Source organism: Dendrobates tinctorius, unplaced genomic scaffold (assembly GCF_039654945.1).
Source record: "Dendrobates tinctorius isolate UK_male_01 unplaced genomic scaffold, ASM3965494v1 ptg000126l, whole genome shotgun sequence".
Classification (NCBI taxonomy): Eukaryota; Metazoa; Chordata; class Amphibia; order Anura; family Dendrobatidae; genus Dendrobates; species Dendrobates tinctorius.
Window position 1 is genome coordinate 16802313 of NW_027361794.1, and position 72089 is coordinate 16874401.

General features: G+C 47.7%; 1 protein-coding gene across 2 annotated transcripts; it reads right to left on the bottom strand.

Moving 5' to 3' along the window:
• Window positions 1-713: 713 nt before the first annotated feature.
• LOC141047297 (uncharacterized) lies at window positions 714-50745 on the bottom strand. 2 transcript variants are annotated; one of them, XM_073542351.1, is made up of 6 exons: window positions 50574-50745; window positions 50265-50444; window positions 50058-50181; window positions 49877-49974; window positions 17565-17655; window positions 714-4255 (listed from the first exon to the last, which is right to left on the bottom strand). In XM_073542351.1, exons 1-6 carry the CDS (start codon window positions 50643-50645, stop codon window positions 2730-2732), a joined length of 2091 nt encoding a protein of 696 aa, XP_073398452.1. In that variant the 5' UTR covers window positions 50646-50745; the 3' UTR covers window positions 714-2729. The 2 variants fall into 2 exon arrangements, with proteins under 2 accessions (XP_073398452.1, XP_073398451.1); XM_073542350.1 differs by having other exon boundaries at window positions 714-4267.
• Between the last annotated feature and the right edge of the window lie 21344 nt (window positions 50746-72089).

Sequence of the window (72089 nt, forward strand, 5' to 3'; positions counted from 1 at the left end):
GTGATCTTCTCTGCTTGGAAGATAAAAAGACCCAACACATGAGGGAATTATTAGGCTCCATTTTTTTATTTTCACAAGGATAACCAGACTTATACTATATGGCAATATATGCAAAACACAAGCCGCGGAGACACCATCACATGTTTCTCAACGCAAGCAATGACTAGACAGGTCTTTCCCCGGGAGGGAACAACCACGGGAAGGGCAGTCTCCAATGAAGGAAACCACCTATGCCAAAACATGGTATCCATCCACAGACAGCTGTTTCGGGGTATTGCCCCTCATCAGTGTGGAGTAGGAAACTGGCCAGTAGGAGCAGTGCCTAGTAGATGTTGATCTCCCTGAGTTCATTCATCCTCATTTTTCACATTTTTTATACTATATGGTGGCATATTTCTCGTGACTTATTGTACTTTATGATAGTGGTAACATTTATTCGAGATAACTTGCGTTTATTTGTGAAAAAAATCGGAAATTTGGTGAAAATGTGTAATATGTAGCAATTATCAAACTTTTAACTTTTATGTCCTTAAATCAGAGAACTATGTATGTAGCAATTATCAAACTTTTAATTTTTATGTCCTTAAATCAGAGAACTATGCATGTAGCAATTATCAAACTTTTAATTTTTATGTCCTTAAATCAGAGAACTATGTATGTAGCAATTATCAAACTTTTAATTTTTATGTCCTTAAATCAGAGAACTATGTATGTAGCAATTATCAAACTTTTAATTTTTATGTCCTTAAATCAGAGAACTATGTATGTAGCAATTATCAAACTTTTAATTTTTATGTCCTTAAATCAGAGAACTATTTAACACAAAATACTTAATAAATAACATTTCCCACATGTCTACTTTACATTAGCAAAATTTTGGAAACATTATTTATTTTGTTAGGAAGTTAGAAGGGTTAAATTGAAGTGACTTTGAGGGGTCTACATGACAGAAAATAACCAAAAGTGACACCATTCTATAAAATGACTTTGGGTATTGAATGCTCTTTTCCACAGAACGCACACACACGGCTCCACTCCGTACACCTCGTACACACGCGGCTCCACTCCGTACACTTCATACACACATGACTCCGCTCTGTACACCTCGTACACACATGGCTCTGCTCCGTACACCTCGTACAAATATGGCTCCGCTCAGCACACCCCGTACACACGCGGCTCCACTCCGTACAACTCGTACACACACGGCTCCGCTCCGTACACATCGTACACACGCAGTTCCGCTCCGTACACCTTGTACACACATAGTTCCGCTCCGTACACACATGGCTCCGCTCCGTACACCTCGTACACACGCAGCTCTACTCCTTCACCTCGTACACACGCGGCTCCACCCCGTACACCTCGTACACACGCGGCTCCGCTCCGCTCCGTACACCTCGTAAACACACGGTTCCATTCCTTACACACACAGCTCCGCTCTGTACATCTCGTACACACACAGCTCCGCTCTGTACATCTCATACACACACGGCTCTGCTCCGGCCACCTCGTACACACACGACTCCGCAACGTACACACACGACTCCGCTCCGTACACCTCGTACATGCACGGCTCTGCTCCATACACCTCGTACACACACGGCTCCGCTCCATACACGTCGTACACACGTGGCTCCACACACCTCATACACACGCGGCTCCGCTCTGTACACCTCGTACACACGCGGTTCCGCTCCATACACCTCGTACACACAAGGCTCCGCTCCGTACACCTTGTACACACGCGGTTCGCTCCGTACACACACGGCTCCGCTCCGCACACCTCGTACACACGCGGCTCCGCTCCGTACACCTCGTACACACGCGGGTCCGCTCCGTACACCTCGTATGAGATTTTTTACGTTTGAGGTTATGTGCACACGCTGCGGATTCTGCTGCGGATCCGCAGCGCTTCTGGCCCTGCGGGTCCGCAGTAGTTTCTGCTGCGTTGTACAGTACCATTGTTTGCAATGGTAAAACCAAAAACGCTGTGCACATGCTGCGGATTTTTCCACGCGGATTTGCTGCAGATTACAATCAGCACCATGTCAATTCTTTGTGCGGAATCCGCTGCGGTTTCACACCTTCTCCATTGTGAGGTGTGAAACCGCAGGGCTAATCCAAAGGTAAACCGCAGGTCTTTTGACCTTCGGATTTACCTGCGGATTTTTCAAAATCCGCAGCACTTCAAACTACGTGTGCACATAGCCTAAAGGGTTTGTCTACTACCTGGACTACCCCTTCTCATTCCTCATGTATGGTCCTGTTAAAATAAAAACACTTATATTAACCTTCCATGCCAGCACGGTTTCAGCACTTGTGTTTGTGTCATGTGAACCCTGCGTCCAAATAGCGCTGGTGTCACTGTTCTCACCTTCGGACAAATTGAACAATAAGAGGAAATCTTAAAGAAGTTGCAGCCCTGGCTTCCTGTTGATGTTCAATATGTCCGAAGGCGAGACAGTGGAGCCAAACCTGATTGTGTGCAGGGCTCGTGTGATGGAACAACCTCATATGAGTCCAGGGACCACGAATGCTGACACCACTGGAACAGCATCGGCATGGAAGGTGAGTATGAGTTTTCTTTATTTTAACAAAGCCAAACATGAGAAATGACAAGGGGTTGCCATAATAGTGCACAACCACTTTAAGAAAATACAATTTTTGGTTAATTCATTTCCAACATGTTTTTAAAGAGTTGATTTTCATTTAAGACATTTCCCACATTAAGAACATGTAAAAGGCTTCTCCCCTGTGTGAGTTATCTGATGTGTGATAAGATTTGATTTATCTGTAAAACATTTCCCACATTTTGAACAGGAAAAAGGCTTCTCCCCTGTGTGAGTTCTCTGGTGCCTAACACAATCTGATTTCTGGTAAAAACATTTCCCACATTCTGAACAGGAAAAAGGCTTCTCCCCTGTGTGAGTTCTCTGGTGCCTAACACAATCTGATTTGTGGTTAAAACATTTCCCACATTCCGAACATGAAAAAGGCTTCTCCCCTGTGTGAATTCTCTGGTGGGTAACCAAATGTGATTTCTGTTTAAAACATTTCCCACATTCTGAACATGAAAAAGGCTTCTCCCCTGTGTGAGTTATCTGGTGCTTAACCAAAACGAATTTCAGGTTAAAACATTTCCCACATTCTGAACATGAAAAAGGCTTCTCCCCTGTGTGAGTTTTCTTATGTGTGATAAGAGATGATATATCTGTAAAACATTTCCCACATTCTGAACAGGAAAAAGGCTTCTCCCCTGTGTGCTTTCTCTGATGCTTAACCAAATCTGATTTCTGGCAAAAACATTTCCCACATTCTGAACAGGAAAAAGGCTTCTCCCCTGTGTGATTTCTCCTGTGCATATTCAAATATGATTTTTGTTTAAAACATTTCCCACATTCTGAACATGAAAAAGGCTTCTCCCCTGTGTGATTTCTCTGGTGCTTAACCAAATCCGATTTCTGGTAATAACATTTCCCACATTCTGAACAGGAAAAAGGCTTCTCCCCTGTGTGACTTTTCCTGTGCATATTCAAATTTGATTTTTCTTTAAAGCATTTCCCACATTCTGAACATGAAAATGGCTTCTCCCCTGTGTGACTTCTCTGGTGACTAACCAAAGCTGATTTTCGGTTAAAACATTTCCCACATCCTGAACATGAAAAAGGCTTCTCCCCTGTGTGGGTTATCTTGTGCTTAACCAAATCTGCTTTCTGGTAAAAACATTTCCCACATTCTGAACATGAAAAAGGCTTCTCCCCTGTGTGAATTCTAATATGCTTTACCAAATCTGATTTCTGGTTAAAATATTTTCCACATTCGGAACATGAAAATGGCTTTTCAATTGTGTGAATTCTCTGATGCTTAACCAAATCTAATTTTTGGTTAAAACATTTCCCACACTTGGAACAAGAAAATCTATTCTCTGCTGTGTGAATTTTTTGATCTTTAATGAAAGACTTTTCAAGGGGAAAACTATTTACATATTCTGAATGTGATAATGGTTTCTTTGCCTTAGTAGTAGTTTGTTTTTTAATCCTTATTTTGCAACTATGATTTTCCTTAGTAGTCAGTAATGAACCAGAAGACAGGATGTGTTTCAAAGGATCAGATGACAGATCTTTGCTGTGAAGGGATGATGGTATATCTGGAAAAATCGCAGTCACTTCAGTTGTATCCTGTGGGATCTTTAGATCATCTGATTTAAAAACTGAAGATGTCAGCTGTCCCTCTGATCTCCTGGTACAGTCATCTGGTAATAAATCTGCTAGAATAAAACCAATTATTATTTTAGAAAAAATATCCTTGAATTTTATGTTTTTCAATATTTCTGCTTAAACTGTCAGTAAAAATGGCAAGTTATGTAAAAAATTTGAATTATTCACCATGACAATAACAGTTCACAGTCTAATAGAAACCTTCATAGCATGAACAAGAGGAGCGTGGTGTTCAACTGTTGTTCTTTCTGCCTCACAAATATGGAATAAAAAGCCACCCAAGAATGTTATGTAGACAAAAATAATACCAAAAAATTCCACTCAGCTTACAAAAAACAAGTTCCCACTCAGGTCCACCACCTTTCAATGGAAAAACAGAGGTTTACACGTTAGTGGCTCAAAAGCTCTTGAAAAGCATCATGGATTCCATAAACCAATCTATCAATATCCGCTCTCCCAAAGTCAAATTTCCCCCTTGCTTCTGAGCCTTGCAGTTTGCCCAAACCACATTTAGCATCTATGTATTTGGTATTGCTGTAATAACAAGAACCCACTTAGTTTGCTGTGTGTGTCTCTTGCAGCACAATCTAGGTGTTAAGGCTGGCGGAACGCACCAAATTATAAAATAATAGTAGGTGCGTTCGCAGCCCGGGGTCCACCGCTGCTAGGTAATGGCGGAAGTGGAAAGGTCACACGTGGGTTACGTCAACCAGTGTGAACAGGAGCGAACTCTGTTAACTCACAGAGCCGCACTACTGCTGAACATAAATGCCGGGGCCTGTTTAGCTCACAGAGCCCGGCCAATGAGCACACAGAAAGCGGCCACAGAACTCTACCCCAAAGGACACGGGGTTAGAGTCCCTCTAGGCCCACTGAGCACGCGGCGTCGCTGCCACGAACGCCGCTAAAGACCCTGGCTATGGAGTGTGGAGCACTTGCACTGAGGCGTGCCGAGTCACTGATGATGCCTAATGCCTGACTCAGACTCTGACCTACCTACGCCTAAGCCTGGGCGCTAGCAGGCTAGGCTGCACAACACATGTGTACCAAGGGTATGGGTTTCATAATGAGTCAGTCACCAGAGACATTCATACGTGCATTCATCACTCCCTATAGTCTGAAAATACAGTCTATCCTAGCGCATGGCCGAGCGGCCATGCAAACCTTTTATAGCCGCGAGCATCCGGGACCTTCCTGGCTTCTCGGATGGGCCAATCCGAACAGGAGCAGGACCTGAGCACGTGACCTTCGATCTCCAATGGGAGATCACTCCACGGGCATGCTCAGTAGACCGACAGGAGGACTTAGTCCCTGGAGAGACTCGCTGCTGACCAGCATGCGTTGCTATAGTTGGACCAGAGATGGCAGCAGCAACCAAACCCACGGAGCTAGTCTGGGCAGAGCGTCGGGACCGACGAGTCTGCTGAGCAACCTCCTCTGCGGCTGGAGAGGAATGGGAGACCGCCGGAAGCAAGGCTCGGGATTCCCACTGTGTAGCGACAGGAACCCGACGCCTAACATTACCCCCCTCCTAGGGCCCCCTCCACTATAAGCCTCGCTCCGCTAAAATTACGCAATGAGAAGTGGAGCGTGGATGTTCTCCACTGGCTCACAGGTCCGAGCCTCTGGACCATGACCCTTCCAATCCACCAAATAAAACTTTTTGCCCCGCATCACCTTGCATCCCACTATGGCATTGATCTCAAACTCATCCGAAGACAGGTCTGATGTCCCGGCAGATGGCTCGGAGAACCGGGACATGTGAACAGGCTTAAGGAGGGACACATGGAACGTGTCAGAGATAGCCAAGTGTGGTGGAAGGGCCAGACGGTAGACCACAGGGTTGATCTGCTCGAGGACCTTGAAGGGGCCAATGTAGCACAGTGCGAACTTAGCGGACTCGACCCACAGCCTGATGTTTCGGGCGGAGAGCCACACTAAGTCGCCAGGGGCGAAGGTCAGAGCAGGGCGCCGGTGTGCGTCAGCGGAGATCCTCATTCTCTCCTTGGAGGCCTTGATAGCATCCTGAGTGCAATCCCAAATGTCACGTGCCTCCACCGCCCTGTCTGCCACCCTAGAGTCGGTGGATGACACGGGCATGGGCACAGGGACGCGTGGATGCTGGCCATAATTTAGGAGGAATGGGGTCTGACCGATGGAGTCGGCCACAGCATTGTTCAAAGCGAACTCCGCCCACGGCAGCAAGGATGCCCAGTCATCTTGCCTGGCCGAGACAAAATGTCGTAGATATGTGACCAGGGTCTGGTTGGCTCTCTCTACCAACCGTCTCGGGATGATAGGCCGAGGAGAGATTTAGCTCAATGCTGACCAGGGAACAGAGCCCTCTCCAGAACCGAGATGCAAACTGAGGACCCCGGTCACTGACAATCTTATCCGGCATGCCGTGCAGGCGGAAAACATGCTTAAAAAAATAACGCTGCCAGGCCCCGTGCAGAAGGTAGCCACGAGAGTGGTACCAGATGCACCATCTTGGAGAAATGGTCGGTGACAACCCAAATGACGGTGCTGCCACAGGACTTGGGCAGTCCCACCACAAAGTCCATACCGACCATCTCCCAGGGCCTGTCCGCTACCGGCAGGGGATAGAGTAGCCCAGCGGGCCGCTGCCGAGAGGACCGATTCTGGGCGCAAGAGACACACACCTGAATATAGTCCCTGACGGCACGGGCCATATGCGGCCACCAGTACGTCCTCACCAGAGGCTCAGAGGTCCGTTTGGTCCTAAAATGCTCAGCCACCCTGGACGAATGAGCCCAAGAGATGCCCTCCAGTCGCAGATGGGCAGGGACAAAAGTCTTGCCCGGAGGTACAGACTCGAGGGCGACCGGAACCACGGTCCTCAGGCTCTCAGATGGGACTATCAGCAGAGGCTCCTCCTCCGATGACACCACAGAGCGGGAGAGAGCATCGGCCTGGACGTTCTTCTCCCCGGAGAAAATGCAGGGTGAAGTGGAATCGGGAGAAGAACAAGGACCATCTGGCCTGGCGAGAATTCAGCCGCTGGGCTGTTTGTAAATAGACCAAATTCTTGTGGTCGGTGATCACCTGGAAAGGGTGGCGAGCCCCCTCCAGGAAGTGTCTCCACTCTGAAAAGGCCAACTTCATTGCTAGCAACTCCCTGTCCCCGATGGAATAATTCCTCCGCGCCGGTGTGAAGGTCTTGGAGAAGAAGAAGCATGGGCGCGTCCGACCTTGCGAGTTCTTCTGGAACAGGACCGCTCCAGCTCCGATGGAAGAGGCAACCACCTCCAGAATGAAGGGTTTAGCCACATCGGGCGATGTAGAATGGGAGCGCTAGCGAAATGGGATTTAATAGAGGAGAAGGCCTTGGAGACAGGTTCTGACCACAACTTGGGGTTTGCACCCTTCTTGGTGAGGGCTACCAAGGGCGCTACCAAAGTTGAGAAGTGGGGAATGAATTGGCGATAGTAATTTATGAACCCCATAAAGCGCTGCACCGCTTTGAGAGAATGGGGTTCCTGCCAATCCATCACCACCTGTAGCTTGGCAGGATCCATGGCCAAACCCTAGGCAGAGATGATATAGCCCAAGAAAGGCAAGGACTCCTGCTCAAACACACACTTCTCCAACTTGGCATAGAGGGAGTTTGCCTGCAGGAGGTCGAAAACTTTGCAAACATCTCTCCGGTGGGAGTCAATATCTGGAGAGTAGATGAGAATATCATCTACTGTAGATAGACTACTACCGAGGTGGTAAGCATATCCCAGAAGATATCGTTCACAAAGTCTTGGAAGACGGCTGGGGCATTACAGAGCCCGAAGGGCATCACCAGATATTCATAGTGCCCATCTCTGGTGTTAAATGCCGTCTTCCATTCGTCCCCATCACGGATGCGAATCAGGTTGTAAGCCGCCCGCAGATCAAGTTTTGTAAACACTCTCGCTCCCCGTAGCCTATCAAACAGCTCCGATATCAGGGGCAAAGGATACTTATTCTTAACGGTTATGGCGTTAAGACCCCTGTAAATCGATGCAAGGACGTAGTTCCCCACTCTTCTTCTGGAAGAAGAATCCCGCCCCCGCTGGTGACACTGACTTCCAAATGAATCCTCTTGCAAGATTCTCCCTGATGTATTGAGACATGGCCTCTGTCTCTGGGAGAGATAGGGGATAGACTCGACCCCGTGGAGGCTCAGCACCAGGCAAGAGGTCAATAGGACAGTCATAGGGGCGATGCGGTGGAAGTGTCTCCGCCGCCTTTTTGGAGAACACGTCCGCATACTGTCGATAGTGTTTGGGAAGCGAGGTAAGATCTGCGGGGACCTCGGTGGAGGCAACCTGGACGCATTCCCTCAGACATCTACCCTCACATGACTTACTTCAACCAAGAATTCTCCCCGAGGACCACTCTATATGGGGAGAGTGATACCGCAACCAGGGGACCCCTAGAAGGACCTGGTCGATACCCTCGGGCATGACGAGGGATATCATCTCCTGATGAGGTGGAGACACCGAGAGTAACAGTGGAGCGGTTTGGTGAGTAATCTGTGAGGGCAGAGTCGCACCATTCACTACTCTGACGGTGACTGGCTTGGACATCATAAGCAGTGGTATCACGTGCCGTTGAGCGAAGGCAGATGACATAAAATTGCCCTCCGCTCCAGAATCCATGCAAACCTCCACCGCCAGAGTGGAAGAACCAAACTCAAGTGTTCCCTTAAAGGACATTTTGGAGGAAAACGCTGCGCATTCTAGTGAGCCGCCTCCTACGGCCACTAGGGGCGAGCGTCTTCCCAGCCACTGTGGGCACTGGTTGGCAAAGTGACCGGACTGCCGGCAACCATGACAGATCACAGGGGCTTGAGCGGGTCGGGGCTTGGATCCCTCGTGGGAAGCCCCCTGACGCTCGGACGCCCAATCGGGAGATTCCAGAGGTTTAGCATAACTGGGTGCCAACCTAAACCTCTACACTGGGACCGCTCCAACCTTCGCTCAGCAAAGCGAAGGTCTGTACGGGTGGTGATAAGCTCCTCCAGTGTAGCAGGAATCTCCCTGGTGGCCAGAGCGACCTTCACATGGCCAGCCAAACCTCTCCAGAATGCCGGAATGAGGACCTTATCTGGCCACTCTAATTCCGAGGCCAGCGTCCAGAACTGGATAGCAAAGTGGCTGACCATGGACGAGCCCTGTGAAAATGCCCGCAGCCGGAGCGTGGTGTCATGGGTGACTCGCGATCCCAGGAAGACATGCTTCAGAGTGTCCAAGAACCATGAGGCACTCTGCACGACATGATCACCACGCTCCCACAGCGGTGTGGCCCACTCCAAAGCCCTGCCCGACAAGAGGGAAATAATAAATCCCACTTTGGCCCTCTCGGAGGGGAATCGTGCTGGCAGCAGCTCCAGCTGTATCGAGCACTGGCTCACGAAACCGCTACAAGAGACACTCTCACCCGAGAACTTCTCGGGCAGTGGGAGGCGGGACAAAGTCAGGGCAGGGATGGCAGCCTCTGTGGCTGCCTGAACAGCGACCGCAGTAACAGCCGCGGCTGAGGCAGGACGCTCGAGAGCCGCCATCCTGCCCTGCAGCTGCCGGATGTACTGCAGCAGTTGCTGTTCGTCCGCCATTACTAGCCTGACCCTGATGCTAGGATAATGTTAGAACTGGCGGAACGCACCAAATTATAAAATAATAGTAGGTGCGTTCGCAGCCCGGGGTCCACCGTGCAGAGGTGGTACACTGCTGCTAGGTAATGGCGGAAGAATAAAGCGGTGTGGAAAGGTCACACGTGGGTTACGTCAACCAGTGTGAACAGTAGCGAACTCTGTTAACTCACAGAGCCGCACTACCGCTGAACATAAATGCCGGGGTCTGTTTAGCTCACAGAGCCCGGCCAATGAGCGCACAGAAAGCGGCCACAGAACTCTACCCCAAAGGACACGGGGTTAGAGTCCCTCTAGGCCCACTGAGCGCACAGCGTCACTGGCACGAACGCCGCTAAAGACGCTAGCTATGGAGTGTGGAGCACTTGCACTGAGGCGTGCCGAGTCACTGATGATGCCTAATGCCTGACTCAGACTCTGACCTACCTATGCCTAAGCCTGGGCACTAGCAGGCTAGGCTGCAGAACACATGTGTACCAAGGGTAGGGGTTTCATAATGAGTCAGTCACCAGAGACATTTATACGTGCATTCATCACTCACTCCTTATAGTCTGAAAATACAGTCTATCCTAGCGCATGGCCGAGCAGCCATGCCAACCTTTTATAGGCTCCGAACAGGAGCAGGACCTGAGCAAATGACCTTCGATCTCCAATGGGAGATCACTCCACGGGCATGCTCAGTGGATCGACAGGAGGACTTCGTCCCTGGAGAGACTCGCTGCTGACCAGCATGCGTTGCTATAGCTGGGCCAGAGGTAACAGCAGCAACCAAACCCATGGAGCTAGTCTGGGCAAAGCGCCGAGACTGACGAGTCTGCTGAGCAACCTCCTCTGCGGCTGGAGAGGAATGGGAGACTGCCGGAAGCAGGGCTCGGGATTCCCGCTGTGCAGCGACAGGAACCCGACGCCTAACACTGGGCACTATGTGCTGGGTAATAAAATGTCATATTTGCAATTTTTACCCACCAACATCCACTGCATGTTTATTACTGGGAAGTGCCTGTTGACGCAAATTAGTCACTACTTCTGTAGACCAATTCACTGAGAGTTATACTGTCCAAAATAGAGTCACTTTATGGGGATTTGTCTTATTAGAGCTTCTTGTAAGGGTTCCGGATATTCCATGGAACCCATTTTGCCCTCATCCAAGATGGACTCTGGTACTTCGCCCTGTCCTTAAACTTCCTATCTGTCGTGTTATTTAAGTCTGGGTCAGGAAAGACTCCTTGCCTGAGTATTTTGATGCTGGTGGCTTCTGAATTTCCTCCTGACTTGCTTCTGGAGTTCCTACTGCTGCTCGTTTACTCTGTGCTCTGCCTCATCACTTCCAGCTGCCTTCAGTCCTATGTGCTGCTTCTTGATCCTGGCTGTGCATACCTCTTGTCCAGACTTCTAAATAGAGGAGCTACACATCTCTGGAACTGCTGTTGTCCGTAAGACTTTTTTTGTCATTATTATTATCTGAGCATTAATTCCTGGACTGTATCTGGGCATGCTGCGGTGCTGGACTTGAGTGGGACTTTTTCAGCCATAAAAGAAGTAAACTGGAAAACCATCTCCTTGTTGTTCACCATCTTCATATTTCTGGACTTCCATGAATGATGTCGGCTTCACTGTTTGCATATTTCTATACTACCATGTATAAGTGCAGGTCGCCACATATAATTTCTGGACTTGCTTGTATTGGTGGTCGCGCTCCACTAGCACAGTTGCTGGACATTTCCGTTTTCTGCTGTTTGAACTTTGCTGTAATTTCAGGAATTTCTCTGTTAGTTTATGTTGTACTCTTTGCTTTGTTAATACAGTTTGTCTCAACTTTGGTCATAGATTCATTTTATCCCACACCATCAGATTCAATAATTCCCAATAAGGAATCTGCTGGGATAATGACAAATGAGGCAAAGTTGGATCAGTTGTTCTCCTTACAAGAGAACATAGAGGCTCTGCAAAACAAGGTTGCTAACTGGGAGGCATGTATCAGACAGGATCTTTAGGCGTTAAGTAATCAAATAAGAGCACAGGCGCCTATACCTCCGGGCAGTCACTGCCAACTAGTACACCCAAGTTATCGCCGTTTAGATTTAATGGAGACCCCTACAAATTTCATGGGTTTATTAATCAATATATTTTTGTATTTTGATGTGCATGCTGCCCACTTTCGTACAGATCGATCCAAGGTCCTATGTACAATCATAGTACTTACATCATGAGCACTCGCTTGGGCAAATCCGCTTATCGAGACTCGTGACACCCGTTTGAATAACTTAGATGATTTTCTAGCTGCAATGTCTATGTTGTTTGATGATCCTAATCATCGCACTACTGCTGAAACTGCATTCTTCTCGCTACACCAGACCCTAAAGAAATATATTGATGAGAATCTGGTCAAGGGAGTCATTCGTCCCTCCTCATCACTGGCAGGAGCACCCATCTTTTTTGTAAAAAAGAAGGATGGAACTCTTAGATCCTGTATTGATTATTGGGAGCTCAACAAGGTAACCATGCGGAACTGTTATCCTTTGACGCTAATTCCTGAACTGCTTGAAAGAGTACAACATGCTAAGATCATCTTTAAGTTAGAAGTTTGAGGAGCTTATAACCTGACTTGAATCCGCTCTGGGGATGAATTTAGATGTCGTTATGGGCACTTTGAGTACCTTGTGATGCCTTTTGGTCTCTGCAACGCTCCGGAAACCTTCCAACACTTGGCTAATGACATTTTTAGAGATCTGTTAGATCATTTTGTCGTAATCTATCTGGACAATACTTTGATTTTTTCCAATTCATTGCAGGAAAATCAAGAGCATGTTAAGACTGTTTTAAGATGCCTGAAAGAGAATCATCTCTACATCAAGCCTGAGAAATGTGAGTTCCATTACACAGAGATCCAATTTCTGGGTCATGTCAACTCACCACAGGGACTTAACATGGAGGCAAGTAAGATCCAGGCTATTCTTGATTGACCCGAACCTAAGAATGACAAGGAGGTACAACATTTTATCGGGTTCGCTAACTTTTATAGACGATTTATTCTTAATTTCTCTGAGCTAGTTCAACCTATTATTATGCAACTAACTAAAAACGAAAAGACTTTCTTGTGGTCAACACAAGCTAAAGAGGTTTTTGATTGTCTTAATTCCCGTTTCACTTCTGCACCTGTATTGATTCATTCTAACCCAGCACATCCTTTTATCAAGGAAGTGGATGCTTTGGATTATGCTCTTGGGGCTATCCTCTCACAAAGAACAGGAGAGAAAGGTCTGTTACATCTGTGTGCCTTTTTCTCTCATAGACTTTCTGCTGCGGAGAAGAATTATAATGTGCTTGACAAAGAGCTTCTAGCCATTATCTCTGCATTTAAGGAATGAAAACACCATCACAGGGGACAGCACAATAAGTCATTGTGCTCATGGATCATAGCAATCTGGAATTTCTTACATCTGCTAGATGTCTTTCCCCACATCAGGCTTGTTGGAGTTTATTTTTGAATCAATTTAATTTTGTCATTTTGTACCGCCCAGATTCACGTAATGGGAAAGTGAATGCCTTGTCCCAAATCCATGACATGGATTCCGTACCTGGGGCCCCGTCCAAGACCATTTTGTTGGATGCCAACTTTGTCAGTCATCCAGAATAAAGAATTCTAGAAGACTATTAAGGAGGCCTATGACGCTGACCCATTTCTTGCTAACCCGACTGATGATGTGAACTTGATTCTCAAGAACAGTATGAGGGTCCGGGATCAACGTTTATAGGTTTGGCAGGATGTAAGGCTGCAGGTCCTCAAGTTTGTCCATGACTCAAAGTTGGGTGGTTATCGGGGTTTACAGAAGACACAGGAGTTCCTGAGCCAATTCTTTTGGTGGCCTACCTGTCTGAGGGATGTGAAGAGCTCTTGTGAGGTATGTGCATGCTGTAAGACTCCTCGTGTATCACCTACTGGATTGTTGCAACCACTACCCATTCCTTTTCTCCCTTGGGGTCTATTTCTATGGACTTAATAGTGAAATTGCCCACCTCTGGGGGAAAGAATTCTATCCTGGTTGTAGTAGATCACCTTACTAAAGCTGCTTACTTTATTCCTTGTACTGGTCTTCCCTCAGCTAAGGAGACGGTAGATCTGGTCATTCAGAATGTGTTCCGACTGCGTGGAGTTCGAGATGAAATCATCTTTGTTCGGGGAGCGCAGTTTACCTCCAGATTCTGGAAGGGATTTTGTTCTGTGCTTGGTATCAATGTCTGTCTGTCTTCAGCGGATCATCCTCAGACTAATGGGCATACGGAGCGGACTAATCAGACTCTGGAGCAGTATCTTCAGTGCTATATCAGCCACTCGCAGGATGACTGGTTGGAGTTGCTTCCTCTAGCAGAGTTCTCTTACAATAAATCACAGAGAGCATCTACTAAGGTAACACCCTTCTTTGTCAACCTGGGTTATAATCCTAGTATTTTTCCCAGGTCCCCGATCGATGCCCCGATGCCTGCAGTAGAGAGGTTGGCGGTGATGAAACAAAATCTGGAAACTCTGAAGGAAACGCTATTTACTGCACAGGAGAGATACAAAAAAAATCAGCCGATAGGTTCCGGAGACCTGCACCCATGCTTAAGGTAGGAGACTCTGTGTGGTTATCCACTAAGAATTTGAAATTGCATGTTCCCTAACAGAAACTGGGTTAGTATCAGGTGAGCAGAAGCAAAAACGGAGGGGTCCCCTCCAGGCCCCTCTGTTCTCACCAGGCCCCATATGCCAGTAAGGGCAGTAATGCCCTGATGGTGGCCCTGGGCACGACAACCAGGGGTCTCCAGCAGACCTCTATGGTTGTCAATGCCGGATTGCTATGCTATGTGGTCGGCGCTCATAGCAAGTGAGCATGTCTACTACACACAGGCAATCTGATCATCGCCTGTGTGTAGCAGAGGTGATCAGACAACTGCAGATTCTAGTCTACCATGGAGACTATTGAAACATGCAAAAAGTAAAAATTAAAGTTTTTAAAAATATAAAAAAAATTAAAAGATACAAAAGTTCAAATCAACCCCCATTTGCCCCATTCAAAATAAAACAACAATAAAAAAATGCACATATTTGGCATTGCCGTGTTTTGAATCACCTGATAAAAGCGAAGTTTGGCCAGAAAGACTGGACCTGGTCTTGTGGGGACCATATGAGCACATTCAGCAGAACTGAAGGGAGAGAAGGTAGATTCATCCAATAAGCTATCAGGATCTAGGAAGCCAACAGCATCATTACCCTCCGCTTTCTCTTATAGGCCAATCATAATGTTTTTCGTCAACTGATTTTCTAACTTGTCAGCACATTCTACGTACGCTGTCATTTCACTTTGTAGTTTACAGATCTGAGCAGGTAGCGGGACAAAGAACGGGAAGATATACGCCTGTTTCGTGGACTTTAAGAAGGCCTTTGATTCTGTGTGGCACCCAGGCTTATTCCTGAAACTGTTGGAGAGCGGAATAGGAGGAAAGACCTACGACGTTATCAAAAGCTCCTACACTGAGAACCTCTGCAGCGTGAGTGTGAACGGCAGAAGAACGGCCTATTTCCAGCAGAGCCGGGGGGTCAGACAAGGCTGCAGCCTAAGCCCAACGCTCTTCAACATTTACATCAACGAGCTGGCTACCGCTCTGGAATCTTCCACAGCACCAGGTCTCACCCTCCATGACGCGCAGGTGAAATTCCTGCTTTATGCAGATGACCTGCTGCTTCTGTCACCAACTGAGAAAGACCTCCAAGACAACCTGAAAATCTTAGAGAATTTCAGCTCCACCTGGGCACTACCGGTCAACCTAAAGAAAACCAACATCATGGTGTTCCAGAAGAGAAAAAGAAAATCAGACCAGCACCCTTCATTTGTCCTCAACAACTGCGCCCTTACAGGAACGGACAAATATACCTACCTGGGCCTAGAGATTCACCGGTCAGGGAGCTTCAAACAAGCCATAGAGACCCTGAAAGACAAGGCATGGAAAAACCTTCTATGCCATCCGTAGGAAACTCTACCATCTGAAGCCACCAGTGAGGGTCTGGTTAAAAATCTTCGACTCTATCATCGCCCCAATCCTCCTGTATGGCAGCGAAGTCTGGGGTCCTCACACCTACCCAGACTGGTCAAGGTGGGATTCCAGCCCAACAGAAATATTCCACCTAGAATTCTGCAAGCACCTTCTCCAAGTCCATCGGAGCACCTCCAACAGTGCTTGCCGGGCCGAACTGGGCAGATTCTCTCTACATCTAACAGTTCTACAGAGGGCACTGTCATTCCAGGCTCACCTACCTAGGAGCAATCCAAGCTCCCATCACCATAAAGCCCTGACACATGTAGGTGAAACAGAAAAACCAGGACTCTCGGAACAGCCCACCCAAACCCAACCTGACCAGAACACCAATCACAACAACCTTATAAAAGCCGGAATCAGGAAGATGGTAGACGAAGGCCAGGAGAGGTAAGTAAATGACTGGAATAACGACATCATCAGCTCACAGAAACTGACCATGTACCGGAGTCTACAGAGAGACTACAGACTGGCCCCATACTTGGAGAAACTCCCGGACCCCAGAGACCGCAAGATCCTGAGCCGGTATAGACTCAGTGCCCACAGTCTGGCCATCGAATCCGGCTGACACAGGCAGAACTACAAGCCCAGGGAGGAAAGACTGCCAACACTGTGACCAGGAGGCCCTGGAGGATGAGACCCACTTCCTGCTACACTGCTCCAAATACTCAGCAGTGAGGGACACTCACTTCAGGAGACTCTCACATCTCTTCCCGGATTTCATCACCATGAAGGAGGAAGAGAAAACATATATCCTGCTGGGGGAAGAAGAGAGAGCAGTGGAGATAGCAGTGCAATACGTGAGCGAATGTCATAGACTGCGAGAAAGAAAAGTATGATATGCCATGGACTTCTATGGCCCGCACCCTGGATCTGCCCCGATCCCCCCCATCCACCTTCCCTATGCCATGGACTTCTATAGCCCTATCCTGGATCTGCCCCATCCACCTTTCCTACAGCCCCTACCCAACATTCCTACAGTCCCTATCCCTATTCCCTTTTGTGCACTTGCTTTGGAAAACTAATGTGTATTTAGTCCTGCCAATAAAGCTTCTTTGATTTTTAATTTGGTCAGCATCTTCTAATCCCAGGGGGTAGGTGGATACTCCAGGTTGTAATTTCTATAGAACAGGGCTTTCAATGCCCAAAGTCATTAGAACAGTTTTGGATGGAGGAGAATGTTGTGGTCTAGAGGAAAAATGGTGATCACACGATTGTGATACGGCCGGACTACACCACCGATAAAGCAGCCACAGCCGGTGACTGAGAAGAATCTGTGACTTCTCTGCATTTAGTGGTTACTACTCACCTGGGTAGTCATATGTAGGAATCTCCTCTTTACACACCTCATCACCCCTCACATATGTCAATCCCACCACAATCAAACTATCATACAGAATGAACAGGTAAAAAAAGACATAGAATAAAATAATATGATACATCCCAACAACAAAGTATGTATGAGGGGAGAAATCAAACAGTAAACTGGAGTTGCACTCATTTATGGTGGACCATTGGAGCTACTATGAGTCCTGACCAGAAGATTAGAGAAAATAATATTGCTCCCCATTTCAGGAGAGATTGTGCAGTAATTTGTGACTTATCTGTATTTAGTGGTTACCACTCACCTGGGTAGTCATATGTAGGAATCTCCTCTTTACACCGCTCATCACCCCTCACATATGTCTCTGTAGTATTAATATGGGTCAGATCTTCACCCTGAAACAAATAATGTAAAAGTCACAGACAGATGGAGAAGTCACATCTATGATCAGCTCTAATCCTGCCATCTCCACCGTTCTCATAATACAAATATAAAACATATAATACTGGTGGATAAAACAAGACTGAGCAGGGTAAATCGATGCCAAGTGATCCCAAAATGTCTTCAGATTTCTTTTTTCTTTTTTTTTTTGAAGTGCAACTTTAGTGAATTACAAAAAAAAGTTTTACATTTTTATCTTTATTAGTTAGTTTTTTATATCTTTCAAAAGTTGTGAAAAAGTCTGAATTTTGGGCATTATGATGCTACATTTGTTATCATAGCTCGGGTTAGAAATAAGAAAAAGAGATAGGAGAAGCACTGATTTGTTTAGAACTGTACAGGCTTTAATTTGATATGTCACAAGATTAGGTATGTGGATGACATCTTTATAGTATGGGATGGCCCTAGAGACACTTTTGAAGCATTTGTGGCATACCTTTACCACACTAACACAATGTACATGCAGTTCACATCTGTTTTTGGTGGTACTAAATTAGAATTTCTTGATGTTTTGGTAGAGATTGTTGATGAGACTATTTGCACGTCACTATTCAGGAAACCCACAGCGAGAAATTCTATGTTGCACTTCACTAGCTTCCACCCACCATACACCAAAAAAATCCTTGTCCTATGGTCAATTCCTCAGAACACGTAGGGTTAACAACACTAACAAAGGATATATGACACAATCTGGAGAACTGTATAGCAGGCTTAAACAAAGGGGGTATCGGTCAGGAACACCGCACTGAACTTGCTCACTGAGCCAGTGCACGTGTCCTGAGTAAAGCGAACTGTGCTCAAAGATACCTGTGGAGCAGGCAGCAGCCGAGTAAATGCGTTCTTCAGAACAGCAGGACCTGAAGCACGTGACTGCTGGGGGCGTGGCCTAAACTCCAGAGAGCTAGGAGCTGCAAGAGAACTCCTAGCAGGGTAACTGCGAGACGAAGTTACCAGGGGGCATAGACAGAGAGAATAGTCAAGACGTAGCCAATGAGTCATACACAGAGATAGCTGCAAGGTACAAGAGGGGCGAGCAGAGAGTAGTCAGGTCACAGGCAATGAGTCATACACAGAGAGGATAGCACAGTACAGAATCAACAGGCAAACTCACAACGGGGAACAGAACCGGGTCAGAACCATATAAACAAGCTATAACAACGAACAGGCACAGGCACACAGGGGTCAGCATACTCGGCCAAAGGCAAAAGTATAACTGACAGGGATTGGAGCTTCCCAGGGGCTTAAGAGGATCTCCCAGAACCAAAAAGAGGCCACAATCATTAACCCCAGGTGTGCAGGTCAAAATCTGCACTGAGCTCCAGACATTAACCCCTGACGTGCAGCTCAAAAACCTGCACTGGGATCATGACAGTATCCAGATAAATTATTGACATCAGTGTTGGAGAGAATAGAGAAGCAGCCAGAGATAATGGATTCGTGGCAAGAAATAAAGGGGTTAACACTAAAAAAGAAAAGAAATTCACATTTTGTTTCCAATATGGCCCTATGGATCGACAGATCCGCGCCTCATTAAGGAGGAATTGGCATATCCTAGAAAGGGACAAAGAACTATCTGAGATTGTAGCAAGGAGACCTCTTATCTCATGTAGAAAAAGCACCAGATTAAGGGACATCTTCGTAAAAAAAAATCGCATTGGGAAGGATAGTGTGAATTGGTTACACACCGGCATTCCGAAAGGAAATCATAAGTGTGGCCATTGCCCTTATTGCAAATTCCATTTAATGGAAAAAATTATTTGCATGGGAGCCGTAAGCCATTCTGTAACAGAGTTAATCTCATGTAAAACGAATTATGTCGTTTATGTAGTGCTCTGCCCATGCAAATACTTCTACCGTATTTTTCGCTTTGTAAGACGTACTTTTTTTCCCCAAAATTTGGGGGGAAAATAGGGGTGCATCTTACAATGCAAATGTACCTTTTATTGTGCCACCGCGCTGGGTCCCTCGGGTGCTGCCGCCGCCGCGCTGTGTCCCCCGGTGCCTGCCGCTGCCGGGCTCTGTCCAGTGCTGTGTCGGGGGCTCTGCCGTTCCATCCATGCCTGTGTGGTGGATTGCTTCCTGGAAAATGGCCGCCGCGCAAGCGCAGATGGAGATCTCGGCATTGAAATCTCGGGAGATGAGATTTCAGCGCTGAAATCTCATCTCCCGAGATTACAGTGCCGAGATCTCCATCTGCGCTTGCGCGGCGGCCATTTTCCAGTAAGCAATCCACCGCACAGGCATGGATGGAACGGCAGAGCTCCCCACGTAGCACGGGACAGAGCCCGGCGGTGGCGGCAGGCACCGGGGGACACAGCGCGGTGGCGGCAGCACCAGAGGGACGCAGGGTGGCGGCAGCACCTGGGGGACCCAGCGCGGTGGCGGCAGCACCAGGTACAGAGTGGGCGACAGCACCCCGGGGACAGAGTGGGCGACAGCACCCCGGGGACAGAGTGGGCGACAGCACCCCGGGGACAGAGTGGATGACAGCATCCCGGGGACAGAGTGGACGACAGCATCCCGGGGACAGAGTAGACGACAGCACCCCGAGGACAGAGTGGGCGACAGCACCCCGGGGACAGAGTGGGCGACAGTACCAGGGGACAGAGCGGTAAGCAATAAGACACCTGGATTATAAGAAGCACCACCATTTTATTAAAAAGACGTTTTTTCCTATTTTTCTCCTCAAAATTTGGGGTGCGTCTTATAATCCGGAGCGTCTTATAAAGCGAAAAATACGGTATATAGGGAAGACCATATGGCCACTATATGTCCGTTTTAGGGAACATTATAAATCTATCATGTCAAACAAGGGTGTACCATGATTGATTCATCATGTCAGAGAGGCACATGCAGGGGACCCGAATGTTCTGGTATTTGCGGGTTTGGAGAAAGTGGCGTTGCCCCCACAGGGGGGAGACATACATAAACTTCTGCTTAGACGTGAGGCTCGGTGGATTATGCAGACTAATGCAATGGGCCCCACAGGATTTAATGTTAGGGTGGACATGTCCATTTTTCTGTAGCACTTTTTCCCCTGATAATAGTCACTTATCGTTTGCGCGGTATCCTTAGTAATATTTTACATTAGAGAGACAGAAGATTCGGCACTGATCCTTAACCCCAAAGCAGTTCCATGACTGCTATTCAAGTCGAAAATCACACACCTGGACTGACCGCCGAAACACCGTCAGAACGGGTGCTCAATCCAGAAAAGCAAACATGTAATCTGATTTTGTACAAAAGAGAAAAAAAAGTGATGGCACTCACCGTTCTGTCGTGAAAATTCTTTATTAATTAAAAGGCAGTGGCACGGGAGGAACGTACAGAGAGTGGACAACAGCTGTTTCATGCACTTGCGCTTCAACGGGTCCTAATATTATAATCATGTGAAGATTATTTACCGGGAAGATTAAATATAATAATTAATATTAGGGCCTGTATCCATAAGTAAGAACAACATATATGATATATCATTGAGTATATTTCAGTCATCACATGTCTGTTCTTTAATTATTATCGCTATATTTAGATCGCATAATTTTTGTATAATTAGGTTACATGTTATTAATGTTTCATTTAATATCCCATTTGATTGTCCATTCAGCGTGCAAGACACTGATAAATACTTACAGTAAAACAGTTTTGCAGATAAATGTATATATATGGAATCTGATGAACTAGATTATAGTGTAAAAGATTTTTCCCTACACTTTTATGTGAATTTCTGTATGTTTTCACGCTTGTGACTCGGTTTTAATTGTTTTTAAATGTCTATGTATTTCATGTCATTATGGCAGCAGCTGTAGAAGGAGGAGCAGTCAGGTGGCATGGTATAATTCCGCACGTCACATCCTTCTACTCACTGACCCGTTGAAGTGCTAGTAGGCACGAAACGGCCGTCGTCAGATTTTGCTCACTTCTCCCTCCAGCCTCCCGGCCATGAAGTTTTAATGTGGATTGCTAAATAAAGCGGACTTTTTCACCTGGATCGGTGAGTGCTATGGTCTTCTTTTCTTCCATGTGGATCAAGATTGTGTTTGTTGATACTGTAGTTTGATTTTGTGGAGTCAAATTCAACATTTTGATGGGCAATACTTTATGTTCTATAGCAGAGGAACCCAAACTGTGGCTCGGGAGTCTCTTGCGGCTGATGTGTGCTCGCGGCTGTCTACCAGCTTGGTGCATCAGCACCAGCTCTAGCAATCAGCTATGAAGAGTAGGTGACTTTTGTGGGTAGCCCCTCATAGTAGTGCAGATTAGAGAGGGGGTAAGGTAGGAACACCGGGATCTTGGTATACTGCCTCAGTGTGATTTGCGTGGGCAAGCTTTGGCTGTCATTGTACCGGTAATGGGGACTCTCGGTGTCACTACAGTCAGTGTGGCAAGAGCTGGATGTGGCTAGCAAGCCTCGCTCACAGCTGAATGTGGTTTTCAAGGTCAGAAAGGTTGGGGACCTTTGCTCTATAGTAACACAGTAATAAAAATGGAGTTTTTCAGTGCTCTACACTGTGCAGTTACAGTTTTACCTGAAGTCAGTACTAATACAAAAAGAAAAACATTAAACTATTAATACAAATGCACTGAAAGTGAAGACACCAGCCGAGATTGTAGTACACGGACTCACTGGATGCCTATGTAGAGACTACTGTTGGTTTAACTCAGCAATAGAGCACAGGTCCAGGCACGTCAGGACATGGGGTCTCCTTTGCCTCTCTCACTTTTACAATAATACTTTACTTCTGTCAGTATTCACCCTTTACTTTTCCCCTTCAGGTATTTATTCATTTGTTCCTTTTTATGTTAATTATTGCTATATTCCACACCCGTTCTGGGTTGTGCTTGTGGCAGTCCCCTTTCTAAATCTGCTCAGGTTGTCTCCGTTACTGGGCAGATCGGGGATAAATGACTGGATTTGAGGAGAGTAGTTTGAGTGTATATAAAGCTCATCTCACAGTCTAGTCAGCAGTTCACCGTGTGAAGATGTAGGGTCGGTAGGCCGGGCTGGGGGGGTGGTACCTCTGTATACCGCGCAGTAATGTACAGACACAAGATGGAGGCATTTTTCGGGTGCAACAGGTCCAAGTTTTTTTTTCCGCCGTCCTACTGACGGCTCTGACAACACACCGCACTTCTCTTAACGGCCCTCCGTTTCCAGGCCCGCTACACACACCGTAACTTTTAACCCATGGACGTATATACATGTACCGTCCCTTCCTCAGTTAGTGACGATCCTGTCAGCTCAGTCACAGTGGCCGCATGGGGCCCGTACACCATCAGCACTTTTACTGGTCAGTTTCGTCTCCAATACGATATGCTTTTCCCAGCGGCCTCGTCTGCACTGCGGTTCTCTCTGTCAGGACCACCCCCCTGACTTCTTCTCTCCTCAGTCCCCTGGTTGAGCTTTCCTCACAACACCCACTTTGCCACAGGCTCCTCTCCTTTTGAGCTCCTCCCGGGGACTGGATCTTTCTGGAACCCTCCTGTCAAATTTATAACTTTCCCGATTCCCTATAACTCCGCCCCCCCATGACCAACGGTTTCTTAGCCCTAAGCCGTTGTCAAGTCCTATGCTCACACTCCTCCCTGCCCTCTAATGTCAGTTCAAGGTACTGCACGTCACCTACACTTTCCTAGCTGTTTTCCCTTTTTAAATCTGACCAGTCAGCCTGTCCGTCAGGTCACCTTCCCTACACTCCTCCTTCCTTTGTCTATTGTCGTCCCCGACAATCTTACTCTCCTACTCTTCCCTTCTGTCACTTTTCACAATCCAGTACGCCATGATCGAGGCCTTACACCTACCAGATCATTGCCGGCGCCCGCCTTCCTCTACCTGGGGTGTCCGTGGTGTCTGGGTCCTGACCTAGGAATTGATATGAATGGGTCACCGAGGAGGAAAAAACAACACAAGCCAAGTCTCAGAAAACCAGAGAGGTTGGTAACTATGCAGATTGCAGATCCCTGATCTTACCACACAAATAGCAGCAGTCATGGAGCGTACCTACGATGATCCTAGACGCCTCATCACAACCGAAGAGCTACATAGGCGTAAAGCAGGAAAAGAGGAAAAATTAATTGCTCCAGAGCAGACCCCGAAGGAAAGACAGCCCCCCACAGGTATTGACGGTGAAACAAGATGAAAACACAAACAAAGGCAGAAAAATAGGCTGAGAAAATGATGGGGCCCGACTAACTAGAAAGGACAGGAAAGGAAAGACACTGTCTGCAATCTGCCAAAAACCCTACCAAAATAATGTCCAACACTTCTGATAGCAAAATTAACCCTGAAGTCACTAGACTTCTCCCACTATATCAGCACTCTGAAATATTCTGAGACAGAGCAAAAAGAGGCCAATCTAATAAGGGACCAAAAGGCAAATACAGATAAATAGGAGTGGAAATTCAGCACAACCCCAGCAGGGGCTGGCTGACCACAAAAAACTGAATTGACCAACAAGAGCAAGTGTGAAGAGTAGCAAAAACAAACTTAACTTGAGAAGACTGGAACAGAGCTGAAGTCCAAGCCCTGAGAAGCAGACTGAATCACCAGCACCAGGATAGAGCGTCTGCTGTCTTATATCCAGTCTGATACTCCAGAGATCCAATCGTTATCCTCCTCATCAGGTGGCAGATCACTACCAATTAAACCAACCTCACTACCTCCTGTCACCACCAGAGGGAGAACGGAAGGAGAACTCTCAACTGGTGGAGCCGAAAATGAGTTCACAACAGTACCCCCCCTTGAGGAGGGGTCACCGAACCCTCATCCATGCCACCAGGCTGATCAGGATGGGCCCGGTGAAAAGCATGAACCAATTTATTGGCATGAATATCAGAGGCAGAGACCCAAGAATTATCCTCCTGGTCATAACCCTTCCATTTGACCAAATACTGGAGTCTCCGTCTAACCAAAGAGAATCCAATATTTTCTCTACCTCATATTCCACATTGCCTTTAACCAATACAGGATCAGGAGGTGCCGCCACAGGAACTACTGGCTCATCAAACCTCTTCAACAGTGACTTGTGAAATACGTTATGGATTTTGAAAGAAACTGGAAGAGCCAATCGAAAAGAAACAGGATTAAGAATCTCCAAAATCTTATAAGGTCCAATAAATCTTGGCTTAAATTTTGGAGATGCAACCTTCATAGGAATATTCTTAGACGACAACCAAACCATATCACCCACTTTAAACAGGGGACCAATGGTCCTATGCCGGTTGGAAAAACATTGGGCCTTTTCCTGAGAGAGTGACAACTTATCCACCACTTGGTCCCATATCTGCTGCATTCTCACAACCACAGTGGCCACACCTGGGCAGGACGAAGATTCCACTTGCCCTGAAGAGAATCGAGGATGAAACCCAAAATTACAGAAAAAGGGTGACATCAAAGTGGCAGAACTAGCTCTATTGTTCAGCGCAAATTCTGCCAAGGGCAAAAATGAGACGCAATCATCTTGATCAGCAGATATAAAACATCTTAAATAAGACTCCAGGGTCTAGTTTGTTCTCTCAGTCTGCCCATTGGTCTGGGGATGAAACGCAGAGGAGAAGGATAACTGAATTCCCAGATTGGAACAAAAGACTTTCCAGAATCTGGAAACAAACTGGACCCCTCTATCGGACACAATGTTCTAAGGAATCCCATGTAACTGAACCACCTGTTGTAAAAACAAGGGTACCAACTCAGCAGAAGATGGCAACTTTGGGAGTGGTACAAGATGGACCATCTTCGAAAATCTATCACAAATCACCCAGATAACAGTCATTCTCTGAGAGACAGGAAGATCAGAAATAAAATCCATTGAGATATGGGTCCATGGCCTCTTGGGCACCAACAGGGGCATCAGCAACCCACTAGAACGAGAACAGGGTTTAGACCGAGAACAAGTTCCACAGGACTGTACAAAACTCCTGACATCACGAGACAAGGCAGGCCACCAAAACGACCGACTCACCTAATCTCTGGTACCAAAAATACCTGGATGACCAGCCAATGCGGAGCAATGGACTTCAGACATCACTCTCTTTCTCCACTGGTCAGGAACATACAATCTTCCCATAGGGCAACGCTCAGGCCTATCCACCTGAAATTCCTCCAGGGCGCGTCTCAAATCGGGCGAAAAGGCAGAAAGAGCTACCCCCTCACCTAGGATGGTAGTAGGCTCGGTCACACTAAGAGAATCGGCAAAGAAACTCCTAGAAAGGGCGTCTGCCTTAACATTCTTAGTGCCTGGAAGAAAAGAGACCACAAAATTAAAACACGTGAAAAACAAGGCCCATCTAGCCTGTCTAGGAGTCAAGCGTTTGGCCGACTCCAGATAAATCAAATTCTTGTGATCGGTGAGGACCACAACTTGATGTTTAGCTCCGTCCAACCAATGACTCCACTCCTCAAATGCCCACTTCATGGCCAACAATTCCCGGTTCCACACGTCATAGTTGCGTTCAGATGGGGAGAACTTTCGAGAAAAGAAGGCACAGGGATTCATCTTAGAAGTCACAGGGTCTTTTTGGGACAAAACAGCTCCTGCACCAATCTCAGAAGCGTCTAACTCCACTTGAAATGGAAGTGAGATATCAGGTTGCCGTAAAACTGGAGCTGAAGTAAATCTCCGCTTAAGCTCCTGAAATGCTGAGACAGCCTCAGGAGACCAATTCAGCACATCAGCTCCCTTCTTGGTCAGATCAGTCAGTGGTTTAACAATACTAGAAAAATTACCTATAAATTTACGATAGAAATTAGCAAAACCCAAAAACTTCTGGAGAGCCTTCAAAGAAGTAGGCTGAACCCAATCATAAATGGCCTGTACCTTGGCCGGGTCCATTTCAATAGTCGATGGAGATAAGATAAATCCCAAAAATGAAATCCTCTGTACACCAAAGAGGCATTTTGATCCCTTAACATACAGGGAATTCTCCCTCAAAATCCGGAACACAGTCCGGACATGTTCCACATGGGAATCCCAATCACTAGAAAAGATCAAAATATCATCCAGATAGATGATCAAAAACTTATCCACAAAGTCTCGGAAAATATCATTCATAAAGGACTGGAAGACAGAAGGGGCATTAGAGAGCCCAAAAGGCATCACCAGGTACTCAAAATGTCCCTCCGGAGTATTAAACGCCGTCTTCCATTCATCCCCGTGCTTAAGATTATATGCCCCACTGAGGTCAAGCTTAGTAAACCAGCAGGAACTCTTAACTCTGGAGAATAAATCAGACATCAGAGGTAACGGGTACTGATATTTAACCGTCATTTTGTTAAGGGAACGATAATCAATACACGGTCTTAATGAACCATCTTTCTTGGCCACAAAAAAAAACAGTGCCTAAAGGTGACAAGGATGGTCTAATATGACCCTTCTCCAACGACTCCTTAATATAGGATCGCATAGCATCATGTTCTGGTACAGATAAGTTGAAAAGCCGACTCTTGGGAAATTTACACCCAGGCATCAACTCAATTGCACAGTCATAACTCCTATGAGGAGGCAAAGACGCAACTTACTCTCACTAAATACATCATAGAAATCAGCCAGATAATCAGGAATATCATGAGACTGAGGAGAGGTGGAGAAAACAGGAGCATCCCTAAGAACACACTGACAAACCCAACTCACCACAGACACAGTTTTCCAATCCAAAACTGGGTTGACCAACAAGAGCAAGTGTGAACAATAGCAAAAACAAACTTAACTTGAGAAGACTGGAACAGAGCTGAAGTCCAAGACCTGAGAAGCAGACTGAATCACCAGCACCAGGATAGGGAGTCGGCTGTCTTATATCCAGTCTGATACTCCAGAGATCCAATCGTTATCCTCCTCATCAGGTGGCAGATCACTACCAATTAAACCAACCTCACTACCGCCTGTCACCACCAGAGGGAGAACGGAAGGAGAACTCTCAACTGGTGGAGCCGAAAATGAGTTCACAACAGGACTACTGTCTGCTTCACATCTTCCATCTCTTTGTCTTTCTCTTAGTTACCAGTCATGGTCGGCGTCTCGGTCTCCCAGACCCTCTCACTCATGGACCCCTACGGTCTCACGCTTCCTTCGGTCACACAAACCTTCCCTTACCCAGACCTGTCTCATTTTCTTGTGCATATCATACATCAGAACAACTCTATAATATCACAATTACCCCATTTTCTTACATTTTTTCTATTGCTTGTTAAAACCAACATATAATAAACATAAACCTAACAGATTTTCTCCTCCCCCTTCTTTTAACATGGACACTTCCTCTCTCATCACATCCCCGCTTTGCCAGGCTTAATACAAACAAAACCTCAACTTTTATATTAAACTTTTTTTTTTCATTAACTTGGACGCAAACTGTCCTTGTGATTTGCACAACGGTGCAATGAAATTTCGAAAGTTCAAGCCACCTCCTAGTGGCCGGCAGCGAGGGGCCCCACAGCCGTGGAGCTCTTGGGATGTAAGGAGTGTCCTGTGAGTTCTGTCTACGGGGGCTCGTGACCTTCGGATTCAGCAATCACAGCTACCGCGTAGTAGCCGCGGGGGCAGTACTCTTTGTAGTACGACACCAAGTCCCCCTCATGTAGAGCCCGGCCGTGACGAATAGAGGCCACATTAATATAAACCTTCTGGCTGGTAGCCAGATCGCGTATGAACCAATACCCCCTGGGTATATTCGTATACACGAGCCGTCCCAAAGATCGTGTCGCCGCCATGCCAGCCTCCCTCTTTGCATGAAGCAGGTTCCATACTTCCTGCTCCCTGGCTTTCTTCTTTTTTAACACTTCTGCGACTGAAACGGAGGGTCCGGTGTGAGCCCGGAAGTCCGGTGGGCGGGACTTAGCTGGGGACGAAAACAGGGCAGAGGCGGCTGGTGATGTCTGCGGCCCAGCAGCCGCTGGGGCCAGGTGGCGGATAGGGGCAGACAGGTTTTCCGGATGTTGGGCCACAGGGCCTGACAAATAGGCTGCAGTCAGTTCCAATGCCGGCATAACCGCGGCCGCAGGGTGGACTGCATCCGGAGCTTCAGCCGGAGCCGACATATCCGGAGTAACAGCTGGTTTCGGGGAGGATGTCGTCACTTGCAGGGGGGACGCAACAGCGTCTTCGGGAAACAGGCTCCGCACCGGCGACACCGGGCGTGGCGTCACCGGGCGGGGTGGCTCGGGGCTGGGAGTGGAGACCCCATTCAGCTCCGCATAGACAGTGGGATCTTCCTTGGCCAGACTTTCGGGATCACAGGAGGCCACACGCTGCGGCTGAGTGGTGGGGGCTGATTGCGGAGCCACTGGCAAAGCTGGGGGAACTCTCACCTTACCCGGCGCCGCGGTCTCCGTCACATCTTCCCGCGGCTGCTCCCGCAGTCTCCGCTCTTCACTCCACCAACCGGTGAGGCTGGCCTCCAGGCCCAGAGGTTCCACGGAGGGGCTCTCTGCTGGTATCTTGGGCGGCTGCTCCCGTGGGATCCGCCATGGCTCCGCTCCTCCACCCGAGACCGGACTGGCTTTTCGTGACTTCGAGGTATAGATCTTCTGGCGGAGCTCGACCTCCCACCGCCATCGCCACTCCAGGCGGCCGATGCCTCTACAACCGCATCGTCGCATCCCGTCCAGTGGGCAGCAATCGAATGGCGCCAAACAGCTGCAGACAATCTTTTCCTCTGTGACACTCCCTCTGCTGGGTGGGGTGAAGGCAGGCCTTTCCACCCACTTGTCAGGGTCCAGTATGTGGGAGCGTCGGCCTCCTGGTACATATCGCCGTCCCCAAGGGTACATAGGAGGGGGCCCCAGTCGATTGGAGACAACAGCAAACTCCTGGATCTCTCCTCTGCGCTGAAGCAGCACCGCCATCTTGCTCCGGACCTGGTACCGCCCCGGATCCTCTGCTGGCAACGCAGATACTTCACAGCGCTCCCAATTTGTAATCCACAGGTTGGTAATTTGTTATCCACAGGTGTTTATAATCCACACAGTGCAGTCCAAGTCCGTTCCCACTCCTCAGAGGCAGGCCTGCCGCAGAAGATATTGTATTAGCGGCGTTGATCCTGCCGACTACGCCAAATGTAGGGTCGGTAGGCCGGGCTGGGGGGGTGGTCCCTCTGTATACCGCGCAGTAACGTACAGACACAAGATGGAGGCAGTTTTCGGGTGCAACAGGTCCAAGTTTATTTTTCCGCCATCCGACTGACGGCTCTGACAACATACCGCACTTCTCTTCACGGCCCTCCGTTTCCAGGCCCACTACACACACCGTAACTTTTAACCCAGGGACGTATATACACGTACCGTCCCTTCCTCAGTTAGTGACGATCCTGTCAGCTCAGTCACTGTGGCCGCCCGAGGCCCTTACACCATCAGCACTTTTACTGGTCAGTTTCGTCTCCAATATGGTATGCTTTTCCCAGCAGCCTCGTCTGCACTGCGGTACTCTCTGTCATGACCACCCCCCTGACTTCTTCTCTCCTCAGTCCCCTGGTTGAGCTTTCCTCACAACACCCACTTTGCCACAGGCTCCTCTCCTCTTGAGCTCCTCCCGGGGACTGGAACTTTCTGGAACCCTCCTGTCAAATTTATAACTTTCCCAGTTCCCTATAACTCCGCCCCCCATGACCAACGGTTTCTTAGCCCTAAGCTGATGTCAAGTCCTATGCTCACACTCCTCCCTGCCCTCTAATGTCAGTTCAAGGTACTGCACGTCACCTACACTTTCCTAGCTGTTTTCCCTTTTTAAATCTGACCAGTCAGTCTGTCCGTCAGGTCACCTTCCCTACAAAGAAGCAGTTGAAGCTTCCCTCCCAATAACTAAAAAAGAGGGTTGAGTTTCTTAGTTGGAAAACCTAGACCCTACACTATTAGACCGCAGGCAGAACAGGTCTGAATTCAAGATTTTCGCATTGACGCTGTTTATTTAGGCGTTTTCTTTTTTTCTTTTTTTTTGATCCGATTGAGAACCCAACTTGACTTTGGTACAGATGTGTCTAGGAGCATAGGAGACATGTGAAATTTTGGCTAATTTAATTATGGTGCTTGAACCTCTAGGTTCAAGCAACATATTGTAATCCGATTTCTTATATTTATAGTGCTTTGAAGAAAGCACCATCATGTAATCCGAGCGCTGCTAACTTATTATAGTGGTTTGAAAAAACCACTATATTGTAATCCGAACGCTGCTAACTTATTCTTATTATTCAGTTGACTTCCGCAATTAATGCGTCCCGAACCGCTAGACGCACAGATTCCGTTGAGGTGTCATTTCGAAGCCAGCGTCCATGAGTGGTGTGCTAAGTATTTTTCGTGTCGATCGGATTTGTAGTTTTTGCACAATTTGCGTGAGAAACTTTTTTTTGCCATCATTGGAATGCATTGTCTCAATGCTTTTCAATGGGGAAATGTTGCCACAGACAAAACATGCCCTGAGGTGATTGAAATGGCAGTTAAGCTCATTGATATGCGCAGGCAGACCTAGTTAGGCTATGTGCACACGTTGCGGAATCTGCTGCGTTTCCGCAGCGGTTTTGGCCCTGCAGAAGCGCAGCAGTTCCACTGACAAGGTACAGTACCATGAAAGCCTATGGGTTTTCAAAAACACTGTGCTCACGCTGCGTTTTTTTCCGCACGGTTTTGCTGCGGTTTACAAACCGCAGCATGTCAATTGTTTGGGCGGTTTCCGAGGTGTGAAACCGCAGGGCAAAACCGCAGGATAATCTGCAGGAAAACCACAGGTCACTTGACCTGCGGTTTTACCTGCGGATCCGCGCTGAAAAAAATGCAGGTGAATCTGCAGCGTGTGCACATAGCCTTACTATGCCAACGCCTACGAACTATACATGACCTCTCCAGGACAGAGTTTCTGGCAGATAATATCAGCTCTTAAAGCGAAACCCATAGCACAAATGCAAATCTAGTTTCATCACATGACGCATGCCCCTGAGAGAGAATTTGCGGGAAAGTGGATTTAGAAGCCCAGTGAGCCAAACTAGCTCTTAAACGGCTGACGCGCCTAAGTGATTCTTAAAGGGCCGGCGCAACAAAATGAGTCTTAAAGGGCTGGCGCACCAAATCGAAAGCTGAGTGACACCAGGCTCCAAATTGGAGGCTGAGCCACCCCGGCCTCCAAATCGGAGGCTGATCGACCCTGGCCTACAAATCGGAGGCTGAGCCACCCTGGCCTCCAAATCGGACCCAGAGTGGCCCCGCCCACCAAATCGGACCCAGAGTGGCCCCGCCCACCAAATCGGACCCAGAGTGGCCCCACCCACCAAATCGTACCCTGAGGGGCCCGTCCACCAAATCAGACCCAGAGTGGCCCCGCCCACCAAATTGGATCCTGAAGGGCCCCGCCCACCAAATTAGACCCAGAGTGGCCCCGCCCACCAATTCGGACCCTGAGGGGCCCCGCCCACTAAATCGGACCCAGAGTGGCCCCGCCCAAGAAATCAGACCATGGGGCCCTGCCCACCAAATCAGACCCTGAAGGGCCCCGCCCACCAAATCAGACCCTGAGGGGTCCGGCCACAAAATCAGACCCTGAGGGGCCCCACTCACAAAATCGGACCCTGAGGGGCCCCATCACAAAATCGGACCCTGAGGGGCCCCGGCCACAAAATCAGACCTTAACCCCTTTCTGCCATGAGAGGTACTATCCCGTCCATGTGCCCTGGGACTTAATTTCCAGGGACGGGATAGTACGTCATAGCGATCGGCGGCGCCCACGTGACGAGCGCCGCTGATCGCGGCCGGGTGTCAGCTGATTATTACAGCTGACACCCGGCCCAATGTGTCAGGGGCGGTCATGGACCGCCCCCGACACGTTAACCCCTTGCACACCGCAATCAAACATGATCGCGGTGTACCGGGGGTTAAAGGGAAGCATCGGCAGGGAAGGGGCTCCCTCCGTGCTTCCCTGAGCCCCCCACAGCAGCGCAATGTGCAGCGCTGCTGCGGGGGGATCCATCCCTGCAGGCCCCCGAATCCAAGATGGCGATGGGGGCCTTCGGGGGCCTGCAGGGAGCCAGCTTCCTCAGTGCCTGCAAAGCGCAGGCATGAGGAAGTCTGCAGCAGTGCCTGTGACAGATCACTGATCTGTCACAGTGATCTGTGATGTGACAGATCAGCGATCTGTCACAGGACAGTGATGTCCCACCTGGGACTATGTAATAAAGTAAAACAGAAAAAAAAGTGCTAAAATAATTTAAAAAAAATCGCCAAATAAATTAGAAAAAAAAAAAATTCCCCCAATAAATCCATTTTTTGGAAATAAAAAAAAACCAATAAAAGTACACACATTAGGTATTGCCGCGTCCGTAACGACCTGTCCTATAAAACTGTCCCATTAGTTAACCTCTTTAGCGAACCCCTTAAAAAATAAAAATAAAAAACGAAGCAAAAAATAATGATTTATTATCATACCGCCAAACAAAAAGTGCAATAACACGCGATCAAAAAGACGCATATAAATATCCATGGAACCGCTGAAAACATCATCTTGTCCCGCAAAAAACGAGCTGCCACACAGCATCATAAGAGAAAAAATAAAAAAAAGTTATAGCTCGCAGAATAAAGCAATGCAAAAATAATTATTTTTTATATAAAATAGTTTTCATTGCATAAAACCGACAAAACATAAAAAACGACCTAAATGAGGTAACGCTGTAACCGTACCGACCCGAAGAATAAAACCACTTTATCAATTTTATCGCACACGGAACGGTGTAAACGCACCCCCCCAAAAGAAATTCATGAAATGCTGGTTTTTGTTCATTCTGCGTCCCAAAAATCGGAATAAAAAGCGATCAAAAAAGTCACGTGCCCGAAAATGGTACCAATAAAACGTCAACTCGTCCCGCAAAAAATAAGACCTCACATGACTCCGTGAGTCAAAATACGGAAAAATTATAGCTCTCAATATGTGGTGATGCAAAAACTATTTTTACAATAAAAAGCGTCTTTTAGCGTGACAGCTGCTAAACATAAAAACCGCCATAAATAGTAAATCAAACCCCCCGTTATCACCCCCTTAGTTAGGGAAAAATAATAAAATTAAAAGAAAATGTATTTATTTCCATTTTCCCATTAGGGCTAGGGTTAGGGCTAGGGCTGAGATCAGGGTTAGGGGTTTGTTGGGTTTAGGGTTGGAGTTAGAATTGGGGGTTTCCACTGTTTGGGCACATCAGGTGCTATCCAAATTCAACATGGCGTCTGATCTCAATTCCAGCCAATTCTGAGTTGAAAAAGTCAAATGGTGGTCCTTCCCTTCCAAGCTCTGACATGCGCCCAAGCAATGTTTTACCCCCACATATGGGGTATCAGCCTGCTCAGGACAAATTGCAAAACAACTTTTGGGGTCCAATTTCTCCTGTTACCCTTAGGAAAATAAAAAATTGGGGGCAAAAATATCATTTTTGTGGAAAAAAATGATCTTTTTATTTTCACGCCAGGGCGTTATAAACTTCTGTGAAGCACTTGGGGGTTCAAAGTGCTCACCACACATCTAGATAAGTTCCGTGGGGGGTCTAGTTTCCAAAATGGGGTCACTTTCAATAGTTTAGGTACATCAGAGGCTCTCCAAACGCACATGACACCCACAGACCATTCCATCAAAGTCTGCATTCCAAAACGTCACTACTTCTCTTCCGAGACCCGATGTGTGCCCATACAGTAGTTTTCTCCCACATATGGGGTATCAGCGTACTCAGGACAAATTGGACAACAACTTTTGGGGTCCAATTTCTCCTGTTACCCTTGGGAAAATAAAGTTGGGGACTAATTGATCATGTTTGTGGAAAAAATTCGATTTTTTTATTTTCATGCCCGGGCATTATAAACTTCTGTGAAGCCCTTGGGGGTTCAAAGTGCTCACCACACATCTAGATAAGTTCTTTAGGGGGTCTAGTTTCCAAAATGGGGTCATTTGTGGGGGGCTTCCACTGTTTAGGTACATTAGGGGCTCTCCAAAGGCAATATGACACCCGCAGACCATTCCATCAAAGTCTGCATTCCAAGACGTCACTACTTCCCTTTCGAGCCCCGACGTGTGCCCATACAGTAGTTTTCTCCCACATATGGGGTATCAGGTTACTCAGGACAAATTGGACAACAACTTTTGGGGTCCAATTTCTCCTGTTACCCTTGGGAAAATAAAAAAATGGGGACTAAAAGCTCATGTTTGTGGAAAAAATACGATTTTTTTATTTTCACGCCAGGACGTTATAAACTTCTGTGAAGCACTGGGGGGTTCAAAGTGCTCACCACACATCTAGAAAAGTTCCTTAGGGGGTCTAGTTTCCAAAATGGGGTCACTTGTGGGGGGTTTCCACTGTTTAGGTACATCAGGGGCTTTCCAAACGCGACATGGTGTCCGATCTCAATTCCAGCCAAAAACGTCAAATGGCGCTGCTTTCCTTCCGAGCTCAGCCATGCGCCCAAATAGTGGTCTACCCCCACATGTGGGGTATCAGCGTACTCAGGACAAATTGCACAATAACTTTTAGGGTCCTGTTACCCTTGGGAAAATAAAAATTGGGGGTGAAAAGATCATTTTTGTGGAAAAAATATGATTTTTTAATTGTACCGCTTTACGTTATAAACTTCTGTGAAGCCCTTGTGGGTTCAAAGTTCTCACCACATATCTAGATAAGTTCCTTGGGGGGTCTAGTTTCCAAAATGGGGTCACTTGTGGTGGGTTTCCACTGTTTAGGTACATCAGGGGCTCTCCAAACGTGACATGGCGTCCAATCAGAATTCCAGCCAATTTTGCATTGAAAAAGTAAAACGGCGCTCCTTCCCTTCTGAGCTCAGCCATGCGCCGAAACAGTGGTTCCCCCCACATATCAGGTATCAGCGTACTCAGGACAAATTGCACAATAAATTTTGCAGTCCAACTTCTCCTGTTACCCTTGGTAAAATAAAAAAAATTGAACCTGAAGTATTTTTTTTGTGAAAAAAAGTTAAATGTTCATTTTTTTTTAAATATTCAAAAAATTCCTGTGACGCACCTAAAGGGTTAATAAACTTTTTGAATGTGGTTTTGAGCACCTTAATGGGTGCAGTTTTTAGAATGGTGTCACTTTTGGGTATTTTCTATCATATAGACCAGGGGTCCCCAACCACCGGTCCGCGGCCCAGCACCGGGCCATTGCAGTGCCCTTGCCGGTCCGCGGACAAAAGGGGAGCCTAGCGGTCCCTGTCGGCGCGGCGGCTTCATCCAGCGCTGAGCGGTCAAGTGTACCGCTCATTTAAGGTCATGAATATGGACGCCACTCATCTCCCATAGGCGTGGCGTCCATATTCATAGACCTTAATGAGCGGTAGCACGTGACCGCTCCGCACAGGAGCTGAAGCGCCGCGAGATGCAGGGAGGGAAGTTCAGCGACGGGAAGGAAGTTCAGCGATGTGAGGGTAAGTATGTTGGGGGAGGATGGGGGAGCCGAGCAGAGCGATATATACAAGGAAGGGAGAGTGGGAGCGGAGCCATATATACAAGGGGGGGGAGAGTGGGAGCAGAGCCATATATACAAGGGAGGGAGAGTGGGAGCGGAGCCATATATACAAGGGAGGGAGAGTGGGAGCGGAGCCATATATACAAGGGAGGGAGAGTGGGAGCGGAGCCATATATACAAGGGAGGGAGAGTGGGAGCGGAGCCATATATACAAGGGTGAGAGGGTGGGAGCGGAGCCATATATACAAGGGAGGGAGAGTGGGAACAGAGTCATATATACAAGGGAGGGAGAGTGGGAGCTGAGCCATATATACAAGGGAGGGAGAGTGGGAGCGGAGCCATATATACAAGGGAGGGAGAGTGGGAGCGGAGCCATATATACAGGGGAGGGAGAGTGGGAGCGGAGCCATATATACAAGGGAGGGAGAGTGGGAGCAGAGCCATATATACAAGGGTGAGAGGATGGGAGCAGAGCCATATATACAAGGGAGGGAGAGTGGGAGCGGAGCCATATATACAAGGGAGGGAGAGTGGGAGCGGAGCTATAAATACAAGGGAGGGAGAGTGGGAGCGGAGCCATATATACAAGGGAGGGAGAGTGGGAGCGGAGCCATATATACAAGGGAGGGAGAGTGGGAGCGGAGCCATATATACAAGGGAGGGAGAGTGGGAGCGGAGCCATATATACAAGGGAGGGAGAGTGGGAGCGGAGCCATATATACAAGGGAGGGAGAGTGGGAGCGGAGCGATATATACAAGGGAGGGAGAGTGGCAGCAGAGCCATAAATACATGGGACGGAGAGTGGGAGCGGAGCCATAAATACATGGGAGGGCGAGTGGGAGCGGAGCTATAAATACATGGGAGGGAGAGTGGGAGCGGAGCTATAAATACAAGGGAGGGAGAGTGGGAGCGGACTCACAGAGCCATATATACAAGGGAGGGAGAGTGGAAGCAGAGCCACATATACAAGGGTGGAATAGTGGGAGCAGAGCCATGTATACAAGGGAGGGAGAGTGGGAGCGGAGCCAAAAATACATGGGACGGAGAGTGGGAGCGGAGCCATAAATACATGGGACGGAGAGTGGGAGGGGAGCCATATATACAAGGGAGGGAGAGTGGAAGCAGAGCCATATATACAAGGGAGGGAGAGTGGGAGCAGAGCCATATATACAAGGGAGGGAGAGTGGGAGCGGAGCCATATATACAAGGGAGGGAGAGTGGGAGCGGAGCCATATATACAAGGGAGGGAGAGTGGAAGCAGAGCCATATATACAAGGGAGGGAGGGTAGGAGCAGAGCCATATATACAAGGGAGGGAGAGTGGAAGCAGAGCCATATATACAAGGGAGGGAGGGTAGGAGCAGAGCCATGCATACAGGATGGGACAGGGGAGCCATGCATACAGGATGGGACAGGGGAGCCATGCATACAGGATGGGAGGGTAGGAGCAGAGCCATGTATACAGGATGGGAGAGTGGGAGCAAAGCCATGCATACAGGATGGGAGAGTGGAAGTAGAGCCATGTATACAGGATGGGAGAGTGGGAGCAGAGCCATGTATACAGGATGGGACAGGGGAGCCATGTATACAGGATGGGAGGGTAGGAGCAGAGCCATGTATACAGGATGGGAGAGTGGGAGCAGAGCCATGTATACAGGATGGGAGAGAGGAAGTAGAGCCATGTATACAGGATGGGAGAGTGGGAGCAGAGCCATGTATACAGGATGGGAGGGTGGGAGCGGAGCCATGTATGCAGGATGGGAGCAGAGCCATGTATACAAGGATGGGACTGGGGAGCCATGCATACAACAGGGGGAGCCACACAGAGCTGGACAGGATGGGGGGAACCACACATACATTTTCTGATGATTAGAAAATAATCAGCATGTACAGTACTCCAGTACAATTTTTCTTAAGTGCTCAATGCTCCATTTCCTTGTAGGTCCCAATCATCATTAGCAGTGACGGTCATCAGTAGAAGTAGCCCAGTGCTCCCACTGAAACAGAGAAACAAGCCAGGTGCTCCCACTCATTCAAAACCTATGGTGAGTGGAGTCACATTATAAATGTTATAATTAAATGATAAATATGCACTGCTAAACTACAACCGCGTCCATCGCCCCGCCCCTGTCACACCTCCATCCCCGCCCTGCTGGGCCATGGAAGAATGGTCTTGCTTGAAGCCGGTCCCTGGTGCAAAAAAGGTTGGGGACCACTGATATAGACCCCTCAAAGTGGCTTCAAATGTGATGTGGTCCGTAAAAATAAAATGGTGTTGCAAAAATGAGAAATCGCTGGTCAATTTTTAACCCTTATAACTTCCTAACAAAAAAAATTTTGGTTCCAAAATTGTGCTGATGTAAAGTAAACATGTGGGAAATGTTATTTATTAAGTTTTTTGTGTGCAAAATCTCTGTGATTTAAGGGCATAAAAATTCAAAGTAGGAAAATTGCAAAATTTTAAAAATTTTCGCCAAATTTCCGTTTTTTTCACAAGTAAATGCAAGTTATTTGAATGAAATTTTACCACTAACATGAAGTTCAATATGTCACGAGAAAACACTGTCAGAATCACCGGGATCAATGGAAGCGTTTCAGAGTTATTACCTCAAAAAGGGACAGTGGTCAGAATTGTAAAAATTGTCCCGGTCATGAACGTGCAAACCACCCTTGGGGCTTAAGGGGTTAAGGGGCCCCACCCACAAAAAAGGACCTTGAGGGGCCCCGGCCACAAATTCGGATCCTGAGGGGCCCCAACCACAAAATAGGACCCTAAGGGGCCCCGGCCACAAAATCAGACCCTGAGGGGCCCCAACCACAAAATCGGACCCTGAGGGGCTCCCGCCACAAAATCAGACCCTGAGGGGCCCCACTCACAAAATCGGACCGAGGGGCACCGGCCAGAAAATCAGACCCTGAGGGGTCCCACCCACAAAATCGGACCCTGAGGGGCCCCGCCCACCAAATCAGACTCTGAGGGGCCACGTCCACCAATTCAAGCCCTGAGGAGCCCAGGCCGCCGAATCGGATCCTGAGGGGCCCCACCCACCAAATCAGACCCGGGGGGCCCCACAGGCCAAAGTGACCCATGAGAGGCACCCACAGTTAAAAACGGATCCTGAGTTGAAAGTCTTGCAGGGGCAGCAGTCAAGTCTCTCTTAAAGGGGCAGCCCAGGCTCCATTTCAAAGCACTATCTGTACTTCCTTCAGGAAATACACATCTAGTTATTATTATTCAGTTGATTTCCGCAATTAATGCGGCCCAAACCGCTACACGCACAGACTCCGTTGAAGTGTCGTTTCGAAGCCAGCGTCCACCAGTGGTGTGCTAAGTATTTTTTGTGTCGATCGGATTTGTAGTTTTTGCGCAATTAGCGTTTCAAAATTTTTTTCCCGTCATTGGAATGTATTGTCTCAATGCATTTCAATGGGAAAATTTTGCCATAAGGAAAACATGCCCTGAGGCGATTCAAATGGCAGTTAAGCTCATTGATATGCGCAGCCAGACCCAGTTACTATGCCAACGCCTACGAACTTCACATGACCCCCCAGGACAGAGTTTCTGCCAGATAATATCAGCTCTTAAAACGAAACCCACAGCACAAATGCAAATCTAGCATCATCACATGACGCATGTCCCTGAGAGAGAATGTGCGCCAAAGTGGATTTAGAAGCCCAGTGCGCCAAACTGGCTCTTAAAGGGCCGATGCGCCAAAGTGATTCTTAAAGGGCCGACCCACCAAAATGAGTTTTAAAGGGCCGACACGCCAAATCGAAAGCTGAGTGACCCCAGGCTCCAAATCGGAGGCTGATTGACCCCGGCCTACAAATCGGACCCTGAGGGGCCCCACCCACCAAATCGGACCCAGAGTGGCCCCGCCCACCAAATCGGACACTGAGGGGCCCCGCCCACCAAATCAGACTCAGAGTGGCCCCGCCCACCAAATCGGACCATGAAGGGCCCCGCCCACCAAATTAGACCCAGAGTGGCCCCGCTCATCACATTGAACCCTGAGGGGCCCTGCCCACCAAATCGGACCTAGAGTGGCCCCGCCCATCAAATCGGACCCCGAGGGGCCCCACCCACCAAATCGGACACTGAGGGGCCCAGCCCACCAAATTGGACCCAGAGTGGCCCCACCCACCAAATTGGACCAAGAGTGGCCCCACCCACCAAATTGGACCCAGAGGGGCTCCGCCCACAAAATCAGACCCTAAGGGGCCCCACCCACAAAATCGGACCCTGAGGGGCCCCACCCACAAAATCGGACCCTAAGGGGCCCCAACCACAAAATTGCACCCTGTGGGGCCCCGGCCACAAAATCAGACACTGAGGGACCCCACCCACAAAATCGGACCCTAAGGGGCCCCGGCCATAAAATCGGACCCTGAGGGGCCCCACTTACAAAATTGGACCTGAGGGGCTCCGGCCACAAAATCAGACCCTGAGGGGCCCCACCCAAAAAATCGGACCCTGAGGGGCCCCGGCCACAAAATCAGACCCTGAGGGGCACCGGCAACAAAATCGGACCCTGAGGGGCCCCACCCACAAAATCGGACCCTGAGGGGCTCCACCCACAAAATCGGACCCTGAGGGGCCACACCCACAAAATCGGACCCTGAGGGATCCCGGCCACCAATTCAAGCCCTGAGGAGCCCAGGCCACTGAATCGGATCCTGAGGGGCCCCACCCATCAAATCAGACCCTGAGGCCAAAGTGGCCCCAGAGAGGCACCCACAGTTAAAACGGATCCTGAGTTGAAAGTCTTGCAGGGGCAGCAGGCAAGTCTCTCTTAAAGGGGCAGCCCGGGCACCATTTCAAAGCACTATCTGTACTTCCTTCAGGAAATACACATCTAGTTGTTATTATTATTCAGTTGTTTTCCGCAATTAATGCGGCCCGAACCGCTACACGCACAGACTCCATTGAGGTGTCGTTTCGTAGCCAGCGTCCACGAGTGGTATGCTGAGTATTTTTCGTGTTGATCGGATTTGTAGTTTTTGCGCAATTTGCGTTTGAATTTTTTTTTCCCGTTATTGGAATGCATTGTCTCAATGCATTTCAATGGGAAAATTTTGCCGTAGGAATTCATGAGGCAGTCGTGAGGCGATTCAAATTTGAGGACCAGTTGCGGTAGTTAAGCTCATTGATATGCGCAGGCAGACCCAGTTACTATGCCAACGCCTAAGAACTTTACATGACCCCACCAGGACACAGTTTCTGCCAGTTAATATCAGCTCTTAAAGCGAAACCCAAAGCACAAATGCAAATCTAGCTTCATCACATGATGCATGCCCCTGGAGAGAATGTGCGCCAAAGTGGATTTAGAAGCCCAGTGCGCCAAACTGGCTTTAAAGGGCCGACGCGCCAAAGTGATTCTTAAAGGGCCGGCGCACCAAAATGAGTCTTAAAGGGCCGGCGCGCCAAATCGAAAGCGAGTGACCCCAGGCTCCAAATCGGAGGCTGAGCCACCCCGGCCTTCAAATCGGAGGCTGATCGACCCTGGCCTACCAGGCCTCCAAATCGGAGGCTGAGCCACCCTGGCCTTCAAATCGGAGGCTGATCGACCCTGGCCTACCAGGCCTCCAAATCGGAGGCTGAGCCACCCTGGCCTTCAAATCGGAGGCTGATCAACCCTGGCCTACAAATCGGAGGCTGTGCCACCCTGGCCTCCAAATCAGAGGCTGAGCCACCCCGGCCTCCAAACCGTAGGCTGAGCCACCCCGGCCTCCAAATCGGAGGCTGAGCCACCCAGGCCACCAAATGGGAGGCTGATCCACCCCGGCCTCCAAATCAATGGCTGAGCCACCCCGGCCTCCAAATCGGAGGCTGATCGACCCCGGCCTCCAAATTAGAGGCTGAGCCACCCCGGCCTCCAAATCGGAGGCTGATCGACCCCGGCCTCCAAATCAGAGGCTGAGCCACACCGGCCTCCAAATCGGAGGCTGATCGATCCCGGCCTCCAAATCGGAGGCTGATCGACCCCGGCCTCCAAATCGGAGGCTGAGCCACCCCGGCCTCCAAATCGGAGGCTGAGCCAACCCGGCCTCCAAATCGGACCCTATGGGGCCCCGTCCACCAATCGGACCCAGAGTGGCTCCGCCCACGAAATCAGACCCAGAGCGGCCCGCCCACCAAATCGGACACTATGGGGCCCTGCCCAACAAATCGGACTTAGAGTGGCCCCGCCCATCAAATTGAACTCTGTGGGGCCCCGCCCACCAAATCGGACCCAGAGTGGCCCCGCACACCAAATCGGACTCTGAGGGGCCCTGCCCACCAAACCGGACCCTGAGGGGCCCCACCCACCAAATCAGACCCAGAGGGGCCCTGCCCACCAAAATGGACCCAGAGGGGCTCCGCTCACAAAATCAGACCCTAAGGGGCCCCACCCACAAAATCAAATCGGACCCTGAGGGGCCCCGGCCACAAAATCAGACCCTGAGGCATCCCGTCCACCAATTCAAGCCCTGAGGAGCCCAGGCCACCGAATCGGATCCTGAGGGGCCCCACCCACCAAATCAGACTCAGAGGGGCCCCACAGGCCAAAGTGGCCCCTGAGAGGCACCCACAGTTAAAACGGATCCTGAGTTGAAAGTCTTGCAGGGGCAACAGGCAAGTCTCTCTTTAAGGCTAAGTGCACACGTACCGGAACTCTCGCGGAAATTACCGCGAGAATTCCGGAATTCCAGTCCGCGGGAAAATCGCATTTTAAATTCCCGCGATTTTCCCGCGGAAAAACTAGCATTTTGCAAGCGTAATTAGCTTGCAAAATGCTAGCATTTTCCAAGCGATCTGTAGCATCGCTTGGAGAACTGATTGACAGGTTGGTCACACTCATCAAACATAGTGTTTGACAAATGTGACCAACTTTTTACTACTGAGGCCGCCTATGCGGCATCAATAGTAAAAGATAGAATGTAAAAAAAAAAAATACTGTTATTCTTACCTTCCGACGTCCCGCGCATCCGTTCCCAGTAATCCTTTGCGAAAATGCCCGCGATGACGTCCGTTCTCGCGGGATTGCGACGTCTCGCGGTAATTCGCGATGACGTCGCGCGAATGACCGCGAGACTTCGCGATCCCGCGAGATCGGACGCCATCGCAGGCATTTTCGCAAAGGATTACTGGGACCGGAGCGTGGAGAGAAGCGAGAATGCTGCGCAGGACGTCGGAGGGTGAGAATAACAATATTTTTTATTTTATAATTCTATTTTTTACAGGGATATGGTACCCAAAGCCCGGAGGACAGTCTCCTCTCCTCCGGACCGTGGGTACCATCCGCAATTGTTCTGCTTACTTTCCGCATGTTGTGCACAGCCACATGCGGGAAGGAAGCGGAACAATGCATTCCTATGGGTGCGGGATCGCCGCGATTCCGCAAAATAATGAGCATGCTGCGTTTTTTACCGCGAAGCGATTCCGCTGCGGTAAAAACCGTAGCATTAGCACAGCATTGCAGAATCCCATAGGAATTCATGGGATGCTTATTTTTCGTGTTTTCGCGGCAAAATCGCGCGGTTAAAACCGCCGCGGAAACGCGAAAAAAAGGCACGTGTGAACTCAGCCTAAGGGGCAGCCCAGGCACCATTTCAAAGCACTATCTGTACTTCCTTCAGGAAATACACATCTAGTTTATTATAGTGGTTTGAAAAAACCACTGTCTTGTAATCCGAACGCTGCTAACTTATTCTTCTTTTTCTTATTATTATTAAGTTGATTTCCGCAATTAATACAGCCCGAACTGCTGCACGCACAGACTCCGTTGAGGTGTCGTTTCGAAGCCAGCGCCCATGAGAGGTGTGCTAAGTATTTTTCGTGTCGATCAGATTTGTAGTTTTTGCGCAATTTGCGTTAGAAAATTTTTTTTCCCGTCATTGGAATGCACTGTCTCCAATGCTTTTCAATAGGTAATGGCAAAACGTGCCCTGAGGCGATTGAAATGGCAGTTGAGCTCATTGATATGCGCAGGCAGAACCCGTTACTATGCCAACGCCTACGAACGTCACATGACATCTCCAGAACAGGGCTTCTGCCACATAATATCAGCTCTTAAAGCGAAACCCACAGCACAAATGCAAATCTAGCTTCATCAAATGACACATGCCCCTGAGAGAGAATGTGCGCCAAAGTATATTTAGAAGCCCAGTGAGCCAAACTGGCTCTTAAAGGGCCGAAGTGCAAAAGTGACTTTTAAAGGGCCGGCGCACCGAAATGAGTCTTAAAGGGCCAACACGCCAAATCGAAAGCTGAGTGACCACAGGCTCCAAATGGGAGGCTGATCGACCCCCCGGCCTCCAAATCGGAGGCTGAGCCACCCCGGCCTCCAAATTGGAGATTGAGCCACCCCGGACTCCAGATAGGAGGCTGAGCCACCCCGGCCTCCAGATCTGAGCCTGAGAGACCCAGGCCTCCAAATCGGAGGCTGATTGACCCCGGCCTTCAAATCGGAGGCTGGTTGACCCCGGCCTCCAAATCGGAGGCAGAGCCACCCCGGCCTCCAAATCGGAGGCTGAGCCACCCCGGCCTCCAAATCGGAGGCTGAGCCACCCCGGCCTCCAAATCGGAGGCTGAGCCACCCCGGCCTCCAAATCGGAGGCTGAGCCACCCCGGCCTCCAAATCGGAGGCTGAGCCACCCCTGCCTCCAAATCGGAGGCTGATCGACCCCGGCCTCCAAATCGGAGGCTGATCGACCCCGGCCTCCAAATGGGAGGCTGATCGACCCCGGCCTCCAAATGGGAGGCTGAGCCACCCCGGCCTCCAAATGGGAGGCTGAGCCACCCCGGCCTCCAAATGGGAGGCTGAGCCACCCCGGCCTCCAAATGGGAGGCTGAGCCACCCCGGCCTCCAAATGGGAGGCTGATCGACCCCGGCCTCCAAATCGGAGGCTGATCTACCCCGGCCTCCAAATCGGAGGCTGAGCCACCCCGGCCTCCAAATCGGAGGCTGAGCCACCCCGGCCTCCAAATCGGAGGCTGAGCCACCCCGGCCTCCAAATCGGAGGCTGAGCCACCCCGGCCTCCAAATCGGAGGCTGATCGACCCTGGCCTCCAAATCGGAGGCTGAGCCACCCCGGCCTCCAAATCGGAGGCTGAGCCACCCCGGCCTCCAAATCGGAGGCTGAGCCACCCCGGCCTCCAAATCGGAGGCTGAGCCACCCCGGCCTCCAAATCGGCTGAGCCACCCCGGCCTCCAAATCGGAGGCTCTTTGACCTCGGCCTCCAAATCGGAAGCTCATCGACCCCGGCCTCCAAATCTTACCCAGAGTGGCCCCGCCCACCAAATCGGACCCAGAGAGGCCCTGCCCACCAAACCGGACCCTGAGGGGCCCCGCCCACCAAATCGGACCCTGTGGGGCCCCGCCCACTAAATCGGACCCAGAGTGGTCCCACCAACCAAATCGGACCCAGAGTGGCCCCGCCCACCAAATCAGACCCAGAGGGTCTCCGCCCACAAAATCAGACCCTAAGGGGCCCAACCCACCAAATCTGACCCTGAGGGGCCCCAACCACAAAATCGGACCCTGATTGGTCCCAACTACAAAATCAGACCCTGAGGGGCCCCGGCCACAAAATCGGACCCTGAGGGGCCCCGGCCACAAAATCGGACCCTGAGGGGCCCAACCCACATAATCGGACCCTGAGGGGCCCAACCCACATAATCGGACCCTGAGGGGCCACGGCCAGAAAATCGGACCCTGAGGGGATCCGGCCACAAAATCAGACCCTGAGGGGCCCCGGCCACAAAATCGGACCCTGAGGGGCCCCACTCACAAAATCGGAACCTGAGGGGCCCCACCCACAAAAACCCAAAGTGGCCTCTGAGAGGCACTCACAGTTAAAACGGATCCTGAGTTGAAAGTCTTGCAGGGGCAGCAGGCAAGTCTCTCTTAAAGGGGCAGCCCGGGCACCATTTCAAACCACTATCTGTACTTCCTTCAGGAAATACACATCTAGTTCTACTTCTTCTCCGCGTTTTCTGCAATTAATGCAGCCCGAACCGCTCGGCGCAGAGACCCCGTTCAGGCGGCGTTTCGAAGCCCTCGGTGGGGACAGGTGTGCTATGTATTTTTGGAGTCGATCCGATTTGTAGTTTTTTTTAAAAAAATCGCATTTTAAGCAAAAATTTTCCCATAGGAATTAATGGCGACATTTCATGACCCCCAACTGACAAACTGATATGGATTGAAGCCACAGCGCAGGTGCAGTGACCTTACAAAGATGGCAGCTATGCAAATGCAGCTTTCACACATGACCAGTATTAGCTAATAGCCAATAGCCAATAGCCAAAGTGGCTACCAAGTTGTCAGAGGCTGGGGGCAGGTGGTCAGAGGCTGGAAGAGCCTAGGGCAGGTTGTCAGAGGCTGTCAGAGCCTGAGGGCGGGTTGTCAGAGGCTGGGGGCAGGTTGTCAGAGGCTGTCGGAGCCTGAGGCAGTTTGTCATAGGCTGGAGGCAGGTTGTCAGAGGCTGTCGGAGTCTGGGGCAGGTTGTCAGAGGCTGTCGGAGCCTGGGGGTGGGTTCTCAGAGGCTGGAGGCAGGTTGCCAGAGGCTGTCAGAGCCTGGGGCAGGTTGTCAGAGGCTGTCGGAGCCTGGGGCTGGTTGTCAGAGGCTGGGGGCAGGTTGTCCGAGGCTGGAAGAGCCTGGGGGCAGGTGGTCAGAGGCTGGGGGCAGGTTGTCAGAGGCTGGAAGAGCCTGGGGGCAGGTTGTCAGAAGCTGGGGGCACGTTGTCAGAAGCTTTCGGAGCCTGGGGCAGGTTGTCAGAGGCTACTGGAGCCTGGGGCAGCTTTCAGAGGCTGGAAGTGCCAGGGGCAGGTTGTCAGAGGCTGGAGGCAGGTTGTCAGAGGCTGGAAGAGCATAGGGCAGGTTGTCAGAGGCTGTCGGAGCCTGGGGGCGGCTTGTCAGAGGCTGGAGGCAGGTTGTCAGAGGCTGTCGGAGCCTGGGGCAGGTTGTCAGAGGCTGTCGGAGCCTGGGGGCAGGTTGTCAGAGGCTGCCGGAGCCTGGGGGCAGGTTGTCAGAGGCTGGAAGAGCCTGGGGGCAGGTTGTCAGTGGCTGTCGGAGCCTGGGGCAGGTTTTCAGAGGCTGGAAGTGCCCGGGGCAGGTTGTCAGAGGCTTTCGGAGCCTGGGGCAGGTTGTCACAGGCTGGGGGCAGGTTGTCAGAGGCTGTCGGAGCCTGGGGCAGCTTGTCAGAGGCTGTCGGAGCCTGGGGGCAGGTTGTCAGAGGCTGGGGACAGGTTGTCAGAGGCTGGGGGCAGGATGTTAGACACTGGAAGAGCCTGGGGCAGGTTGTTAGAGGCCTGGGGGCAGGTTGTCAGAGGCTGTCGGAGCCTGGACAGGTTGTCAGAGGCTGTCGGAGCCTGAGGGCAGGTTGTCAGAGGCTGGGGGCAGGTTGTCAGAGGCTGGAAGAGCCTGGGGGCAGGTTGTCAGAGGCTGTCGGAGCCTGGGGCAGGTTGTCAGAGGCTGCTGGAGCCTGGGGCAGCTTTCAGAGGCTGGAAGTGCCTGGGGCAGGTTGTCAGAGGCTGGAGGCAGGTTGTCAGAGGCTGGAAGAGCATAGGGCAGGTTGTCAGAGGCTGTCGGAGCCTGGAGGCGGCTTGTCAGAGGCTGGAGGCAGGTTGTCAGAGGCTGTTGGAGCCTGGGGCAGGTTGTCAGAGGCTGTTGGAGCCTGGGGGCAGGTTGTCAGAGGCTGTCGGAGTCTGGGGGCAGGTTGTCAGAGGCAGGGGGCAGGTTGTCAGAGGCTGGAAGAGCCTGGGGGCAGGTTGTCAGTGGCTGTCGGAGCCTGGGGCAGGTTTTCAGAGGCTGGAAGTGCCTGGGGCAGGTTGTCAGAGGCTGGAAGAGCCTGGGGCAGGTTGTCACAGGCTGGGGGCAGGTTGTCAGAGGCTGTTGGAGCCTGGGGCAGGTTGTCAGAGGCTGTCGGAGCCTGGGGGCAGGTTGTCAGAGGCTGGGGGCAGGATGTTAGACACTGGAAGAGCCTGGGGCATGTTGTTAGAGGCTGGGGGCAGGTTGTCAGAGGTTATCGGAGCCAGAACAGGTTGTCAGAGGCTGTCGGAGCCTGGGGGCAGGTTGTCAGAGGCTGGGGGCAGGTTGTTAGAGGCTGGAAGAGCCTGGGTGCAGGTTGTCAGAGCCTGGGGGCAGGTTTTCAGAGGCTGGAAGTGCCTGGGGCAGGTTGTCAGAGGCTGTCGGAGCCTGGGGCAGGTTGTTAGAGGCTGGAAGAGCCTGGGTGCAGGTTGTCAGAGGCTGGGGGCAGGTTGTCAGAGGCTGCTGGAGCCTGGGGCAGGTTTTCAGAGGCTAGAAGTGCCTGGGTCAGGTTGTCAGAGGCTGGGGGCAGGTTGTCAGAGGCTGTCGGAGCGTGGGGCAGGTTGTCAGAGGCTGTCGGAGCCTGGGGGCAGGTTGTCAGAGGCTGGGGGCAGGATGTTAGACGCCGGAAGAGCCTGGGGGCAGGTTTTCAGAGGCTTTAAGTGCCTGGGGCATGTTGTCAGAGGCTGGAAGAGCCTGGGGCAGGTTGTCAGAGGCTGGGGGCAGGTTGTCAGAGGCTGTCGGAGCATGGACAGGTTGTCAGAGGCTGTCGGAGCCTGGGGGCAGGTTGTCAGAGGCTGGGGACAGGTTGTTAGAGGCTGGAAAAGCCTGGGTGCAGGTTGTCAGAGCCTGGGGGCAGGTTGTCAGATGCTGTCGGAGCCTGGGGCAGGTTGTTAGAGGCTGGAAGAGCCTGGGTGCAGGTTGTCAGAGGCTGGGGGCAGGTTGTCAGAGGCTGGGGACAGGTTGTCAGAGGCTGTCGGAGCCTGGGGCAGGTTGTCAGAGGCTGCTGGAGCCTGGGGCAGGTTTTCAGAGGCTGGAAGTGCCTGGGGCAGGTCGTCAGAGGCTGCTGGAGCCTGGGGCAGGTATTCAGAGGCTGGAAGTGCCTGGGGCAGGTTGTCAGAGGCGATCTGTAAAGAAAAGGTCACTTTGACCCCGGTTTTCGGGGTATTTTGGCATCGCAGTGCAATATTCATGTGTGCAGTAGCATCAGCTAAGGATTCCTTAGATTTTCCCGCAAAAAACACATACGTTTTTTTGCAGGAAAATCTGAGGAATCCTTAGCTGATGCTACTGCACACATTAACATTCGACTGCGACGAAAAAATTCCCCCGAAAAACAGGGTCTGATTGACTTTTTCGTCACAGATTTAATTTTAAGTGTGTGCGTTAGAATCAGGGCACCCCCCAAAGGCTGACTGTGTAAAAAAATTACTTAAAAACAGCCCCAAATCACTAGAACGGGGACGTGTAATGCATTCATATTCTAACTTTACTTTCTTACAGTCAACACCTGATACACTGCTGTAAAGCTGGCAGCGCTGTTCAAGCACCATGTATTTCCTTCAGAAAATGCCCATCTAGTATCATATTGAATTTTCGGAAATGCGTTTTGAAACTTTGCGTTTGATTTCGCATGGGTAAAATATTAACAAAAATCCTCTTATGACATATCTGTTGAAAGTCTGTACTTTTCTAAGTTGAAGGGTGTTTTTCCCAGAAATTCACATTTTTTACACAACTTTTAAAATTAATTTAAAAAAAAATAAAATTTATAGAATTTTTCTTCTTCACATTTGGAATCCTCTAACATAGTATCACCAAAGAACAAATTCTCAATAGAATTAAAAATCTAGTGACAATATTCACTGGTTCACTTGACATGGAATGACCCAGCACAAGACCTTCACAGCCGTCTACACATCATAGGGGAGATCTCATGACACCTTCTCTCCATCTACCTGATGATCCTGAGGAACATTGGGATCTTCTTGTTTACAGTCCTGTGGAAGAAGATGACGGGGACATCTCTCTGGTGTTGTCTTCTTCCTGGATAGATCTGGAGGAAACACATACAGGGACTGAATTCATTCTTTACATAAAGATAATTAAAGGTCATGTGTATTTAGTCCTGTCTATTACCTGGTGATGTGAGGGGCTGGGGAACCTCCATCATGACATCCTTGTACAGATCTCTGTGTCCTTCTAAATACTCCCACTCCTCCATGGAGAAATAGACAGCGACATCCTGACACCTTATAGGAACCTGACACATACAAAGATACCGTCATCCCCCCGATCCCTTCATAGCGTTACTGTATAACGTCCCAGCATTCCCAGCAGTGTCACCTCTCCAGTCAGAAGCTCAATCATCTTGTAGGTGAGTTCTAGGATCTTCTGGTCATTGATGTCCTCATGTATCAGGGGGTGAGGTGGAGGCCCTGTGATTGGGCTCAGGGATCTTCCCCATCCCTCAGGCACAGGGTCCTGACAGCGCTCACTAGAGGTCTTCTTCACTACTGTGTAATCCTGGTTATGGAGAGACACATTAATAAATCTCACTACAGACATTTCCAGAGTCCTCACCTCTCCAGTTCTGTCCATCTGTTATTCCCATAGATAAGAATGATGTAATGTGACGTCATCAGAATCTCTCACCTCTCCAGTAAGCCGGAAGAGGATCTCTAGGGTGAGGTGTAATATCCTCTCCGCCATCTTGTCTCTGTCCATATCTATCCTTCATGGGTAAATCAGGAAAATTCTCTTAATATAAAAGATATTTACTGAGAGGATCCGATATTGTAGAGACCTGAATGAGAAGATGAGCCGATGTAATATCATAAAAATCCTGTGTAATAATACAATTACTGGAGATAATAAGGGGAACATATGAGGAGATAGAACGTGTAGCTGTTGTATTTTCTAGTCTTCTATGAACTGAACCATTAGGCCGGGGTCACACTAACCGACGCAAAATACGGTCCGTAGTTTACATGCGTAATACGGATGAATGACCCCTAAATAAACTCCGTATGTCATCCGTAAGCAAGGTGCGGTCGTGTATTTAGCGCATGTCAGCATCCGTATGTACTCCGTATGGCATCCGTATGTAATCCGTATGTAATCTGTATGTAATCCGTATGTAATCCGTATGGACTCCGTATGCTGAGATTTTCTCGCAGCCTTGCAAAATGGACATTTAACGGTTTTGAGGCCTGCTATTTAAACCATTAGCCTGCACCCTATTTATTGCCTCAGGAACAGGTGGCTGCCTCCATACTGTCCATTTGTGACCTTGCCTTCACTAGGTGTGTTGGTGTTGTATGTGCAACATGGCAGAGGGTCTGAGATTCAATACAACTGAGCAGGTTCTCTTCAACTGGCTTTTGTCACGGCGCTTTGGGCAACCATACCCAGTGATAGTGGATCCGTGGAGGAGGAGACGCATGTGGGTCCATCCACTTTTGAGGCAACGACTCACAAGAGGTCATTTTCACCGCCTCTATTCTTCTCTGCGGGAGCATCCTGTTAAATTTTACCAATACTGTCACATGAGCATTGCCACATTTGATCGACTCTTGGAGACAGTGCGCCCTGGGATAACCTTTCAGGACACAAGGATGCGCAAAGCTATATCTGCAGAGGAGCGACTTCTACTCACAATACGGTATGTACTACAAAACCACATTCTCTATGTTCATAATGTGTGGGCCAAAGTATGTATTTTTGGCTTATTGGACTAAGTTTAATGCCCTCATCTTACTCCACATATGTTTAAACTTACAGACCAGAATGTTAGGTCTAATATGTACTGAATATCACTTAGTCCATTGTGCAACCAAATATGTGTGTGTTAGTCTATCCCAATTCCTACCAAGTTTGGTCGGCATGTAACTGATTTTTTTGGACTTTCTGCATTCTAAAATTATCCATTTCGGTTGTTCTTCAGCTTCCTGTCCACTGGCCTGTCTTATGCCGCCCTCCACCATGAGTTTCTCATTGGAAGATCTACCATTTCTGGCATAGTCAGGTCAACATGTGTAGAAATCTGGACAAGGCTCCATCAAGTCGTCATGCCCGAGCCCAGGATGGAAGACTGGTTGAGGATATCAAGGGACTTTGAGGAGGAATGCCAGTTTCCTAATTGCATTGGGGCCCTTGATGGCAAACATATCCGAGTGCGTAAGCCGCTGAACTCTGGCTCCCAAATCTTCAATTATAAACAATACTTTTCTGTTGTATTGTTGGCTCTGGCCGACCCTCAATACAAGTTTATAATTGTTGACATTGGGGTCTATGGAAGGACGGGAGACTCTAGAGTCTTCAATACTTCCATAATGGCTCGGCGGCTACGCACCAACCAGTTGGATCTACCACCACCACGCCAGCTACCAGGCTCCACTGAAGAAACAGTCCCTTATGTCCCTGTGGCAGATGAGGCGTTTCAGTTAATGCGCAATGTCATGAGGCCATATCCCCGGCACAACCTTGACCACAGGCGCAAAATTTTTAACTTGCGCCTATCACGTGCTAGGCGACTGGTGGAGTGTTCCTTTGGCATTCTTTGTGCCAAATGGCGAGTACTCCAGTCTGCCATTCAGCTGAGTGAACAAAATGTTAATGAAGTTGTTAAAGCCTGTGTGGTTCTTCATAACTTCACCAGGATACATGATTGTTCCTCCTCTGCTGGTGTTGTGCGTAGGCCGGACAATGTGCGCAGGGTGAGACCACCTATCAACCCTCAACGTAGACCGCTCTCTGGGCTCAAAGTGCGTGATATTTTCACTAATTACTTTATCTCACCTGAGGGGGAAACTTCTTGGCAAGAGCATGCTGTGTCTATGTTATAATTTTTGGTTTTATGTGTGTCTAAATATATATATTTATACCCCTTCGGATTCTATGACTGTGTCATTGCATTGGTAAGCGTATGTTAGTATGCTGACACTGTTTTTGAGAAATCACACAGATACGTAAACTGTAGTAGACAAATTTTTACTTTTGCCTTTTTTTGTTTGTTTTTTTAAAGGCAAACATACTATTGCCATATGAAAACTGTGGCAATGGGCCAAATTGCCCTTTTTGCATAAGAAAACTTTTTTGAAAAGTAACATTTTCAAACAGAACACAAAATAACATTATGCAATAACAACATTGCTACATTAGAAATTTTCAATCCAAAGGAAAAAAGAGGTGATCTCCAGCACCAAAATTATTGATAAAAGATAACACTCACATCTCTTCTGAATGTTTTCAAATCATATTAATAATCCACCATGACAGGCAAGGCTACCTTACGCCTTTCAGACAGATATTACATGTCTGTACAAAAGAGAATATTTCACCGCGCTATACTGTAAAGTGAAAGGATGACAATACACTACTCACTTGCTAATGGCTAGGAAAGGCGTGCTGGCCTTAGTGAAGTAGTCACTTTTTGGCCAGCTATCTATAGTCACAAATCAAGGCAACCAGCCTTAAGAACATCACGCTCTCTCTATGTCTTAACAAGTGAGTAGTGTATTTTCATCCTTTCACTTGACCAGTATAGCATGGCTAAATATTCTCTTTTGTACAGACATGTAATATCTGTCTGAAAGGCGTAAGGTAGCCTTGCCTGTCATGGTGGATTATTCATATGATTGGAAAACATTCTGAAAAAATGTGAGTTTTCACTTTTTTCACAAAGTTTGGTGATGGAGACCACCTGTTTTTTCCTTTGGATTGGTATTTGTAGCACTAGTGAAACCGCACTGGACATCTCCTTGCATCAGACTGATTGTGGACACAGAATTATAAATTCTCATACGTTGGGGAAGGAGAAGGCGGAAGAGCAGCCTGTGGCTGCTGCTGGCTACTGTGCCCAACATCGCCTTGTGTGGGGCCATACTGTTGCCTATGATGTGGGTAGTGTCCTGCCTCCTGTGATTGTTGGGGGTACTGGCCAGAGTTATAATGAGGAGGGGCATCTTGTTGGCTGTGGTAGGCACGTGTCTCATACCCACCAAGATAGCCATATCGTCCCCAACCAGGTTGGGACCAGCCTCCAACACTGGGTGGGAACAAGTGGCCATATTGGTGTGGTTGGTTAGAGGCAGACATTTGTGGCTGCTGTATTGAAGGTTGGGTAGTGGGAGGAAGGGGTTGAGGTGTAGGCCCACGTATCTGAGGATCCTCAGATCCTGCTTGAGCATGCATTTGTAGGGGGTGCCTAATGCGCATGAGATTTCTTGGGGAAAGCTGCCACCTCTCAATATATTCAAATAATTCGTAGGGCGTATTGGGGTATGTGCACGCATCAAGCAGTATCTGAAAACATCCTCTAATACGGAGCCTGACCTCACGGGAAAGGGCACGGAGATAATTGGCCAGGCTGCGTGAGTATGCCTCCTCCCCATCATCACTATTTACTCTGGCTAAATAATTTAGGACCCCAGTGTCCACATTAGTGCGGGTATCAGTGGCAGGCATTTGCCGCCTTCAGCTTCTTCCTCGCCGGGATGTGGCAGCAGGCTGTGGGGAGACCCGGATGTGGCCAGTTGGGCTGCTGCTGATGTTGCCCTGCTCCTCTGCTCTTGCTGATGCTGCAGCAGCACCAGATGGTCCTGGTGGTGGGCTTTGGGGCGCAGGCAATGGCACTTCCTGACTAGAATCTTCAGTCATGCTCCTAGTAGGGGGAGAAGATGGGCCAGCCACCTCTTTCCCTGCAGACACAGGATCGATGATGGGGTCGGTTTCGGAGCCAGTTCCTCTGTCCATAAGGTTGGACTGAGTTCTGTTATGAAGTAGAACAGAGCCAAAAATAACTAAATATTTTTGGCCCTGCAAAGTATCTGTGTAATGTGGTGTGAGGTATCTACTTACGGTCTGAGATCCAGAATTGTGGCGAGGAAGGAGAGGCGGTCATAGTATATGAACTTTCTCTTGACGTAGCCCGCATTCCCACTCCTGGACCGCTGCTGACGTTCCCGGCGGTATTGGTCCCGGATGCTTCGCCAGCGTCTCATCACATCTTCCACTGCAATGTGACAGGAAATATTGTCAAATTCACATATTTGATAGGTCACATTTGCTACCAGTAGTCTAGGCATGGGGCCTTCTGGGGTGTGCTTTCTACCCATGGTGGCATATCTAATTGGGGCATACAGGCCAGATACACAGGGTCACATTAGTTGATGTATCAAGTAACTACACTTAATAACTTGTTTGGCTAGGAGGATGAGGAGCTTGTGGCCTGGCCCAAATCATGGCAGTGTGAAACCACGTGTCACATCAAAATCTAACGGCCTCATGAGGAAAAAAGTACAAGCACAGGAAGGGGGGTGCTGATTCTATATTCATTTTTTGTTGTGCGGTAATTTTACTAATTTTTTGGCTTGTACTTACTCAGCTTCTGCTGCTCCTCACGTGGCCGATCACCAAAGTCATGGAACATCTGCCTACATATGCGCCTCCATGACGCCTCCTTTCTTGCCCAGTTGGCATAATGGGCATCACGTTGGTCCCATAGTTCGGGCCGCTCCTACACCAGGACAATTAGCATTTCCACATTCAGAAAATATGGCGCCATGACGCTGCTGTACTCCATGGAGGCTGACTTCCTGGATGTCTGGAGCGCTATTTGAGGTGATTTGCATGTATCAGCTTCGTGATGATGGATTGGGCCATTTCCTGGCAGCAGCCAAAAGACCTGCGTATTTCTCGCAGGTCACACGTGTGGTCCATGTGTAATCCGTATTTTTTGCGCACCCATAGACTTGCATTGGCGTACTACGGCCGTAGTACGCTGACAATCGCAGCATGCTGCGATTGGCACAGACCGTAGAATATGGATGAGAAATATACGGCTGGTGCGAGGTACCCCATAGAGAATCATTTGTCCGTGTCTAATGCGTGATTTTAACGCCTCTCACTCATCCGTATTCCTCGCCAGTGTGACCCCGGCCTAAGTTGAATTGTTGACTAAGGCCGGGGTCACACTAACCGACGCAAAATACGGTCCGTAGTTTACAGGCGTAATACGGATGAATGACCCCTAAATAGTGCTCCGTATGTCATCCGTAAGCAAGGTGTGGTTGCGTATTTTGCGCATGTCAGCATCCGTATGGCATGCGAAAAAGGAGGACATAGAATCCAAATCCATTGCAAACATGTATGAATTTATTTATCAGAAAAAAAGACACATATCAGAGATACAGGATAATACAAAAATCCAATAAAATGGGTAATCACATAAGGCCCGATGCTAGAAAAAACAAGTGGGCAGCCTGTGATGGGTATGGATACCCAGAGCCAATACCACAGGGAATGAAAAATGTGAACAAAAGTACAACATTGGTTGTGAAATGGCATAAGATATAATCATTATACCAACCAAAAGGTATGTAATAGGATATATTATTCAAGGGTCACCAATGTAAGGTTTCACTTGGGCAATATTGTGTCATATATAATGCCTAGATAAATAATACTGGTGATGCCAATAGTTACTGCACTGGATATGAACCGGCTAATACATCCTAACGCTGAGTCTATTCAGAACTCAGCTGTATACCATGTCAATGACAAATGATAAAGCATATAACAAAAGAAAACTGTGGGAAAGGTCAAAGTATGCTTAAATAAGCTGGATGAACATACCCATCATGTCCTGATGTATAGCAGGCGCCGACTTGTGTACTATAAGGCACGAGAACAGGCTTGGTTAAATCAAATCGATGAGGTTTTTAATGACAAACCCGGTACTATTGTGGCTACGAGTAGCAGAGACCTTAGGGAGGCAGGCAGAAAAATTAGATCACTGTTAAATCGGCGAACCAAGACTTGGTGGAATCGTGCATTCCTTCAGAAATACATTGAAAAGGGCCTCATCCCACGTGGACTCAGGGTTCAGGTGTTCCCTTCTTTTCCTATTGATGATTTAGAAATTAAGGGGAAATGGGAGGATTTGGCCAGTGTATGTTCCAGGGGATTTATGGAACTCATCCAACTGAATGAAAAAACCATAGCTGACCTTGATCAAGAGATTGAGGAGTTACAAAATTTAATCAAAAAAGATATGTCCAGCAATGAATTGGTTTCATTTAACCGTGAGTTGGATCTTGACTTTACCAAATGGGAGAAGGAAATTTGTGAGATAAAAACAAAGAAATTCTCAAGGGACACGAGCGACTATCAATCCGAAACAGTGTACAGATGGAATCGTAGATTTAAATCATCAAGGAATTCCAAACGGGGGAGATCATTTTCAGTCACTTCATATGCTTCCAGCGAAGGATCAGTTAAATCCAACTCAAAATCGTTGGAAACACGTTTAGGTACCAACCGGGAAGCACAAGTTAACAAAATAAAATCTCTTCCATCTAAGAAAATTGATAAATCAAAAAGTCAGACGCTTCAGGTAATTAACCTGTCTAATCATGTGTTGACTCCAATTCAAGTTGAATTATTATCTAAAGGTTTAACTTTTTCTCCCACAAATTCTTTTGATCTGTTTACAGCTGTAAAAGACCTGTACCTGTTTTCCCGCAAATTGATTCTCAAAAAGTTTCATAACAGCAAGAAACAGGATCCACCGACAAATAGTCAGTTGGAGGAGGAGGCCCTCTCTATATTGGAGGAGCTATTGGGGGAACAAGAGCCTAATCCTACAGGTATGTTTCCTCAGACCATACGTCCAAAATCCACCAGGTTCCCTCCCTTGTCCCTATGTCCAGCAGTAGAGATCTTCACAAGGCTGGTTATTGAGGATTTCGGTAGGATCTCTACGAGACGTAATCCCGATAACCTCACGGCACAACAACGTGTGGCCATTGAGGAATTAAAGTCTTTTTCAGATGTAGTTATAAAACCTGCGGACAAGGGAGGGAACATAGTGGTTTGGCCTCAGGAAATGTATGAAAAGGAGGCCAACAAACAACTTCAAGATAGAGTGACGTATTGTAAATTAGATCGTAGCCCCTTGAAAGCTTTCTCGGATACCTTGGAGGAGATTCTCTTTAGGGCCCTTGAACAGGGTATTATCCCCAAACTTTTGAGGGCCTTTTGACTAAATTCCCAAGGATTCCTACCATATATTTTGTGCCCAAGATCCACAAGGACCCCCTCGATCCGCCGGGACGTCCTATCGTGTCGGGCATAGGAGGGTTATGTGAACCTATATGTCAATTCATAGATCACTACTTAAAACCACTTGTTGAGGCACTTCCTTCCCATGTCAGAGACACGACGGACGTCCTGGCACGGATCGATGGGATGTCTTTGGAATCAGATATGTTCCTCGTCACTGCAGACATTGAGTCGCTATACACATGCATTCGCCATCAAGATGGCATAGATGCTTGCCGTTTTTTTCTGAGAAGCAGTAGCTGGGATGGCCCCATATGCGATCTAGTTCTGGAGTTACTTGAATACGTCCTTACACACAATTTTTTTCGTTTTTAGAGATGTCTTCTATCTGCAGCAGTGCGGCACTGCCATGGGCGCGGCCTGTGCCCCCTCTTTCGCTGGCCTCTTCCTGGGGTACTGGGAGCGGGATGTTTTTGCGGGGGAGGGGGGGCAGGCCGTTGAACATGTGCAGTGCTGGCTGCGCTACATTGATGATTTGCTCATGGTGTGGCAGGGCTCAAAACGAGATCTTCAAGAATTCATGGAGAGTTTAAATAATAACGTTATAACATCAAATTGACTTATACTTGCAGTAAATCTGAGGTGGATTTCCTGGACATCAAGATTCGGGTGGACACAACGTCCAACTTGCAGACTGATGTGTACAGGAAACCCACCTCAGTGAATTCACTTCTCCATGCTGGATCCTGCCACCCATGGGCAACCATCAGGGCCATCCCGGTTGGTCAATTTTTGCGCATCAGGCGCATCTGCTCTTCAGAGGAAACATTTTTGGATCAAGCTGGGGAACTTAGAGATCGTTTCCTTAAACGGGGTTACAGTCGACGCTGTGTCAAGAAGGGCTTTGACAGAGCAAGAAAAACAAATCGGTTGGCCCTTCTACAACCAAATATCAGCAAGAAAAAACAAGAGCAGGGTAATGTTAGATTCATCTCAACCTTTAATGGGGGATGGAACCAAATGAAGGACATACATACCAAACATTGGAATATCTTAAAGACGGAGGCCTCATTGACGAATATAATCTCTGAGCATCCGCTCATGACATACCGTAGAAGCCCCAATTTAGGGGACATGTTGGTACGTTCACATTATGTCCCGTACATTAAAAATTCTTTTGACTCTCGTGGCCCCACTTTGGGATGCTATCCTTGCGGTAATTGTGTCGCATGTAAAAATGTCGTACGGACATCGTCTTTTCAATCTGTAGATGGAACAAGAACTTACTCAATTAGACAACATATACAGTAACTTGTAATACTGCTCAGGTCATCTACTATGCTACGTGTGGGTGCCCGAAAGTTTATGTAGGTCTCTCGAGTCGCCAATTTAAACTACGCGTTCGTGAACATGTCCGTGACATCCTGGCATCAAAAACGACAACTGACTTGACACAGCTCAAAACGATACCCAAACATTACAAACTAGTACATAATAGTGATCCCAAATCTTTTTTAGTGAGAGGCATTCAACACGTGAAAAGTGGTATCAGAGGCGGCGACATTAAACGCCTTCTTGCACAGAAGGAATGCAGATGGATCATGGTCCTTGGGACTATGACACCACAAGGGTTAAATGAATCACTTAGTTTTGCGCCATTTTTGTGATCTATAAAATTATTTCTGCCTGCCATCCCTAGATAGGTATCTCTCCCTCTCTCCCTTCTTTTAATTCACTACATGTTGTTTTTATGGTATGAGTGCTTTTTGGATTTTTGCACTCATTTTTATTTGTTATTTGTCTGGCTATAGATCATACAATCCTTCCTTTGATGCCCTGAGTTGAGAGTTTTACTACGATGCAACTAGCACGCGATATGGTGATCTACTTGGCAAAATTATCACTGAATTCACAACGATATATGATTATGTTTCCGGCACATTATTTGCAGAAAGTACAAAAATAGAGGACTTGGTGCGAATGGAAGGATACGTTTTATGGTGATATCTTATTTGCTCCTGATTTGCCTCTTATTGCATCTTCTTTGCTCTGATGGATGTATATATATTCATTGGTTGTATTGTTACATGTGCCATTTTGTTTTGCCTAACGTGGACACCATTCATATGCAGCATACGTATAGTTAATCAGTACAACACTTCCTCTCACTCTTTCACATTTTCCTTCCCTCCTCCCCCACCCTTCCCTTCCCATTTTCCCTCCCTTCCTTCCTCCCCTCCTCTCTTCTTATTTACACGGGTTTAGGTCATCTGCTGTGCTGTGACCCTGTTATGACTGAGGTCACGTGCGCTATACATTATACACGCACATAATACATAGGGCAGACGCTGCCTGTGTGGCGGTCTAGCGCCGGCCGCCCTCACGTGGCATCTGTTTACTATGACCGCTTGTCCTGGCAGTTGCCTAGGCAGCGGTCAGGTGCTGGCCGCTTTTGGATGACGCCAGCTGATTGGTAAGCAGCGCCATAGGCACTATGTGCGCATGTGTGAGGTTCACTCCACTGATAGGTTCACAGCAATCAGATGACTGCCCCTAGCCAGTCATTTAACTGGGATGTTCACAGTAATAGCCACGCCCCCCGAGGAAGCGGTCTTGCATACCGCGAAACGCGCGTGGGGTACACAAGTCGGCGCCTGCTATACATCAGGACATGATGGGTATGTTCATCCAGCTTATTTAAGCATACTTTGACCTTTCCCACAGTTTTCTTTTGTTATATGCTTTATCATTTGTCATTGACATGGTATACAGCTGAGTTCTGAATAGACTCAGCGTTAGGATGTATTAGCCGGTTCATATCCAGTGCAGTAACTATTGGCATCACCAGTATTATTTATCTAGGCATTATATATGACACAATATTGCCCAAGTGAAACCTTACATTGGTGACCCTTGAATAATATATCCTATTACATACCTTTTGGTTGGTATAATGATTATATCTTATGCCATTTCACAACCAATGTTGTACTTTTGTTCACATTTTTCATTCCCTGTGGTATTGGCTCTGGGTATCCATACCCATCACAGGCTGCCCACTTGTTTTTTCTAGCATCGGGCCTTATGTGATTACCCATTTTATTGGATTTTTGTATTATCCTGTATCTCTGATATGTGTCTTTTTTTCTGATAAATAAATTCATACATGTTTGCAATGGATTTGGATTCTATGTCCTCCTTTTTCTCATGGTATTGAGAATCGTCTCCATTATATTTGACTTCATGAGGCACTATTTAGGTATTTTACTTAAAATGAAATAAGGATGTTCTTTTGGAGTATTTTTCATATATCCGTATGGCATGCGTATGGCGAGATTTTCTCGGAGGCTTGCAAAAGGGACATATAATGGAGCCCTATGACAGGGTTTCTAACAGAAACCAAAGAATAGATATAGACACATAGAATGCATATATATATATATATATGTATATATACAGCGTCGGACTGGAACACCTTGGGCCCACCAGAGAAAATCATTCTTGGGGCCCACTACGTAGCTGCATAGAGTTAAAAACCAGACCACCAATTATGCGGTAAAACACGCTAATATCCGGGTATAATATAAGGTTGTACATGTCTTAATTATGTAGCAGGAGTTGGGGTAGCCTCCCTCATAGAATATAAAGCAGCCCCCTCACATAGTATAATGAAGCCATCTAATAGAATATAATGCAGCCATCTCATAGAATATAATACTGCCCCCCTCATAGGGTATAATACTGCCCCCCTCATAGGGTATAATGCACCCCCTCATAGGGTATAATACTGCCCCCCTCATAGGGTATAATGCACCCCCTCATAGGGTATAATACTGCCCCCCTCATAGGGTATAATACTGCCCCCCTCATAGGGTATAATAGTGCCCCCCTCATAGGGTATAATGCACCCCCTCATAGGGAATAATGCACCCCCTCATAGGGTATAATGCTGCCCCCTCATAGGGTATAATACTGCCCCCCTCATAGGGTATAATACTGCCCCCCTCATAGGGAATAATGCACCCCCTCATAGGGTATAATACTGCCCTCCTCATAGGGTATAATGCTGCCCCCCTCATAGGGTATAATGCTGCCCCCCTCATAGGGTATAATGCTGCCTCCTCATAGGGTATAATGCTGCCTCCTCATAGGGTATAATGCTGCCCCCCTCATAGGGTATAATACTGCCCCCCTCATAGGGTATAATGCTGCCCCCCTCATAGGGTATAATACTGCCCCCCTCATAGGGTATAATACTGCCCCCCTCATAGGGTATAATACTGCCCTCCTCATAGGGTATAATACTGCCCTCCTCATAGGGTATAATGCTGCCCCCCTCATAGGGTATAATACTGCCCTCCTCATAGGGTATAATGCTGCCCTCCTCATAGGGTATAATGCTGCCCCCCTCATAGGGTATAATACTGCCCCCCTCATAGGGTATAATGCTGCCCCCCTCATAGGGTATAATACTGCCCCCCTCATAGGGTATAATACTGCCCCCCTCATAGGGTATAATGCTGCCTCCTCATAGGGTATAATGCTGCCCCCTCATAGAGTATAATACTGCCCCCCTCATAGGGTATAATGCTGCCCCCTCATAGGGTATAATGCTGCCCCCTCATAGGGTATAATGCTGCCCCCTCATAGGGTATAATAATGCCCCCCTCATAGGGTATAATACTGCCCCCCTCATAGGGTATAATGCTATATAGATATATAGATATAGAGTTAGATAGATATAGATAGAAAGATAGATGTAGAAATAGATAGATATAGAGATAGATAGTAGATAATGGATAGAAAGTAGATAATGGATAGATATAGATAGAAAGATTCATAGAGATAGAGATAGAGATAGATATAAAGATAGATATAGAAAGAAATATAGATAGATAGATCGATAGGTAGATAGATATAGAGACAGATAGAAAATAGATAATGGATAGATAGATATAGAGATAGATAGCTATAGATAGAAAGATATAGAGATAGATAGATATATAGATAGAGATAGATAATAGATAGAGATATACAGATATAATAATAATAATAATAATAATAATAATAATATCGACATATATAGATAGATATAGAGATAAATATATATATAGATGGCTATAAATAAAAATAGATATAGAGATAATAGATATAGAGATAATAGATATAGAGATAATAGATATAGAGATAGATAGATATAGAGACAGATAGATATAGAAAGATAGATATAGAGATAGATATAGAGATAATATCTAGATATAGAGATATGTATAAAGATAGATAGATATAGAGTTAGAAAGATAGATAGATATAGAGAGAGATAGCGATAGCTAGATAGATAGATATAAATAATAGAGATAATAGATAGATATAATAGATAGATATAGAGATAGATGGATAGATCAATAGATAGATAAAGAGAGAGATAGATAATGAGATATAGAGATAGATATAAAGATATAGTGTTAGATAGAAAGATAGATATAGAGATAGATATGGATATAGAGATAGATATGGATATAGAGATAGATATGGATATAGAGATAACAGATAGATATAGAGATAGATATAGAGATAGATAGATAGATATAGAGATAGCTATAGAGAGAGATATAGAGATAGATATAGAGAGAAACATATATAGAGATAGATATAGAGATAGATAGGTAGATAGATATAGAGATAATAGATAGATATAAAGATAGATAGATATATATATAAAGATAGAGAGAGCGGTAGATAGAGAGAGATAGAGAGAGATAGATACAGAGATCGATAAATAGATAGAGAGATAGATATAGATATAGATAATAGATAGAGATAGATAGATAAAGATAGATAATAAATATAGAGATAACAGATAGATATAGAGATAGAGTAAGATAAAGATATAGAGATAGGTAGATATAGATAATAGAGATAGCTAGATAGATAGACATAATAGATAGATAGAAAGATAGATATAGAGATAGATGTAGAGATAGAAAGATAGATATAGAGCGATAGATAGATAGAGATAGATATAGATAATAGATAGAGATAAATAGATAGATAGATAGAGAAAGATAGATAGATATAGAGATAGATATAGAGATAAAAAGAAAGATAGATAGATATACAGAGAGATAGATATAGAGATAGAGATAAATAGATAGATAGATATAGAGAGAGATATAGAGAGAAATAGATATAGATATAGAGATAATAGATATATATATAGAGATAGATAGATATAGCTATAGAGAGAGATAGATACAGAGAAAAGATATAGAGATAAATAGATAGAGAAAGATAGATAGATAGATATATAGATAGAAAGATAGATATAGAGATAGAGCGATAGATAGATATACAGAGAGATAGATATAGAGATAGATAGAGATATATAGATAGATAGCTATAGAGATAGAGATAGATATAGAGAGAAATAGATATAGATATAGAGATAGATAGAGATAGATATAGAGATAGATATAGAGCGATAGATAGCGAGAGATATAGATATAGAGATAGATAGATACAGAGAAAAGATATAGAGATAGATAACGGATAGATAAATAGATAGATAGGTATAGAGATAGATAGATATAGATATTAGATAGAGATATATATATAGATAAAGATAGATAGATATAGATGGTAGCTAGATAGATAATAAATATAGAAATAATAGATATAGAGATAAATAGACATAATAGATAGATATAGAGATATATATAGAAAGATATAGAGATAGATAGATATAGAGATAGATGTAGAGATAGAAAGATAGATATAAACATAGAGCGATAGATAGAGATAGATATAGAAATAGATAGATATAGATAATAGATAGAGATAGAAAGATAGATAGATATGAGAGATATATAGAGATAGATAGATAGATAGATAGATAGATAGATAGATAGAGAGAGCGAGAGAGATATAAAAAAAAACCAAAACACGATACTCACCTCTCCTCCTCGCTCCCACGCTGATCCCGGCTTCAGTGTCAGGAGCTGCCCCTCTGCCAGACACACAGCGGGTGCGCGATGTAGTGACGTCATCGCGCACTGGCTGTGAGCCAGGAGCAGAGAGGACTGAGGGCGGCGCCGGCCCTGATTTACAGCTGTAGTCTGCAGAGCGGCTTACTGGGCTGGGGGCGGGGCCTCTGGGGGTGGAGACCTGAAATGATATTCACTGCTTCGCAGTGAATATTCATTTCTCTTTAGCAGTGGGGACAGGGGCTCCTGCCTCCTGACACCCGCTGCTGCTCCGCTGGCAGGGGCCCCCATAGCAGCTGCATGGTGTGCGACACACCACTGGCTGGGGGCCCCTGGAGCAGCGGGGGCCCTAGGTAACTGCTGGCCCTGTATGCCAGCAGGTGCCAGGGCCCACCAGATGCCAGGGTCCACCAGAGAATCCACCGGTTCCCCGGTGGGCCAGTCCGACGCTGTATATATATATATATATGTATTCTATGTGTCTATATCTATTCTTTCGTTTCTTTATTAAACCTGTCAGTGTGAGTTTACTGTATAGCGCACTGAATTGCCGGCTTTGCTAAAAGACACCTGGTGCGTATTTCTCGCAAGTCACATGTGTGGTCCGTGTGTAATCCGTATTTTTTGCGCACCCATAGACTTACATTGGCGTATTACGGGCGTAGTACGCTGACAATCGCAGCATGCTGTGAGTGGCACGGAGCGGAGGATATGGAGGAGAAATATACGGCTGTTGGGAGCAGACCCATAGAGAATCATTTGTCCGTGTGTAATGCGTGCTTTTAGTGCCTCTCACTCGGCCGTATTCCTCTCTAGTGTGACCCCGGACTAAGACATCTCCTCCATGCTCCCAATCACTGGCTATGTTACTCACTACTTTGGCAACTGATTCGCTGTAGGAAACACAAGTTCGGTCGGATTGACCAGGAAATACAGAGACTGGCGGGGACCCAAGCAGCAATGGTATTTTTTATTATTTTACAGTATTTAGTTTCCTTCTTTACATCTACTAATAAAACCTATATATTTAGGCCACAGACAACAAGCAGTTTCTCCCTCGGAGTCGGCAGCTGAATACGTTCCTCATAGACTCATCTCCCATAACGCTAATTCTCGTCTCATTACCGACACTGGAATCGGCATTAGCAATACTGCAGGAGATATTCATTACACGGGACAGGAGAAATAACTACTTCATGATGAGGACGACATATTCATCTTCTACTACGGCTCTAGAAACATATTTGGCCAGAGTCCGTCACTGACTCCATCCCCACCGGCCGTCTATATGAAGGTTTCCCGTCTTCCCCGCACTGTAATCTTCTATCACGTTAGATCTCAGGTCTGAGTCACACACAGAAGATTGAGGCTTTTAGAAAAGCTTTTTTGTAAGAACAAGACAGGAATTAGTTGATGCCAAGGTCTCCATGTCCAGTGTTTCTTTATCTCAGAATATGTTTTTTTTAGTAGAATAGGGACCAACAGGTCTTCCACTACACCCAATACAGCAGATGGACACCCAGCTTGTAGTGTTCACATTTAAAAAAAAGGAGGGCATGACACCACTAAAGTGGAATAACTTTAACGAGAATAGAAATAGTATAATTAGGACCGACACGTCTTCCACTACAGCTAACACAGCAGATGTAGACCAACCATGACTGTTCACATTTCCACAAATTTGTGCTAGCAGCAGCCGCAGAAGCGACATTAAAGATATCACAGGGTGCAGTTACGTGACATTAATGCATCACAGAAGAATGGAGAAAATGACTGATGGGTGTGAGGCGTCTGTGTCCGGGGGGAAAGACCTGCCCCCCGGACAAACTAGAGGTATGAGTGACAAATTACAAAAACGATTCTTTCAGCAGTGGAAGAGACCCCAACTAAAAGAGCCACCTTCACAGAATGCAGCATTAATGCTGCACAAGGTGGCTCTTTTAGTTAAAAATGCCTGGGGGGGTGACAGGTTCCCTTTAAATGTGAACACTCCTTGTTGGGTGTCCATCTGCTGTATTGGGTGTAGTGAAAGACCTGTTGGTCCCTGTACTACTATTTCTACTGTGGTGAAATTGATGCCACTTTTATGGTGTCTGCCAATAATTTTTGGAAACATGAGCACTCCTTATACAAGCTGGGTGTCCATCTGCTCTATTGGGTGTAGTGGAAGACCTGTTGGTCCCTATTCCACTATTTCTACTGTACTGAAATTGATGCCACTTTGGTGGTGTCTGCCAATAATTTTTGGAAATGTGAACACTCATGGTTGAGTGTCCATCTGCTGTTTTGGGTGTAGTGAAAGACCTGTCAGTCCCTATTAGATTATTTTTACTGTGGTGAAATTGATGCCATTTCTGTGGTGAAAGGCCCTCATTTCTTTAAATATGAACACTCCTTGTAGAGTGTCCATCTGCTCTATTGGGTGAAGTGAAAGACCTGTTGGTCCCTATTCCACTATTTCTACTGTGGTGAAATTGATGCCACTATGGTGGTGTCTGCCAATAATTTTTGGAAATGTGAACACTCCTTGTAGGGTGTCCATCGGCTGAATTGGGTGTAGTGAAAGGTCTGTCAGTCCCTAATCTACTATTTCTACTATGGTGACATTGATGCCACTTTGGTGGTGTCTGCCAATAAATTTGGAAATGTGTAGACTCCTGGTTGGGTCTCCTTCATGCATGCTGACTGTAGCAGTAGGCCTCTGAGACCATCAGGCCTCCACTTCCTTGGACTCAACTACCCGTGATACTATCCTTAAATTTTTCTGACATTGGTAATCTACAAAACAGATATTTTTGCCACCTGAGCGTGGCTCAGCATGAAAACAGGTGATAGGCGTCAGGTTCCTGTCACTGCACAGCAGGAATCCCGAGCCTTGATTTCAGCAGTCTCCCATTCCTCTCTGGCCACAGAGGAGGCTGCTCAGCAGACTCGTCAATCCCAGCGCTCTGCTCAGACCAGCTCTGTGGGTTTGGTTGCTGCTGCCACCTCTGGTCCAGATATAGCAACCCATGCTGGTCAGCAGCGAGCTACTCCAGGGACTAAGTCCTCCTTTCGGTCCACTGAACATGCCCGTGGGACGATCACTCATTGGAGATCGGAGGTCACATGCTCAGGTCCTTCTCCAGCTCCGATTGGACCATCAGAAAGGTCAGGAAGATCCCAGAAGGACACTGCTATAAAAGGTTTGCATGGCCACTTGGCCATGCGCTAATATAGAACAGGATTATAGACCATGAGGAGTGAGTGTTGTATGCATGTATGAATGTCTCTGGTGAATGACTCATTATGAAACCCCTATCCTTGGTACACATGTGTTGTGTAGCCTAGCCTGAGGAGCAAGTAAGAGGCTGAGTCAGAGACTGGCATCAACGCTAAGTGGTGGCTTGGTCTGTACGCCACTGTGCACTTGGTTGACACTCCACAGTCGCCAGCGTCAATTAGTTTTGCCCGCAGTTGCGACACCACGCACCCAGAAGGTCTAGAGGGACTGACCCCGTGTCCTTGGGGCAGAGTTCTGTGACCGCATTCTGTGCGTTCCCTTGCCGAGCTCTGTGAGCTTTAAACAGGCTCCGGCATTTATGTTCAGCGGTAGTGCGGCTCTGTGAAGCAATAGAGTCCGCCCCTGTACACACCGGGTGACGTTAACTCGCATGTGTTCTTTTATTATACCGCCATATAGCGTCCGCCATTACTGAGCACCAGGTTACCACCCCTGCACGGTGGACCCCAGGCTGCGAACGCACCTTAATACCATCTTTTATTATTTGGTGCGTTCCGCCAGCCCTCACAGCAGGTAGAGGTGTTGCATGAGGCATCAGGGCTCCCATCAAATGGGCCTACACCAATCCCTCACCCACCTCGTCTTATTGTGACGGTCATTGGAAAGCAGTAAATGCCGTCCCAGACCCCGATATCTCATGCCTGGCTCATTGCTGCAGTTCCATGCTGCAGTTTGTACTGTGGGTGAATTGAGGCCACTTTCCTGGTGTCTGTCCCTCATTTGATGTGTTTTGGGAGCATTTGGGACCGTTCTAAGGTGCTGTGCATGCATTTGTTTTTGCCTCCCATTGACCATAATGGCGCTCGGGAATGTTCGGCGAATATTCGCCGAATTGGCTAATATTGAAATATTTGCTAATCTCTAGTCATGACATTGGGTCTAACCGAAACCGTCTGATGGCCAAGAAAGGGGCCCTGTACTGAGAACCATGCATCTCCTCACTTCCTGTCTTCCATAGTTGGGTTGTATGTGTCTATTACAGGAAACAGAACAGAAACGCAATGATTCTTATAAAGTGGCAACAACAACCCCAAAAGAGTCTCCGTGCTGAAGGGGTTAATCCCCCCCCCCCCTCAATAATGGGGAATCTCCAGCACCTACCTCCACCCGCAGAGCCACACTCCACATATATGGCTGCTCTGTGCGCACAGGACCTGTGATGAGGTCACAGGAGGGGAGGAGTCAGGGGTCACATGATCTCCGGAGTGCAGACGCTACATGGAGACTTCTCCCTAGGCCTCTTTCAGACTTCGGTGTGTCCAGTACGTGTGGTGACAGTTTTCACAGTAGACCCATTCAAGTGCACATGTGAGAGTGTTTCTACAGACCATGTGTCCATGGGCAAAATATGCTGACATGTCCATTTTTTAACAGCAGCAAGGACCTCAAAACGTTCCGCGCACTTATGACATACAGAGATGTCATCCATGCGACACGTATCGGCGCCTGGGAAGCAGCAGTACATTTAGCGCTGTTCCCCACACTGGGCTCTGAAGACCGTATCGTTCGCTGGCTCCACGTCATCTCCTCTTCCTCTCGCTGTCGGGGTACCTCAGGGTTAAGTCCTTGGCCCCCTTCTCTTCTCTCTCTACACAGCCCCAATTGGACAGACCATCAGCAGATTTGGCTTTCAGTACCATCTTTATGCTGATGACACACAACTATATACGTCATTCCCCGACCTTACCACCGCTGTACTACAGAACGCCAGTGACTGTCTGTCCGTAGTCTCCACATCATGTTCGCCCTCTGTCTGAAACTCAACCTCTCCAAAACTGAACTTCTTCTGCTCCCACCGTCTACTAACCTCCCTAAATCTGACATTTCCCTCTCCGTGGGTGGCACCACAATAACACCCCGGCAGCAGGCGCGCTGTCTGGGTGTCATTTTTTACACCAATCTCTCCTTCACATCCCATATACAATCTCTTGCCCGCTCTTGCCGCTTACACCTAAAGAACATCTCTAGAATCCACTCCTTTCTCATCATAGAAACAAAAACACTTATTGTCGCCATGATCCACTCCCACCTAGACTACTGCAGCGCTCTATTAATTGGCCTCCCCCTCACTCGACTTTCCCCTCTCCAGTCCATACTTAACGCAGCAGCCAAGGTCGCCTTTCTGACTAATTGGTACTTGGACGAGTCCACACTGTGTGAGTCATTGCACTGGCTGCCCAGTCATTATAGCATCCAATTCATACTGCTTGTTCTCTCCCGCAAAGCTCTCCATAATGCGGCACCCCCCTTATGTCTCCTCCCTCATTTCTGTTTACCCGTCTACCTGCTGCAAGTGACTTTCGACTAATGTGCACTAATCCTTATCTCCCTCTCCCGTCACCAAGACTTCTCCCGTGTTGTGCCATTCTTCTGGAATCCTCTACCCCAAGAAATTAGGACAATCCACAACTTACACAGCTTTAGGCGCTTCAAAGCGACCTACCATGTTCCCTAAACAAAGTTCTATTATGTGTGTGTGTGTGTGTGTGTATGTAACCCATTCACTATCTACCTAAGAATAACCCTTTATCAAAGTCCACTGCACCCAACACCACAGAAACTGGCTGGTGACTACCTCATGCAGCCTTTCTCCATCCCCATTCCCTCAAGATGGCTGGAACATCATTGTAAATAAGCCCCCTGTATTCTGTGTCTGTGTAGATTGTAAGCTATTATGGGCAGGTTCATCTTTTATTTTGCTTACCAGTAATTATTACATTACTTTGAATGTTGTTACTTATGACTTGTACATGAACTGTTGAATTTTAAACCGCTGCGGAATATGTTGGCTCTATAGAAATAAAGATTATTATTATTATTATTATTATTTTTAAGACCGCTCTCATCATTCTCCCTTGCTCTGTTGGCCATCATCAAGAGCAGGGGAGAATGATAAGCATTATATTCAACTGATAACAGCAACAGCAGGCGGCTGATGGGACTACTACTCCCATCAGGCTGCACCTGCTGCCGCTTATAACAATGAGAGCACGTATCGGCTGATGGGAGTATTCATGCCCCATAAGTAAAAATCCGATGTGGGTTTGATAACCAGTCAGGCAAAACTAACATCTGGGGTCTGCAGCCCTCAGCTGTCAGCATTAGCCAGGCTGGTTATCAAGAATAGAGGGGTCCCCACACATTTTTTTTAATTATTTTAAATAAATAATTAAAAAAAACCATTGTGGAGTTCCCTCCATGGATATTGAACCTACGCAGCCTAAAAACATCAGCCTGCAGCTGCCCAGAAAAGGCGCATCTATCACATGCTCCAATTCTGGTGCTTTTGCCCAGCTCTTCCCACTTGCCCTGACTTGGCAAGTGGAGTAATATTTGTGGGAAGGAATCAGCCCCCAGCTGTCTGTTTTGCCTGGCTGGTTATCAGAAGTACAGGGGGACCCACGCACGTTTTTAATTAATTTATAGCGCAGGATGAATACTCCCGTCAGACACTGCCTGCTCTTGTTGTTATAAGTGGCAGCAAGTGTAGGCTGTCACTGTTATCTGTTGAATATAACACTCATCATTCTCCACTGCTCGAATTGATTGCCGGCAGAGCAGGGGAGAATGATGAGCGCGGTTTTCAGCACCCGGTGCCAGGGAACAGGCTTACTGCACCGCTGCTTCCGTGGCGCTGGTACGTGTGGTACTGATGCGGTCCACACATATTACACACATGGACACTGATATCTCCGGTATCAGAAATATCAGAACATGTGAAACCGACCTCAATCAGTAATATTTTTCCCGCATTATTTCTACACAGTTTTTTGTGTGGAATGTAACGTGTGATTTTCTCTGCTTGGAAGATAAAAAGACCCAACACATGTGGGAATTATT

Excerpts from the sequence above, each read along its gene's own strand:
- LOC141047297 (XM_073542350.1), bottom strand. The coding sequence starts at position 50,645 with ATGGACAGAGACAAGATGGCGGAGAGGATATTACACCTCACCCTAGAG. Across the intron at positions 50,182-50,264 it reads TTGAGCTTCTGACTGGAGAG|GTTCCTATAAGGTGTCAGGA; the intron begins GTGACACTGCTG and ends TGTATGTGTCAG. Across the intron at positions 17,656-49,876 it reads ATGTTCCTCAGGATCATCAG|GGTGAAGATCTGACCCATAT; the intron begins GTAGATGGAGAG and ends TATTTGTTTCAG.